General features: G+C 43.0%; 1 pseudogene; it reads left to right on the top strand.

Moving 5' to 3' along the window:
* The first annotated feature begins 21098 nt into the window (after positions 1-21098).
* LOC141264666 (cholesterol transporter ABCA5-like) lies at positions 21099-63079 on the top strand (annotated as a pseudogene).
* Positions 63080-72089: the final 9010 nt, after the last annotated feature.

Here is a 72089-nt window from a genome sequence, read left to right as displayed (position 1 = left end):
ACTGGTGTTTTGTGGAAAAGCACATGTACACTGTGTTCCAAATTATTATGCAAAAAGTGTTTAGGAGTGATAAGGGAAGAATTTGTTTGTTTGTCAGTTAAACTCATTGATGGTGATGTGTGTCAGGGCTCTTTATATAACTGTAAGCAATTGCAGACACCTGTGCTAATTAGTTTGGCAGGTGTGTCCAATGAAAGGCAAGACCACTTAAGAAGGCTGTCTCACATTATTAAGCAGCCTACATTTTCTGCCAAAATGGGAAAGAAAAAGGATGTGTCGGCTGCTGAGAAGCAACAAATTGTGGAGTGTTTAGGTCAAGGCATGACTACAATCAACATTGTGCGATGATCAGGATGAAGTGTCTTGGCAATCAAGAAGTATGTAGCTGATTCACAGTACACACGTGTGCGTGCTGATAAGGGCAAATTGAGGACTCTTTCCTACAAGCAATTACATCAGGTTAAAAAAGCAGCGCCAAAAAAGCCTTGTCATAGCAGCAGACAAGTTTTTGAAGCTGCTGGTGCCTCCAACGTCCCCCGAACAACAAGATGCAGGCTCCTTCAGAGGTTTGCAGCTGTGCATACGCCATCCTGTCGACCTCCTCTATCCACTTCACACAAGCAGAAACGGCTCCAGGGGGCCAAACATTACATGAAGACTGATTTCAAAACTGTTTTGTTCACGGATGAGTGCCGTGCAGCGCTCGATGTTCCAGATGGATGGAGTGGAGGATGGCTGGTTGATGGACACCCCACGCAAACACGGCTACAGCGCCAACAAGGAGGAGGTGGAGTTATGTTTTGTGCTGGAATCATGGGATTTAGGATCCCTTTAGGATCCCTGAAGGCGCTAAAGATGAACTCCATAATGTATGTGGATTTTCTCAAACAGCACTTCCTGCCATGGTTCAAGAAGAAGAACCATGTATTTCACAGCAAGATCATTTTTTTGCATGATAATGCACCATCTCATGCTGCACATAAAACATCTGCATCTCTGGCTGATATGGGCATAAAAGGGGACAAACTTATGGTGTGACCCCATGCTCCCCTGACCTCTACCCCATTCAGAACCTCTGGAGCATCATCAAAAGGAGTGTCTATGATGGCGGGAGGCAGTTCACATCTAAGCAACAGCTCTGGGAGGGTATTCTGTCCTCATGCAAAACAATTGAAGCAGAAACCATCCAAAACCTGACAAATTCAATGGACGAGAGAGTTCAGAAGCTCCTTTCGAACAAGGGGTCCTATGTGAAAATGTAACATCACCTAGAATAATGTTTTGAGTTGAAAACTGTTTGATTTCAGTTTCTAATAACCTGCTAATGCTTATAATTTCAAAAATGACCATTTTTTTGGTCTTTATTAAAATGAAAAGGTTGATCGAAAAGTTTGGCGGATCTAAGAGTGTGGCAACCCAGTAGTCATGATTACTTCGAATTCTGACAATATGAGGGTCATGTTGCAGGTAGTGCAGCAAGAAGGCACTTATGTGTCTTGCGCATCTCGGAGCCCCAAAATTATTTTCCGGGCTAGATGCAGCTAAAAATTATTATTAATTTTAAATCTGGTGGAGCTTAATATAGATGGCCTAATAGGATCAGTGCTGCACACTGCTACAAAGCCCAAATTATTTTCCAGCCAAGATACAGATAAACATGATTAGTAATTTGAAAGCTTAAAACGGTTGGTAGGGTAATTTTAACCAATCATCCATCTTTTACTCTCCCCAGGATGACACAGGGGTAGAAAAGTCGTTTCGGATCCATGATTTGTTCATCTTTATGAACGTGAGTCTGTCTACATTATCAGTGGAGAGCCGCGTGCGCTTATCTGTCAGCACACCACCAGCAGCGCTGAACACACGTTCAGACAGAACGCTGGCTGCGGGGCATGACAAGATCTCCAAGGCGTAAGTGGCTAGCTCCGGCCATTTATCCAGATTGGAAGCCCAAAAAGAGCAAGGGTCCAGTGACACAGTCATGGCTTCAATGTTTACTTGGAGATACTCCTGTACCATCGTCTCTAGGCGTTGACTATGTGTCAGACTTCTTGTCTCCTGTGGCCTTGCAAAGGATGGGCTAAAAAAGTGGTGAAATGATTCCGCAAAATTGATGTTACCAGCAGATACTGTGGTTCTGTTATGGTTTGAGTGCTGAACACTTGACCGTCCCACGGTTGGCAAGTTGGAACTGTGAGATTCAGTACGTGCACCACTGGTGTTTTGTGTAAAAGCACATGTAAGATTCTGCAGCAGTCTCTGCTGATACTCCTGCATGCGTGCATCCCTTTCTATGGCAGGAATAATTTCTGCAAATTTACTTTTGTACCGGGGATCTAACAGTGTAGCAACCCAGTAGTCAGGATTATTTCTAATTCTCCCAATTCGAGGGTCATGTTGCAGGTAGTGCAGCAAGAAGGCACTCATGTGTGTTGCGCATCCAGGAGCACCAAGTCCCTGTTGTGTTGGTGGCGAGGTAACAATCATGCTTCCTTCCTCTGTCCTCTCCCCCCAACCTCGCACAACAGAAATGTGATCAAGGTCTCCCTCATCTGATGAGTCTTCCATCAGTTCGTCCTCCACTTCTTCCTGGGCTCCTGCACCTTCCTCACTAGTTTGGCTGCTACCATGCGCCCTGGTAAAACCATCTCCCCCACCCTCACATGCCTGCCGCCTTGGTGCTGCCGACCGTCTGGACCTTGCAGATGTTAGCCCTTCCGCATACAACTCCTCCTCCTCTACTTCCTCCACCTCCTCTTGTGCCACCACCTGACTCCGAATTCTGTTTAACATGTGCTCCAGCATGTAAATCACCGGAATAGTCATGCTGATAATGGCATCGTCAGCACTAAACATCTTCGTCGCCATTTCAAAACTGTGCAGAAGGGTGCATAGGTCCCTGATCTGAGACCACTCCTCCAGCGTGATTTGCCCCACGTCTGGATCTCGTTGGCCCAGGCTATACGTCAGAACGTATTGCACCAGGGCTTGTCGGTGCTGCCACAGTCGCTGCAACATGTGCAGAGTTGAATTCCACCGGGTAGGCACATCGCATTTTAGCCGGTGAAGTGGCAGGCCCAACGACTTCTGTAGAGATGTAAGTCGCTGAGCTGCGGGATGCGAACGGCGGAAGTGAGCACACAGCGACCGTGCCCTCTGCAGAAGGCCATCTAGTCTGGGATAGTGGGCTAAAAATTGCTGGACAACCAGGTTCAACACGTGAGCCATACAAGGCACGTGTGTGACATTGCCCTGGCGAAGGGCCGCACCCAGGTTTGCAGCATTGTCGCACACGGCCTTTCCTGGTTTCAGGTCCAGTGGAGACAACCATTCATGAAATTGGTTCTCCAGAGCTGACCACAACTCCTCAGCTGTGTGACTCACATTTCCCAGACATTTCAAAGTAAAAACCGCCTCATGACGTTGAGCTCTACTGCTAGCATAGTAAGGAGGTGTGCAGGATCCCTTCTGCGCAGTTAGAAAGCTTGTGGCATGACCAGACAGGCTTTGGGTGCAGGTGGAAGACCGAGAGGAGGTTGAGGAGGCAGAAGCAGTATAGGAACTTTGACATAAAGACGATTGACGCACAACTCGTGGGGACGGCAAGACTTGGACAGCAGTCCCTTGTCCTGCTGTCACCATAGTTACCCAGTGCCCAGTCAGCGACATGTAACGCTCCTGTCCATGCCTACTCGTCCAAGTGTCTGTGGTGAAATGCACCCTGTCACACACAGAGTTTCTCAAAGAAGCGGTGATGTTGTGTGCGACATGCTGGTGGAGCGCAGGCACACCTTTCTTTGAGAAGTAGTGCCGACTGGGCATCTGGTACTGGGGCACTGCGACAGACGTAAGGTCTTGAAAATCCTCTGTGTCCACCAGGCGGAAAGGCAGCATTTCTGTAGCCAAGAGCTTGCAGATGGTGAAATTCAACATCTTAGCTTTCTCATGGCTAGGAGGAAATGGTCTTTTACTTGTCCACATCTGAGGGACCGAGGGCTGGCTATTGTGCTTAGACGGGGTTGATAAGGGTGTCCCCGGCAAACTGCCGGTCTGTGAGGAAGATGCAGGCGGACATGTTAGGTTGCCTTGATCCAAAGGTGGTGCTATCGATGTCGGACAGCGCTCAACACCAGCTGGTGTTACCACCTCCAAAGAAAATGATGACCTGCCAATCACGCTGGCTGTTGCGGGTAAAGAGGTGGCAGGTCTGAGCCCCAAAACAGGTGTGACAGCTGTCCCCCCAGTCACAGAGGATGAAGAGGCCGCGGATGCACAAGATATGGCAGACGGCGGTTGGCCCGGCCGGCTTGGCCGCATTGGAGCACACTGAGCTTCCCATTGCAACTTATGCTTCATGTGCATGTGCCGGTTCATGCATGAAGTACTCAAACTATGTATTTTTTGGCCTCTACTTAACTTTTGCTGACAAATGTTACAGATAACACGAGTTGGGTCATCTTTATTGATCTGAAAAAATGCCCAGGCTATGCAAGGCTTAGCACCCATGCGACCTGAAGAGCCACCACGACTTGTGGTGAGAGGCAGAGTTGTGTTTGAGGATGCAGTTGTTGACGTGCTTCCAGTACTACGTCTCTGTCCAGGAAGGCGCAACCTGACCTCGTCGTCACTAGCATCTTCCTTCACCTCCTCTGCTGACCTCAACTCTTGGCTGACTGTGGGTTGACAGTAAGTGGGATCTCCAACCTCATCATCATCACCCTGTGCGTTATCACACCCGTCGTCCTCAGAGCCAACCTGTTCTTGCCCTGACAAAAAACTAAAGTTGTCTCTCCAATCAGGTATTTGAGTCTCATGATCGTCTTCCTCATTGTCTCCACCAACAGGAGTTACAGTTTGGGAATGAGGGTCTACATTATGGTCAGAACCTTCTGCGTCTGGTCCTGGATCCGACTCATAAAAATTCTGGGCATCAGTGCAGATCATTTCCTCGTCTGGATTCACAGAAGCGCTGGAGTCGACCTCTGATTCCCAGGCTATAGTATGAGTAAACAACTCTGCAGACTCAACCATCTGTTCTACCTCATACTCAGACGGGCAGCTGGAGATTTGGGAGCTGTGAGGAAGCAAGTGCGATTGGGGTGACACCTTTGAGGACTGGAGTATTTGTGATGTTGAAGTTGATGTGGAGGAGAGCCCACTTAAAGGAGCACTTGATATCCGTTGAAGCACCTGCTGTTTTTGTGCCTCATCTGGAATTTGTAGCGATTGGCGTGGCCGTAAGAAAGGGATCTTATCACATTGTCCGCTAAAAGAAGTAGACATTTTAGTTTGGCTGGAAGATGGTCTTTCTTCTGCAGATGTTACTGTTGCTTTAACACCTACCCCACGGACACAACCTTTTTTCCCCTTCCCAACACGCCTATTCCCCTTTCCACCAGCAGCAGGCCTTTTTCCACTCATTTTGGTGGTTAACTAATTCACAACTCTGGAGTTGTTTGCACAAAAAAACAATGGATGGGAACCGAGCAGAGCTGAGTGGCCAAACTGTGGTATTAGGCCAAAACTATTGGCTGGGTTAGATGGAGAAAAAAATTATATTCAATTTGCAACCTGATGGAGGTCAGTATAGATGGACTAATAGAACAAGTCCCACACACAGCTAGAAGCCCAAATATCTTTTCAGAGGTAGATGCAGAAAAAAAAATATTCAGTTTGCAACCTGATGGAGGTCAGTATAGATGGACTAATAGAGAAAGTCCCACACATAGCTAGAAGGCCAAATATTTTTTCAGAGCTAGATGCAGAAAAAAATTATATTCAGTTTGCAACCTGATGGAGGTCTGTATAGATGGATTAATAGAACAAGTCCCACACAAAGCTAGAAGCCCAATATTTTTTCAGAGGTAGATGCAGAAAAAAATATATTCAGTTTGCAACCTGATGGAGGTCAGTATAGATGAACTAATACAACAAGTCCCACACACAGCTAGAAGCCCAATATTTTTTCAGAGCTAGATGCAGAAAAAAATTATATTCAATTTGCAACCTAATGGAGGTCAGTATAGATGGAGTAATAGAACAAGTCCCACACACAGCTAGAAGCCCAAATATTTTTTCAGAGGTAGATGCAGATAAAAATTATTTTTAATTTGCAACCTGATGGAGGTCAGTATAGATGGACTAATAGAGAAAGTCCCACACACTGCTAGAAGGCCAAATATTTTTTCAGAGCTAGATGCAGAAAAAAATTATATTCAGTTTGCAACCTGATGGAGGTCTGTATAGATGGATTAATAGAACAAGTCCCACACACAGCTAGAAGCCCAATATTTTTTCAGAGGTAGATGCAGAAAAAAATATATTCAGTTTGCAACCTGATGGAGGTCAGTATAGATGGACTAATACAACAAGTCCCACACACAGCTAGAAGCCCAATATTTTTTCAGAGCTAGATGCAGAAAAAAATTATATTCAATTTGCAACCTGATGGAGGTCAGTATAGATGGAGTAATAGAACAAGTCCCATACACAGCTAGAAGCCCAAATATTTTTTCAGAGGTAGATGCAGATAAAAATTATTTTTAATTTGCAACCTGATGGAGGTCAGTATAGATGGACTAATAGAGAAAGTCCCACACACTGCTAGAAGGCCAAATATTTTTTCAGAGCTAGATGCAGAAAAAAATTATATTCAATTTGCAACCTGATGGAGGTCAGTATAGATGGAGTAATAGAACAAGTCCCACACACAGCTAGAAGCTCAAATATTTTTTCAGAGGTAGATGCAGAAAAAAATTATATTCAGTTTGCAACCTGATGGAGGTCTGTATAGATATATTAATAGAACAAGTCCCACACGCAGCTACAAGCCCAATATTTTTTCAGAGGTAGATGCAGAAAAAAATATATTCAGTTTGCAACCTGATGGAGGTCAGTATAGATGGACTAATAGAGAAAGTCCCACACACTGCTAGAAGGCCAAATATTTTTTCAGAGCTAGATGCAGAAAAAAATTATATTCAATTTGCAACCTGATGGAGGTCAGTATAGATGGACTAATAGAATGATCCTATGCCCAAAAGATTTTACTTCACTAGGTGCAGTAAAAAATTGGTATTCTTTACACAGGTGGTATATCTTGCAACACAGATAGGCTACTCCACTGACTAACACACTCTGCAATAGGCCAAAAAGGATTAGCTTTGCTAGATTCAGCCAAATGCTGTGAAAAAAACTTGCACAGCCCTGGCAAAGACCTGCCTGGCAAAAACTGATAGGAACTGATGTAACCTAGTCCTGAAAAGGACTCCAATTACAATTAGTCTTTACTCCCACAACCTATCTATTTAAGAGCACAGACCTGCCTGATAAAAGTCGTAGGAAATGCTGTAACCTAGTCCTTAAAAGGACTGCAATCACATCTATTCCCTACTCCCAAGCTATCTGTAGATTTGTGCGAAAATTGGCTTGAAATTAACAAGGTATAGCGCACACAGCAACAGCGGTGCCGTCTAACACGCAGCTGCAGCAGTGAGAAAATGCTGGTGACGGGGAAAATGGCTTGGTCTTATAGGGCAAGGACATGTGACATACACTGCCAATGACACATGCCCTTGCTTGTGTGAAAAAAAGCACTTCGCTCCGTGTGTGCGCTGCTGATAGGCTGACAGATTGCACCTCCCCACTGTAAATGCGGGAAAGAGAAAAAAAAATGGAGATCTTCATTATTCCTGCAGAGATCCATCTCCTGCCCCTCCCCCCACCCCGCTGTACACTCAAACTGCATATTAACATTAATTTTCATCATTACTGAGAAAAAATCCAGTTATGATTTTGGTGCACGAACAGTTATCGAACATAACCTCGAACAGCCGAATTTTTCTCAAATCCTTCGTGTTCGCCGAATGGCTCGAACACCGCCCAAAACAGCTCGAATTTGAGATTGGCGAACAGTTCGAGTAGAACAACGCTCATCTCTACTTGTGAATAATAATACAGAGATGCAATTTATAGGGAGGTAATGAGCTTATGTTATTACAGTGTCTGTGAATTGACTAGTCTTTGAAATACTGCAGTAACAGTACCTTAAAAGCAGCATTTTATTTTCTTATTCTTTACACAATGCAAGCAAGTACGGCAGATCAATGCCCCTCTGTCCTAATTTTGGTACAAAAGAAAAATCTAGAAGCAAGGCTTATGTGTCACAGAAAGTGTGACTGGATTGTGAGATAGGCAAACCATTATTTTTAAAGACAAAATAAAAATCTCCACAGTTCAGAACCTTAAACACAACTATCTACCTCACAAAATCTGCATGTTGTATTGTTTTTTCCTGCACATTTCCATGTTGTAGTAGTCCAACATTAGACCTTTACAAGCTACCCAAACACAGCGGCCTGTAACAGGTGCTTGTTTTGGGGACATGAACCTACCTAGCCTTTTTTGTTCCAGCCCTTTTATAAGGCAAATTGTTGTTATTATTTTTTTTAATAAAGGTCACGTTGTAATTTTTGAATACCTTTTTATAATAGTCCAATGTATTTTAAGGGTAAATTGCATTTTTGTTTAACTAAGAGATGATACAACAAAATACAAAAAAGTAAGGGTTTTGCATGCGATTTACTGGTTGATTTTAAGAACTGTATGCACCACAAGAATACTGCTGCATAGAATTTTTGTTAAGAGTGTGAGGAAGAATTTAACCCATTAGTGACCGAGACAATTTGACCTTAATGACCAGGCCAAATTTTTTCAATTTTAGTCAGGTAATAACTCTGGAATGCTTTAACGGATCCCATTGATTTTGAGACTATTTTTTCGTGACATATCGTACTTTATAATAGTTGTAAAATTTCTTCGGTATGACTTGCGTTTATTTGGGAAAATATCAGAAATTTGGCAAAAAATTTGAAAATGTTGCAATTTTCAAACTTTTATCCCAATGTCCTTAAGCCAGAGAGTTATGTCACACAAAATACTTAATAAATAACTTTTCCCACATGTCTACTTTACATCTGCATCATTTTTTAAACATATATTTTTTTTTTTGTTAGGAAGTTAGAAGGGTTAAGAGTTGATCAGCAATTTGATTTATACAAAGGGGATCTCTGCCTCTATTCGGTGTCATTCCGTAGCATGTCAGCTTAGGGGACTTCGGCATCAGCTGGAGGAATACAGATCGACTCCATTGACAATTGCTGAACCCGCAGAGATGTCATGAAGAATCCAGGTTGGGATAATCAGGTCACCTGGCCCCAGACCTCACTGCTCTCAGTTAGTTTCCTAAGCTTATTGTTACCTCCTCTCTTTGGGGGCCCACCAAAAGCAGGGTGCCACTAGTGGGGGTAGTCAGCCCTGGAAGCGCCGAAATCGCAGCTACTCTATTCCCGGTGGGCCAGCGGAAGGGTGAGTACTCTGTAATTTGCACCAACTTGGGTAGTTGCTGGGATTGTTCGATCTGTTTATTGTCTGTTTTGTGGTTTAATAAAGTATTGCCACTCTGTTTTACTCTTGACCTGTGTTGTCTGAGTAGTATTACTCCCACGGAAGACCCCGTGTCTTCACAGCCACAAGTCAGGTCTGAGAAGGAAGGAGCGCTATTTGGCTTTTGGAGCACAGATTTAGCTAGAATAGTTTGTGGGTGACATTTGTGGAGCCTCAAAGGTGCCAGAACAGCAGAAAAAACAAAAATGACCCCATTGTAGAAATTACACCTTTAAATGAATTAATCTACGGCTATAGTGACTATTTTGTAAAATCCACGCCAGGCCTTTTTTCTGGAGAGTTGCAAATATGCCAGTGTAGTGCCCATGCATTGTGCCCCCATACAGTGTAGAGTCCCCATAAATTGTAGCACCCCATACATTGTGCCCACCTTGTGCTTCTGAAGACACCCATCCATAAATTGTTAGGTGCTCTCTCCTCACTAAAATAATGCCAAACATGGCCGCTTACTGTGGTTTACGCTCAGTGGGTCTCAGAAGGAGAGGGCATTTGGATTTGGGAGTGCAGAATTCACTGGAATTTTATTTGAGGGGGCAGGATTCATGTCGCTTTTCCAGAGTCTTTGTACTACCAGTAATGTGGGACCCCCTATAGTTCCAGTGACCAATAACAGACCTGAGTGGGGGCTTGTTTTTTTGTGGGCTAAATTAGAGGTTTTATTGGTAACTTTTTGGGGTACATAATATTTTTAGATTGCTTCCAGACTGAGGCTGGGATTACATTCTTGTGTTCTATGCTGAGCACTTACGTTGGGGTTTCCATGTAAATCCAATAAAAATACGACAAAACCCCCAACGGAACCACTCACCATAATGAGGCAGATGAAACCACTTTGGGCTCCATTTAGCACCTGGTCCGGTGGTATTCATCTCTTTAGGCATGCACAGATCTGTGGTCGCCCACACCTGTGCACTAAAAAGATGCCTAAAATGATGGGACACCACTGGAACAGAGACCAGTCCAAAGTGAGTCCATCTGCTCATAATTGAGTGGTTCTGTTCATGGCTATGTCTGAATTGTGGTTTTGGGGAACCCCCTTGTAACAACTTAAATACTGTTGTCACGGTTGACAGAGGTATTTAAGGGGTTAATCGTCCCCAATTGGCTTCAAAACTGTCTGTGGCCGATACTGCAGGGTGTCAGTTGTCAAATCCAGATGTAACCCGCCGAAAATTCAGCCGCGGGGAGACTCTGAGGAATAAGTACCCTTAACGACCGCCGTGAAAAGGCGTATCCTCAATCGTTAAGGGGTTAAACAAAAATATATAAAGAAATATGAAAAAAGGTTGATATACATAACTGTATCACTAGTCAAGTTTAACAAGGCAATGTTCTGCCTGTTACCTCAAATTAATTTCCACGTGTGTACCTTCGTAGCAACAAAAAAGAATATATTTTGCATAAATATTTTACCAGTACAATTTAATAAGTGTCCATACCATAAAAATACTGCTAATATTGCCAAAATTCATTCCTATAGGTGTACTTACTAACCAATGTAGTAACATTATGGGTTATGTTTTCGCCTTTGGCATAATAGTGTTTTATAGAAAACAAGAAAACATTATTTAAGTCTTACTTTTTGGCATAAGGGTATGTGCCCACGATGCAGAAATGAAGCAGAAAATTTCTGCAGCGTTTCGGCATGTTCTTGGCAGTCAAAAACTCTTGCGAATTTTACACGCGTTTTTGCTGCGTTTTTACATGCGGATTTGACTTGTGTTTTTCAAATGCATTGGGACCTGAAATCTGCATGCAGAAACGCACAAATAATGGACATGCTGTGGATTTTTCCGCAAGGAAAATCCGCTACGGAAAATTCCGCCACATGGGCACAGAACATGCAGATTTTCATTGGGGATCATGGGGCAATGATTACCAAGCGTTTTGCAAGCATTTACGCTACGGAAAATACACAGCAAAAACGCTTGAAAACCGCATAGTGGGCACACAGCCTAACTGTTTTAATTTTACAATTACAGTGGGCTGCTGCAGCATTTTTTAGGCCATGTTCCTACCTCCTGGATTTTTTTCGCAGTCCTTTTTGGGATGGGGAAATAAATCTGCAAACATATTATTACAGTACATAAAAACATTTAACTGTGCAGGACTGTTTTAAGTTGTCAAATTAGAAACACATACATTCAACACCAATATTGGGGGTAAGTAGGTATTGCATTATACTTTTTGGCTGTCACATGAATGAATCATAGAATCATAGAATCATAGAATGTAGAGTTGGAAGGGACCTCCTGGGTCATCTGGTCCAACCCCCTGCTCAAAGCAGGATTCACTAAATCATCTCAAACAGATGTCTGTCCAGCCTCTGTTTGAAGACGTCCATTGAAGGGGAACTCACCACCTCTCGTGGCAGCCTGTTCCACTCATTGATCACCCTCACTGTCAAAAAGTTTTTTCTAATATCTAATCTGTGTCTCCTCCCATTTAGTTTCATCCCATTGCTTCTAGTGTTTCCTTGTGCAAATGAGAATAAAGATGATCCTTCTACAATGTGACAGCCCTTGACATATTTGTAGACAGCTATTAAGTCTCCTCTCAGTCTTCTTTTTTGCAAGCTAAACATTCCCAAATCCTGCAACCGTTCCTCATAGGACATGGTTTGCAGACCAGTCACCATTCTGGTCGCTCTTCTCTGAACTTGCTCCACTTTGTCTATGTCTTTTTTAAAATGTGGTGCCCAAAACTGTACACAGTATTCCAGATGAGGTCTGACCAAAGAGGAGTAAAGTCCGATAATGACTTCACGTGATCTAGACTGTATGCTTCTGTTAATACATCCCAGAATTGTATTTGCCTTTTTTGCTGCTGCATCACACTGTTGACTCATGTTCAGTCTATGATCTATTAGTATACCTAAGTCTTTTTCACATGTACTGTTGCTTAGCTCTATTCCTCCCATTCTGTATATGCTTTTTTCATTTTTATTGCCCAGATGTAGTACTTTGCATTTTTCCCTGTTAAAAACCATTCTGTTCGTTGCTGCCCACTGCTCCAGTTTATTTAGGTCTTTTTGAATCCTCTCTCTCTCTCTTCTCTAGTATTAGCTATCCCTCCTAGCTTTGTGTCATCAGCAAATTTAATCAGTTTACCCTCAATTCCTTCATCTAAATCATTGATAAAGATGTTGAACAATACAGGTCCCAGGACGGAGCCCTGTGGTACCCCACTTGAGACATTCATCCAGCTGGATGTGAAGCCATTTACAACCACCCTTTGAGTCCGATCACTAAGCCAGTTATGAATCCACCTAACAGTTGCCTGGTCCATTGCATAATTGGTCATTTTTTCAATAAGGATGGTGTGAGATACTTTGTCAAATGCTTTGCTGAAGTCAAGATATACTATATATACAGCATTTCACTGATCCACCCAGTCAGTGATTCTGTCATAGAAGGATATTAAGTTAGTCTGACATGACTTGTTAGTTACAAACCCATGCTGACTCTGGTTAATCACTTCATTCTTATCTATGTACTTACATACATGTTGTTTAATAATTTGTTCAAAGATCTTTCCTGGTATAGAAGTCAGACTCGCCGGCCTATAGTTCCCTGGGTCCACCTTCTTCCCCTTTTTGAAGATAGGAACAACATTTGCTCTTCTCCAGTCTTCTGGGACTTCTGTTCTCCAAGAATTTTTAAAGATTATGGAGAGTGGTTCTAAAATTTCTTCTACGATCTCCTTCAGTACTCTGGGGTGTAATTCATCTGGACCTGGAGACTTGAACTCATTTATGTTAGCTAAATATTCCCTCACAATCTTTCTGTTTACAGATAACTTGGATTCTTCTATTCCTTTAAAAGGACAGTGAAGATCAGTTGATGATACATTTTCTTTCTGAGAGAAAACAGATGCAAAATAGGAATTAAAAAGTTCGGCCTTCTCAACATCCTCTCTTACCATTTCTCCATTTTCATCCTGTAAAAATCCTATAGCATCTTTGACTTTTCTTTTACTTTTGACATACCCCCAAAATCCTTTTTTGTTGCTTTTGACATCTCTTGCAAGCCTTAATTCATTGTTAGCTTTAGCTAACCTGATACGTGCCCTACAGGATCTGCAGACTGCATTATAATCTTCTTTAGATATGCCTCCCTCTTTCCATTTAATAAACATTTCTTTCTTTCTTTTTAGCATGTGTTTAAGTTCTGTGTGCATCCATCCTGGTTTCCTTAAATGCTTCCCATTCTTCCTACTTTACGGGATTGTTAACGATTGTGCTTTGAGAATCTCATTTTTAAAAATTTCCCATCCTTCCTGGACATTTTTGTCCTTAAGGACATCCAGCCATTGGATCCCTCCTATTCTCTTTCTGAGTCTCTTAAAATCTGCCTTTCTAAAATCTAACCTTGAATTTTGAGTCTTCACATGTCTTCCTCCTCTAGTTATCGAAAATTCTATAATAGCATGATCGCTGCCTCCTAGGGTCCCAGCCACCTTTACCTCCTCAACCATTTCATCCCTGTTTATAAGGATTAGATCCAAAGTAGCAGATCCCCTTGTTTTCTCCCCTACCTTTTGGAAGATAAAGTTGTCAGCAAGAGAGGATAAGAATTTGCTTGACCTGTTAGTTTTACTTGAGAGAGATTCCCAACAAATGTCTGGATAGTTGAAATCTCCCATGACCACTACGTCATATTTTTTTGAGAACTTGGTCATTTGATACATAAAGAGTTCATCCATATCTTCAGCTTGCCCAGGTGGCCTGTAGTAAATGCCTACAATGGTGTCCTTTCCGTTGTTCTCTCCTTGTATTCTTACCCAAACAGTTTTTACAGAACTCCCGGTCTCTGAAGCTTCAATCTCTGTGCAGATATACGCTTTTCTAACATACAATGCAACACCTCCTCCTCGTTTATCAAGTCTGTTTCTTGCAAATAAGTTGTATGCTTTTAGCCTTTTATTCCAATCATGTGTATCATCCCACCAAGTTTCAGTGATTCAAATGACATCATATTTCTTTTCCTGCATTAGTAGATCCAATTCTCCTTGTTTGTTGCCCATGCTTTGTGCATTTGTATAAAAACATTTTAGTTTGTGATTGGCTTCTCTTCCTCCCATATTTTTATTATTTAAATTGTTTTGTCTTTGTTCTTCCTTTCCACTTCCAGTAGCAGAGATCTCAATAGTATTAGTCAGCTGTATAGCTTTTTCTGGCCTTTTGCTTCCCTTCCCACATTGTTCTAGTTTAAAGCTCTCCTGATGAGTGTAGCAAGGCGACTTCCAAATACATGTTTTCCAGTCTTTGTAAGGTGCACCCCATCTCTAGCAAGTAGTCCATCGTATAGGTAATTCATTCTGTGATCCAGAAATCCAAATCCTTGTTGATGGCACCATCGACGTAGCCAGTTGTTCACCTGTAGAATCTTATTCCACCTCATTGTTCCATGGCCATCCACTGGGAGGATGGATGAGAAGACCACTTGCGCTCCCAATTCTTTCACTTTCTTGCCTAAGTCTTCAAAGTCACTGCAGATGGTTTCCAGGTCCTTTCTTGTGGTGTCATTTGTCCCCACATGTATTAGCAGGAATGGGTAGTGATCTGTAGGTCTGAAGAGTCTTGATATCCTGTCAGACACATCTTTAATTTTTGCTCCTGGAAGACAGCACATTTCTCTTGAGGTTATGTCTGGTCTGCAGATAGCGGCCTCTGTTCCTCTTAACAGGGAATCCCCCATGACCACCACTCTCCGTTTTTTCTTCACAACATTCTTCTTTCTCCATCCAGGAGGATTCTGAGTGCTTACAAGGTTATTCATTGCTGGCAAAGTCTTATCTTGCTGTATTTCTTCATGGTTCTCCTGCGAGAGAGCCTGGTACTGGTTCCTGAGCAGTATGGGTACTGACTGCCTCTCGATCCACCAGCTTCTCTGGGTCACATGCTTCTATTCCTCTGTTTCCTCAGGTGCAGTTCGAATTTCTTCTCTTTCTGAATCATGAAGAGATAATTCTGCTCTGTCTAAGAACTCTTCACCTTCCTTAATGATTTTCAAGGTAGTTAACCTCTCTTCTAGATTTCGCAACTTTTCCTCCAACAGGGACACAAGCTTGCATTTCTGGCATGTGAAGTTTGGCTTTTCCACTGGCAAGTCTGTGAACATGTAGCAGGATATGCAGCTCACCAAATGGCTCCTGGACTCTTCCATGTTCTTACTGTTAATGTTCTAAAAACAGTGAAAAAAGCTTAAAAAAAAAGCTTCAAAATGCAGTGGGAATATGCAAATTATCTCCTCAGGACTCTTCCCCTGGTTTACCGATGTCCTCTTTTCAGCTCCAACAGCCAAAATCCAGTGTTTTTTGAGCTCGTGGAGACTCTTCACTTAACCCAAAATGCAGTGGGAACATGCAAATTATCTCCTCAGAACTCCTCCCCTGGTTTACCGATGTCCTCTTTTCAGCTCCAACAGCCAAAATCCAGTGTTCTTTGAGCTCGCAGAGACTCTTCACTTACCCCAAAATGCAGTGGGAATATGCAAATTATCTCCTCAGGACTCCTCCCCTGGTTTACCAATGTCCTCTTTTCAGCTCCAACAGCCAAAATCCAGTGTTCTTTTAGCTCGTGGAGACTCTTCACTTACCCCAAAATGCAGTGGGAATATTCAAATTACCTCCTCAGGACTCCTCCCCTGGTTTACCGATGTTCTCTTTTCAGCTCCAACAGCCAAAATCCAGTGTTCTTTGAGCTCGCAGAGACTCTTCACTTACCCCAAAATGCAGTGGGAATATGCAAATTATCTCCTCAGGACTCCTCCCCTGGTTTACCAATGTCCTCTTTTCAGCTCCAACAGCCAAAATCCAGTGTTCTTTTAGCTCGCGGAGACTCTTCACTTACCCCAAAATGCAGTGGGAATATTCAAATTACCTCCTCAGGACTCCTCCCCTGGTTTACCGATGTCCTCTTTTCAGCTCCAACAGCCAAAATCCAGTGTTCTTTGAGCTCGGAGAGACTCTTCACTTACCCCAAAATGCAGTGGGAATATGCAAATTATCTTCTCAGGATTCCTCCCCTGGCTTACCAATGTCCTCTTTTCAGCTCCAACAGCCAAAATCCAGTGTTCTTTGAGCTCGCGGAGACTCTTCACTTACCCCAAAATGCAGTGGGAATATGCAAATTATCTCCTCAGGACTCCTCCCCTGGTTTACCGATGTCCTCTTTTCAGCTCCAACAGCCAAAATCCAGTGTTCTTTGAGCTCGCAGAGACTCTTCACTTACCCCAAAATGCAGTGGGAATATGCAAATTATCTCCTCAGGATTCCTCCCCTGGCTTACCAATGTCCTCTTTTCAGCTCCAACAGCCAAAATCCAGTGTTCTTTGAGCTCGCGGAGACTCTTCACTTACCCCAAAATGCAGTGGGAATATGCAAATTATCTCCTCAGGACTCCTCCCCTGGTTTACCGATGTCCTCTTTTCAGCTCCAACAGCCAAAATCCAGTGTTCTTTGAGCTCGCGGAGACTCTTCACTTACCCCAAAATGCAGTGGGAATATGCAAATTATCTCCTCAGGACTCCTCCTCTGGAATGCTGCTTAACGTTTCTGGCAGACTCTATATTTTTCAGGATTGGCTGAAGTGTGATAAAAAATGTTGTAAACTTCATGAGTTGCACTTTTACCCTACATGTATTTAACCCCTTCTGGACATCCTCCGCATTTTTTTACCCAAAAAATCAGAAGCTAATTTATTATACTTTATTGAAACATTTAAATGTGTAGCTCTGGTTTAGAAGATCTGTTTACATTTTCAAATTGAAGACCCATACATACCACATTGATATTATGGGTAGCATTGTGTTGCACTAGGATTTTTGGACATCATTTGTACACCATCTAGCATTTGTTTTATATTTTTCCATGCTTGGATAAACAACGTTAACCTTCCACATTTCCAAAATGAAAGTTAACTGAAAATGAAGCATTGGAAATGGACATGATAAAGTGTGAGAAAAAAGCCTCATACAGTTTATGAAAATGTTGGAGCCATTAGCAGCATCAATTGCACTATTGGCAGCAACCATCACAGCAGTAGAATTACCAAACGCAGATCACACTTGGTCTCCTTTGCCTCTGGCAAGAGTATAAAGAATCTGAGGGCATAATGTACCATAGGGCACATCACTCATCTCAGACACAGCAGGATGATATTGTCACGACTCTGTTATCGGGTATCCCGGGGCCAGGGGCTCCTACCCTGTCCCTAAAGCTAAGGGCAACCTAGCTGACCCTGTTTCTATATTACTTCTGAAGGTGAAGATGCTGGAGCCACGTACCTTGTCAGAGCTCCTCAATCTGCCCTCAGTCTGTCCCCCTTCCCAGGGAAGAGGGGAGTAGTAGTGCATGATGGCAATGCATAAACCAGACTAACAAGGTAATACAAAACAGGGCTAAAGGAAAATACCAATCATACAAATATATGCACACAAACACCGGGAAGTGGAGGATAGGAAACAAACCAAAATAGGAGAAGATCAGGATTAACACACAACCTAAACCACACAACATTCTAAGCTGAAAGCCAACAAATTCCTTCTCAAATAACCACTCTCCACCACACTCCTAGTACCATGCAGCATAAGCTAGCTCTGGCAATGATAGCCTGCCAAAGCCCAGTATATATAGGAGTGGTGAGTGGCTAACACTGGACAGCTGAGAGCCAGGAGCTCACAATTGAGCAGATTAACCCCTGCACTGCTAAAAGAATCTTGCACTATTTAATATGAAGGCGAAAGGCTTCAAATAAGTGCAGGAGTGGGAGGAATCAGACGCTGTGGTCTTCTGCCTCCTATCTGTCGCGGTAAACCGTGACAGATATACTCTTGGATATTGACACCATCAGCTTGAGCCAGTGTTCTGTTCAGTCAATTCCCTTTGCCACCATAATAGTTAAATTTGTACTGCACATAGGGAAATTTCCTTTTGTTTGCCACAAAACACAAGTGAAATTACATACAAGCGAGATGAACAAGAAAAATCTGTAATGTAACCAAAAATGTACACAATATTATGTCTAAAAATGTACTGAGCATTCATTCTGCAACCTTATTGGAAATTCTTGCACCTTTTCCTTTTCTCTTCAAAGCTTCTCTTGATACCTTTTTTCTTAAAGAAGGCCTGCGGATCTTCTTTGTGAAGCATCCAGCAGTAGTCCGCATCATGTTCACTTTCCATCTACTTTGGGATCATCGTTCCATTTCCTTGTTGTCCTCCTGAAATCTTTCTCCTTGCTCTTCGCTAACAGCATCAAGGTTTTCAGGAAAGTAGTTCAAATGGGAATGTAAAAAATGTAACTTCAAATTCATCGGACAACCCAAAGTTTTGGAACGTTTCAGTATTTTCTCCACAATGGACTTCAATTTTTGATATTTTTTATTACCTAGAAATTTCTTCACAACTTCTTTAAAAGAATTCCAAGCTCATTTCTCAAAATTTTTGTTTCAAACACATCATCCTTCATGAGTATCCAGATCCACAAAAATGCTTTCCTTCAGGCAGTCCCTGAAACTTGGTACCCAGGTGTCATGCCTCGGGAGTCTATCTGGCAGCCCAATGCTCATCTGTTGGCATCTCTGCTACAGCAGGTTCTGTCGCTTTCTGGGTGCTAATTACCTTTTTCCTTTGTCCATTCTTTGGTATAGCAGGTGTTTTTCATTTGTTATCTAGCATGTCCTATCACACTACAAGCCCTAATATTTAAACCGACCCCTGCTGGTATTCTCTGTTGGTGATAGTCTTTAATAGATTCTGCTTGGAGTTCTAGTCCTACTTCTGAGTAACTAGACCAGTCAGATAAGTTTACTGCTGGGGTTTTTGTCTGATGCTGCACTCTCCCTCGATTCCTTAGGAGGTACATGATACACGCAACAACCTTTTAAAGAGCCAGGTCCGAGTTGTCTTCTCTAGTTTTACCTTCATGGTTTTTCCAGGTCTTGCTGAAGCTACTAGAGCCTTCGTTACTGGATACTACAGTCTGTATAGGAACAAGGTGTGGTTTGTGCAGTTTTTTAATAGTTAGATGCTTTATTCTCGTGTTTACCACCACGTGTGCATAACATTATCACCAGCCCATTCCATTTTTGTGTGTCCTGAGACATTTTTATGAATGCTATGGACACCTTGACCATGCAGATAAAGTCCCTAACCTTGGAGCTGGAGACTATCAAACAACAACAGCAACAGACACTCTCCACCATTGCTTGGGGTTCAGCTTTTTCAAAGTTTCCTCCTAAACCTAAGGTAAAATTGCCAGATTTCTTTGACGGGACTGAAGTAAGTTTTCAATTGTTTGGTCTGTTTTGTCCAGAGGAGAAAGTCAATGAGCAGGTATTGTTAAGTCCTTGCTCTGTGGGGATCCTCAGGCTTGGGCATTTTCTTCTGTTAATGCTTTTTTTTTCTACGCTTGGACTCATTTATGATGATCCTGATACAATTGCGGTTGCTGAGTCCATGATTCCCAGGTTGATTCATTGTAATCATAAAACAGAAGATTTCTGCTCTCAATTCAGATGTTGGACAGTGGAGACATCCTTGAATGACTCATCTCTCTGCAGCCAGTTTTGTCAGGGACTATCTAGTCAGATTAGAGACATGATGGTTTACAGTCCTTCCCTGATGTTTCAGGAGGAGGCAATGTCACTGGTTGTCCATTTTGACAGACGGCATTTTTGGTATAGAGACACATTTAAGGCTGTGCCAGTTATTTCTTCCTCCTCTTTGGAAGACTTGGGTGAATCTATGCAAATTGATGCTTGCTGAAATCCCAATAATGCAACTGAACTGAACGCACCTGTTTGATTTTTTTTGTACTGTGGTCATTCTTGTCACGTTATGATTAAGTGCTTCAAATATAAAAAATAATTTCTTGAAATAAAAAACTTCAAGGGTAAAGACGCAGGTTATCAGAGCCTGAAATTATTTCTTATGCATACAACTGTTTGTTTCCTTCAAGTTTCTTTGGAAACTGAAACTGGATTCATTGTTACTTCTACATTTGTAGATTCTGGTTCTGCCTTAGATCTCATCGACTGTGTTTTCACTATTGAATGTGTTTATAGTATTTCTACACTTGGTTATCCTATTAAAGAATCAACAATCGCTCAAAGTCATGTTATGTCTGAGGTCAAGAAATATGCATGAGAGTGAGAACATGACACACAGAGTTTATTTCCTTAATGGTCTTTCCTTCCTTACCTGATAAACTAGTTTTAGATATGCCCTGGTTGGTTGAACACAATCCTACCATTGATGGGGAGACTAGTGAGATTAAGACTTGGGAAAGTTTGTGCTCATCTACTTATGTACTAAAGTCATTTGTGTCTGACCAAGTGTGAAGTTCTTCCTCTGCATAGACCATTTGATTGTGCAATCTGGTTCTTCAAATTGTTTGTGATAATCATTTATTTGATAAACTAGAGAAATGCTAGTTTGAGGTGCAACAGATTCATTTTTTGGGTCATTTGGCTTTGATATCAGGATTTCAGATGGATCCCGTTAAGGTACATGCTGTTCTGGATTGGGTGCAACCCATCAACCGTTAAAGCATTGCAGAGGTTTTTAGGATTTGCTATTACTGAAATTTCATGAAGAATTTCTCAGTCATAGTTCAACCACTTACCGATATGACCATAAAGGGTACAGACATCTCCTTCTGGTCTTATGAGGCTATAAATGCTTTTGCTGCTCTGAAGACATCCTTCTCGAAGGTTCCTGACCTCAGTCAACCCAAGGTTGACTTGCCTTTTATGGTCGAGGTAGACACCTGTTCTGTTGGGATGGGTGCCGTTTTCTCGCAAAAGAGAGATGATTACCTATATCCTTGTGTTTTTTTTCTCAGAAATTTTCACAAGCCGAGTCTAACTATGATACTGGGCACTAAGAACCCTTGGTGGTTAAGAGAGCATTTGAGATCTAGAATCGTTGGTTGGAAGGGACTAGACATAAGGTAATAGTCTTTATGGATCATAGAAAACCTGTTGTATATTGACACTGCAAAATGCCTTAATTCTATACAAGCCTGGTAAGCTCTTTTCTTTTCTTGATTTAACTTTTCAGTGACTTACCTCCCTGGATCTAAGAATTTCAAAGCTGATGCTTTGTCACATAACTTTGTTCTGGAGTTAATGAATGAGAATACTGTCCAAATTTTAAGTTAAGGGGTGGTTAGAGATGAGCAAACATGTTCGGAAAACGTTTGCCAATCTCAAATTCGGCACAAAGTTGCACATTCGGATTTGTGATCGGACCCCTGAGCATTTTTACTAAAAATCAGCAAAATTTGGCCAAGCCCAAACTGAACATCAGTGGTTTCCCACGCTGTCATCTGCATGACAATGCGGGAAACAGGGGCTCTGATCAGCGGTAACATCATTACCATCGTTCAGAGCGTTGCAGGATCACGCTGTCAGATGTTAGCGTGATTCTGCAGTTGTGACTGTGACCCACTTTAAAAAAGCTTACGCGGGTCATAGTCTCGATCTCATGAGACTACTACTGCCATCAGTCGATGCCTGTTGTCACTGTAAACAGCCGGCGTCTGTGCTCTATGTAAAAAAAAGAAGTTGAAATTAATAAGCCAATATTCAAATAAAAATAAAACATACATTATATTCACGTACACCTAATCCCCGATGACCTTGTCCCCTGTACAAAATATTAAACCACCATAATTCTCACTTTAAAGCCTAATCCCTGATGCCCATGTCACCTGTAAAAAATAAAAAATAATAGACCATCATAATCCTCACCTATCCGCCATAATCCATGTAATCACGAGTGTCCCACGGCGATCCCACTTGTAGAACAGTCACATCGAGACCAAACGAAAGTCCTTCTGTGGAGCTATCTGGCTTCCACACACACAGTCTGGAGACTTCCTTCTCCAGACCACACCAGAGAAAGAAAATACAGCCTTCCCCAGCCACACTTTTGAGGTAGAGATATGGTAAATGACTTCCCTCCCGCTCTATAGTCATTCACAAAAAAACAAAATGGCTGATTAACCTCTGTAGCACCTAACATGCTGAAGAAACTTCTAGGTTCAGTTCACTGAAGTTAGTAGCCGCAGTGAAACATATCTCCCCACACATACATCACCAGTGACTCTATCACAATATATACATATACAGGTACATCTCACTGAATTAGAATGTCAAAAGTTAATTTATTTCAGTTCTTCAATGCAAAAAGTGAAACTCATATATTACATGTTTTTAAAATCCGAAATTTTGGCCTACTGATATGTATGTTCACTAAATGCACTCAATACTTGGTCGGGCTCCTTTTCCATCAATTATTGCATCAATACTGTGTGGCATGGAGGCGATCAGCCAGTGGCACTGCTGAGGTGTTATGTAAGCCCAGGTTACTTTGATAGCAGCTGTTACGCGAATGCTGCCTAAGTTCAGACAGGGGCGAGACAAGTTACATGAATTTGTTGGAATCCTGGGGGAACCATTATTCTGGGCGACCATAGGCTGCAGCTTCTCTCAGGCACAGGACCGATTCAATTGCTGACCAGACACATTTGACAAGACTCGTCATAAACGGTAGAACAGTAACATTCAATAAGGGACAGCCAGTGCAATGTAAATGTCTGTTTAAGCAACAGGCTCCAGTAATAACAATGCAATCTCTTTTGCAGCACAGCAGTACACAGTCTATTATCCTGTAGCACAGTACAGCACAGTTTTAATGCATATACAACCACAGACTTTTCCTTCACAAGGACTCAATTATACACAGCATTCTTTATCCTGCATGGAGATGGAGGGGGGGAGGGTTGGGTGAGGGAGAAGATCCCTATGACACGATTCCTTCTAGTCCTTATCTTCTTGGCCGACAATACTCCACACTGTTAGCTCAGCGAGTGTAACTGACTTTTGTTTAGCTTCCCTCCTGACCTGAATTCTGTTCCCTTGCTTTCTGTGAGATACAGATCATAAGCCACCTTTCTCTTCTGCTTCAGCCAGACTAATAAACAGGTTCCTCACAATTTCCCTGGGGCTCTGCTAAACACTCCCTGTCTTCTTTGACTGTGTTAACTCTTATAGGTGCAGGATGCTTTTGAAGCAACAGCACTACTTATTCATGTCACACAGCCTTCAGCTCATCTGCATTGTTGGGTCTGGTTTCTCTCATCTTCCTCTTGACAATACCCCATAGATTCTCTATGGGGTTAAGGTCAGGCGAATTTGCTGGCCAATCAAGTACAATGATACTGTTGTTTTTAAACCAGATATTGGTACTTTTGGCAGTGTGAACAGGTGCCAAGTTCTGCTGGAGAATTAAATTTCCATCTCTAAAAAGCTTGTCAGCAGAGAAAGCATTGACATTTAAAGTTCAGTGTAGTTTCCAGCTGCTGGAACACCTGGAGGATGTGAACTAAGGTTACATTTAGTATATATAATACTGTACTTGTTAATAAATGAAAAAATAAATGTAATTTTCGGAACCAGCAGAGGGAAAGTCGACTGCTGGGGGCTGATGTTACTAGCCAGGAAAAGGGGCCATTAGCCCAAAATGTTCCCTGGCTATTAATAACAACTCACAGCTGTTTGGTTAGCCTTTACTGGTTGGATTGCCGGGGACCCTAGAAAAAAATTGAAGTGGGGTCCACTATAAATTCTAACCAGCAAAGGCTAGGCAAACAGCTGTGGGCTGATGTTAATAGCCAGGGAAGGGGCCATGGATCCTGGCCCCCTCTGAGGCTAATACCATCAGCTCTCAACAGCCACAGAAATGGCACATCAATAAGATGCACCAAATCTGGTGCTTAGCCTCTGCTGTTTCCATTTGCCCTGTGGTGGTGGTAAGTGGGATAATAGGGTTGGGGTTCATGTCTGCCTTGTATTGGCATCTGACATGAAGCCCAGGGGTTAGTAATGGAGAGGCATCAATAAAACACCCCCATCACTAACCCCACAGTAAAATTTGTGAAATAAAGACACAGACAAAAAAATCCTTTATTTGAAATAAAAAATACACATTTCAATTTTTTATTTAAAAATAACAAAACACTGTTATACTCACCCAACGCCCAATCCATTGAAGCCATCGTCTCTTGTAAAAAACAGAATATAATAAGCAACAAAAATACTCATCTAGCGCCCATTCCATTGAAGCCCTGTTCTCCAGAAACAAATAAAAAATAAAAAACAACCATATCCCTCACCTGTCTCATGAGTTGAAATAATCCACAGTATCCCATGCAGATCTCACTTGTAGAACAGTCACGTCAGCAAATGTGACTGCTCTACAGAACTGCTGGCTACACGCTGACATAGGAGTGTAATCGCTCTTGTGTCAGTGTATAGCGCTGAGCTGCCGTGAGAGAGGTCACAGGAGTTCATCAGCTGATAAGCCCTGGTGACCTCACTTACGGCACCACAGCTGTGTGAGAATTTTCTCATGCAGCAGTGGTGCAGTAAGTTCTATAAGTGAGATCACTGTGGGACACTCTGGATTACCCGAATTACTGTTGGTAGGTTAGTATTATGGTGGTTTATCATTTTTTCCTTTTTTTACAGGTGACATGGGCATCAAAGATTAGGCATTAAGGTGAGTTAATGGTGTTTTTTATTTTTTAAAAGGACAAGGACATCTGGTATTAGGTGTAGGTGAGTGTAATGTGTATTTTATTTTTAGTTGAATATTTATTTATTAATTTAAATTTTTTTTTTACTTGGTGAACAGGAGCCAGCTGATGAGAGACTACTCCTCACATCAGTGGCGCCTGCGCTTGCTGTTTACAGTGACAGCAGGTGTCAGCTGATGGGGGTCATAGTCTGATCAGCCGATGACTGTTACCCGCGGTAAGCTTTTTACCATGAGTCACAGTCACAGCTGAGGTATCACGCTGACATGTGACAGCATGATCCTGCAGCTCTCTGACCAGTGGTAATGAAGTTAAAGCCAATCTGAGACCCTGCTTCCCGCGTTGTCACCCAGATGACAGCTTGGGAAACCAAGGATGTCCGGGTTCGGGTGCCCGAACACGAGCTTTTTTGGCTGTTCGCCAAAAGCCGACGAACCCGAACATCAAAAGCTTTGCTCATCTCTATTGGTGGTTGGTGTTTTGGGGATCGGTCTCAGACAATATATTCAAGATGCTCATAATGGTGCACCAGAGGGTTGACCCGTGAACAAGCTTTTGTACCATTTTCATTCCACACAGATCTTCTTAACAAAGTACATGATTCTGTGTTTGCTGGGCATCCAGGTTCTTTGGCCACCTGAAGAGCCATATCAAAGTTTTTTTTGTGGCAAAACGCTTTACGCTTCTAAAGACTTTGTTAATTACATCCAGAAGTTTAGAATTTGTGCCGGGGCCAAAGGCTCTCACCCACCCGGGCATGTTTTCTCTTGCCTAGCAAGATCCCGCCTCAGCCCTGAATGCACTTGTCAATAGGTTTGTCACCATTCTTCTTAGTTCAGAGGGTAGTTCAGTGTGGGTGGTAGTGGATTGTTTCAGTAAAATGGTGCATTTGGTTCTGCTGCAGAAAGTGCCAATCTGGTGCATTGTTCATCTCGCACATTGTTAAATTACACTGTGTTCCTAAGAACATTATTCCTAAGAGAAGATTTCAGTTTTTGTCCAACTTCTGGCATAGATTTTGCTCCAAATTAGGTATTAAGTCCATAGGCTTCCAAATTGCGATAGCACAATTATTACACAATTACATTTTGATGTTCTTTTCTTCTTTTTTCAGCCCTAGAAAGAGAAAAGGCAGAGAACAACATGTCTGGGGGAAATTTAAGAATATTGGCCTAATATAGAATATTAGACTAATATTTGAACATTAATCTCACACCTAAAACTTTTGGCATAGAATTTTACACTTGGTAGGGCTTTATTCTCGATTTTTGGACTATATTTTGCTTGCTCACTGCATCTGAAATTTCTTCCACAGTACAAAGGGAACTCATCTTTTCTTTGTCAGGGCTTGATGAAATACAAGGCCACAGCCATCCTTATTGGCTTGTAAGTTAAGATCATGGAATATCGGCTAAGGCTAAATACAGAGATCAGACTTCCATCTAATTGGAAATCACACATAGTATGTACAGAGACGACACAGACCAAAGAGGGCCCTTGAGCAAGAAAAGTACATGGGTCCTTGCAGACCGATACTAAGAATCACAGAATCTATTTACTGCTTTGGAGGTGGAAGTTGACCCTCTTACCTCTGGAACCCCTTTGCGGCTGCACAGGTTTCACCAAAGGTATCTTCAATTCGGAGTCTGTGGCTAACTACAGTGTGGTTAAACAAATCCACGATATCTAAAACATGGAAACTACTCTTTTACAATACAATTTACTGATCTAGGAAGGCTCTTGCTAGTTTTAATTGTGGCGGGCATCATCACAGTGTTGAACAGGTAAAAACATCTTGGCTTCTTGTTTCATGTGTGAATCCAAAGGATGGTTACAAACAGAGCATAGGTCACAGTGATAAATGATAAGGAGCCAGTACATACAGTACAGACCACATTCAGTACAGACCAAAAGTTTGGAAACACCTTCTCATTTAAAGATTTTTATGTATTTCCATGACAATGAAAATTGTACATTCACACTGAAGGCATCAAAACGATGAATTAACACATGTGGAATTATATACTTAACAAAAAAGTTTGAAACAACTGAAAATATGTCTTATATTCTAGGTTCTTCAAAGTAGCCACCTTTTGCTTTGATGACTGCTTTGCACACTCTTGGCATTATCTTTAAAAATCAAGAGGTAGTCACCGGAAAAGGTCTTCCAACAATCTTGAAGGAGTTCTCAGAGATGCGTAGCACTTGTTGGCCCTTTTGCCTTCACTCTGCGGTCCAGCTCACCCCAAACCATCTCGATTGGGTTCAGGTCTGGTGACTGTGGAGGCAAGGTTATCTGGCGTAGCACCCCATCACTCTCCTTCTTGGTCAAATAGCCCTTACACAGCCTGGAGGTGTGTTTGGAGTCATTGTCCTGTTGAAAAATAAATGATGGTCCAAGTAAACGCAAACCGGATGGAATAGCATGCTGCCGCAAGATGCTGTGGTAGCCATGCCGGTTCAGTATGCCTTCAATTTTGAATAAATCCCCAACACTGTCACCAGCAAAGCACCCCCCACACCATCACACCTCCTCCCCCATGCTTCACGGTGGGAACCAGGCATGTACAGTCCATCCGTTCACCTTTTCTGCGTCGCACAAAGACACAGTGTTTGGAACCAAAGATCTCAAATTTGGACTCATCAGAGCAAAGCACAGATTTCCACTGGTCTAATGTCCATTCCTTGTTTTCTTTAGCCCAAACAAGTCTCTTTTGCTTGTTATCTGTCCTTAGCAGTGGTTTTCTAGCAGCCATTTTACCATGAAAGCCTGCTGTGCAAAGTCTCCTCTTAACTACTGTTGAGCCACCCCCGTAGTGTTCGAGTTTGGTTCGGTTCGTCGAACACCTTTGTGTTCGCCGAACTGTTCGTCGAACTGTTCGTCGAGCACCTTCGAACACCGTTAAAACCAATGGCAGGCAAACAAAAACAAATAGAAACACATAGAAAACACCTTCAAAGGTGTCCAAAAGCTGACAAACTGCTCAGAAGACTTAACTAACACATGGAAAAGTGACAAGTACATATAGTCATGCGAAAAGAAAAGAGGTGGAGGAGTAAAAGGAGGGGGAGACTCAGATATAGGCATGTCATGCCCTTCTAAAATCCAAAAAGTGAGAAGCAGACACGGCCAGTCCATTCCTGCCCGTGCCACCTCCGTGTCGCCGGGTTTGTGCCAGAGCCGCGGTGGACCCTGACGGCCAGCCCACCTCTCCCAATACTGGTGCCTGTCCACTGGGGGGGTCGAGCGAGCCCCCCTGTGGTGGAGGCAGCTCTAAGCTTTTTAATTTAAATTGTCTCTCTAATTTGAATGAATACACTTTAAATCCTTTTACAAGGATCTATTGAAGGGCAAGTCTCATGCCAGCAGCCGCGTAATTCCAGCTCCAGTAGCGTCCAATAAAGCTGCTGCAGTTAAAAAACTTTTATAAGGATCGAGCTCGGCTGTCCACCGCAAGGCGTCCTACCGCCAGTCCCAGCCCCTATGCCTTGGGGTGCCTCCTGATGCTCTTCACTGAGTATCCCGTGGTCCCTAAGCATTTCCTTTGAAAAAATTAAGTGTCCAAACTGCAGGTGGTGTAGCTTGCTTAACAGTCGGGATAATCCGCTGACTAGCAGACACTGCTACTAGGCACAAAGTATTTCTTGGGCTAGATGCAGTTAAAAATTTGTAATTAGATACTCTCGTTGGATGCTGAGAAAGCATTCCATAGAGTCTCCTGGCACGCCATATATTATTCTCTTAAAAAGCTTGGGGTAGGGGTCTAGGGGACCCTTTTATAGCCAAAATTACGGCCCTGTATCGCAATGCGTCACCTAGGCTGAAGATAAATGGAACTGTAGCACCCCGAGGGCTCGGCTGCTGCAGAGGTATTGCACCTCGCCCAGAGGTGTGATATCTCACTCTCAGGTAAGGATGGAGTGTGGATCAGGACCCCGACACCTGCATGCATTACACCACATTGCCGTGGGCAGGGCGACCAATATGCCCCTGAGATGGCCACGACAGTCCCTGTCCCTGGCTGGAGTGGGGGGAGGGAACACTGAGGAAAGGGAACCCTGCAGTGCAGGAGCAGGGAGGAAGCAGTTCCTGGGTGCATTGAGAAGGGAGTATAAAAGGTGGGCACCATATTAGTTCAGTGCAGAGAAATCTGAGCAGAAGTGACAAGGAGCAGGGGCTCTGCATGAGCTCTGCTCCAGAGGCGGGCCTAGTAACAGAGGCCCAGGCCTGGAAGAGGGAGAAGGAAGGAAGAGGAGCGGAGAAGGCTCCAGGAACAAGGAACGAAGGGATCCCAGGGGTGTGGACGGGCAAGTCGCCACCGCACACCCGAATCCACCTGCGTGGAGGGGTCAGGCCAAAGGGGGAGACCGGTCCCCGAAACTAGTGGAGGCGGGAAAAGACCCTCAGCTAGAAACTGGAGGCTGTGACATTTTATGTGGCGCAGCCCCTCACTACACCCGCTAGGAGGGCAGCACATAGGGTCAGGGAAACTGGTGCCAAGTTTACCAAGAGGAGGCCCGAGGCAGCCGGACCGAAGGGTTGGTAAGAAAGGCCAGACAAAGGACATACAAAGGGGGTCCTGTGATGCGCTCCAAAGTTATCTGGGAGTTGTCTGAGCCCCTCACCTGGTGAGCACAGTACGACGTGGGCAGCCGTTACCTGCAGAAGTGGTCTGGATAATAAGAACTGTGAGTAAAGGCCCTGGACTACATCACTGACTCCGTGTCATTACTGCTGCTGCCCTGCACCATCAACCCCATCCTCCGCATACACTGCCCTGAGGCTATACTCCTCCCGTGGGGAGTTATACTACGCTCTGCTGCAAACACAACACCAGCCTCAGCGGTCTGCCCTGCTGCGGCGGTTCACTCTGACCGCAATCTACGGGTGGCGTAGTCGGACATTTAAACATCAAAACCACATAAATAGTTCCGCCACTAGTTTGACCACCGCCCAGAGCCACGGAACCGGGTCGCCGCCACGGAGACTAGAACCACCAGCATCCACCAAAAAGGGTCCGGCTCCGGATGTCCCAAGGCCCAGGGGGCGCGTCAGAACATTTTCGTCACCTTTCATAATCATGAATGGGACAAGGCAGGGATGTCCTCTGTCCCTTCTCTTATACATACTTGTGACGGAGCACCTGCTCTCATCAATTCGCCATAACCCCAATATTAGGTGGATTGAGGTGGGAGGCACCGAGTACAAGTGCTCTGCATTAGCTGATGAAGTCAATCACATATATCCATCAGCAGGCTGTTATGGCTGAAATAGATCACTTTGTTACATGGTCAAATTTTAAAATCAATACAGCGAAGTCTGAGGCCCTCGATGTCTCCCTCTCCAAATCCATACAGGATTCCATCCAGTCCAACTTTCCCTTTGCCTGGCCCTCACAGGGTATCAAATTCTTAGGAATTCCTATTCATAGAGACCTCTCCCATCTATGTTATCTTAATTTTGGGCCCTTAATTGAACAACTCCATACAGACCACGGTTGGTAAGTTAGAACTGTAAGATTCACTACGTGAACCACTGGTGTTTTGTGGAAAAGCACATGTACACTGTGTTCCAAATTATTATGCAAAAAGTGTTTAGGAGTGATAAGGGAAGAATTTGTTTGTTTGTCAGTTAAACTCATTGATGGTGATGTGTGTCAGGGCTCTTTATATCACTGTAAGCAATTGCAGACACCTGTGCTAATTAGTTTGGCAGGTGTGTCCAATGAACGGCAAGACTACTTAAGAAGGCTGTCCCACATTATTAAGCAGCCTACATTTTCTGCCAAAATGGGAAAGAAAAAGGATGTGTCGGCTGCTGAGAAGCAACAAATTGTGGAGTGTTTAGGTCAAGGCATGACTACAATCAACATTGTGCGATGATCAGGATGAAGTGTCTTGGCAATCAAGAAGTATGTAGCTGATTCACATTACGCACGTGTGCGTGCTGATAAGGGCAAATTGAGGACTCTTTGCTACAGGCAATTGCGTCAGGTTAAAAGAGCAGCGGCAAAAAAGCCTTGTCATAGCAGCAGACAAGTTTTTGAAGCTGCTGATGCCTCCAACGTCCCCCGAACAACAAGATGAAGGGTCCTTCAGAGGTTTGCAGCTGTGCATACGCCATCCTATGTGGAGTTTCTCAAACAGCACTTCCTGCCATGGTTCAAGAAGAAGAACCGTGTATTCCACAGCAAGATCATTTTCATGCATGATAATGCACCGTCTCATGCTGCACATAACACATCTGCATCTTTGGCTGATATGGGCATAAAAAGGGGAAAAACTTATGGTGTGACCCCCATGCTCCCCTGACCTCTACCCCATTCAGAACCTCTGGAGCATCATCAAAAGGAGTGTCTATGATGGCGGGAGGCAGTTCACATCTAAGCAAAAGCTCTGGGAGGGTATTCTGTCCTCATGCAAAACAATTGAAGCAGAAACCATCCAAAACCTGACAAATTCAATGGACGAGAGAGTTCAGAAGCTCCTTTTGAACAAGGGGTCCAATGTGCAAATGTAACATCTCCTAGAATAAAGTTTTGAGTTGAAAACTGTTTGATTTCAGTTTCTAATAACCTGCTAATGCTTAGAATTTCAAAAATGACCATTTTTTTGGTCTTTATTAAAATGAAAAGGTTGATCGTAGAGTGTGGGTGATCTAAGAGTGTGGCAACCCAGTAGTCAGGATTGCTTCGAATTCTGACAATCTGAGGGTCATGTTGCAGGTAGTGCAGCAAGAAGGCACTTATGTGTCATGCGCATCTCGGAGCCCCAAAATTATTTTCCGGACTAGATGCAGCTAAAAATTATTATTAATTTTAAATCTGGTGGAGCTTAGTATAGATGGCCTTATAGAATCAGTACTGCACACTGCTACAAAGCCCAAATTATTTTCCAGCCAAGATACAGATAAACATGATTAGTAATTTTAAATCTGGTGGAGCTTAGTATAGATGGCCTAATAGAATCAGTACTGCACACTGCTACAAAGCCCAAATTATTTTCCAGCCAAGATACAGATAAACATGATTAGTAATTTGAAAGCTTAAAACGGTTGGTGAGGTGATTTTAACCAATCATCAAGCTTTTACTCTCCCCAGGATGACACAGGGGTAGAAAAGTCGTTTCGGATCCATGATTTGTTCATCTTTATGAACGTGAGCCTGTCTACATTATCAGTGGAAAGCTGAATGCGCTTATCTGTCAGCACACCACCAGCAGCGCTGAACACACGTTCAGACAGAATGCTGACTGCGGGGCATGACAAGATCTCCAAGGCGTAAGTGGCGAGCTCCGGCCATTTATCCAGATTGGAAGCCCAAAAAGAGCAAGAGACCAGTGACACAGTCATGGCTTCAATGTTTACTTGGAGATACTCCTGTACCATCGTCTCTAGGCGTTGACTATGTGTCAGACTTCTTGTCTCCTGTGGCCTTGCAAAGGATGAGCTAAAAAAGTGGTGAAATGATTCCGCAAAATTGATGTTACCAGCAGATAGAGTGTTTCTGTTACGGTTTGAGTGCTGAACACTCGACGGTCCCACGGTTGGCAAGTTGGAACTATGAGATTCACTACGTGCACCACTGGTGTTTTGTGGAATAGCACATGTAAGATTCTGCAACAGTCTCTGCTGATACTCCTGCATGCGTGCATCCCTTTCTATGGCAGGAATTATTTCTGCAAATTTACTTTTGTACCGGGGATCTAACAGTGTGGCCACCCAGTAGTCAGGATTATTTCTAATTCTCCTAATTCGAGGGTCATGTTGCAGGTAGTGCAGCAAGAAGGCACTCATGTGTCTTGCGCAACCAGGAGCACCAAGTCCCTGTTGTGTTGGTGGCGAGGTAACAATCATGCTTCCTTCCTCTGTAATCTCCCCCCAACCTCGCACAATAGGAATGTGATCAAGGTCTCCCTCATCTGATGAGACTTCCATCAGTTCGTCCTCCACTACTTCCTGGGCTCCTGCACCTTCCTCACTAGTTTGGCTGCTACCATGCGCCCTGGTAAAACCATCTCCCCCACCCTCATATGCCTGCCGCCTTGGTGCTGCCGACCGTCTGGACTTTGCAGATGTTAGCTCTTCCGCATACAACTCCTCCTCCTCTACTTCCTCCACCTCCTCTTGTGCCACCACCTGACTCCGAATTCTGTTTAACATGTGCTCCAGCATGTAAATCACTGGAATAGTCAAGCTGATAATGGCATCGTCAGCACTAAACATCTTTGTTGCCATTTCAAAACTGTGCAGAAGGGTGCTTAGGTCCCTGATCTGAGACCACTCCTCCAGCATGATTTGCCCCACCTCTGGATCCCGTTGGCCCAGGCTATACGTCAGAACGTATTGCACCAGGGCTTGTCGGTGCTGCCACAGTCGCTGCAACATGTGCAGAGTTGAATTCCACCGGGTAGGCATATCGCATTTTAGCCGGTGAAGTGGCAGGCCCAACGACTTCTGTAGAGATGTAAGTCTCTGAGCTGCGGGATGCGAACGGCGGAAGTGAGCACACAGCAACCGTGCCCTCTGCAGAAGGCCATCTATTCTCGGATAGTGGGCTAAAAATTGCTGGACAACCAGGTTCAACACGTGAGCCATGGAAGGCACGTGTGTGACATTGCCCCGGCGTAGGGCCGCACCCAGGTTTGCAGCATTGACGCACACGGCCTTCCCTGGTTTCAGGTCCAGTGGAGACAACCATTCATGAAATTGGTTCTCCAGAGCTGACCACAACTCCTCAGCTGTGTGACTCACATTTCCCAGACATTTCAAAGTAAAAACCACCTGATGACATTGAGCCCTACTGCCAGCATAGTAAGGAGGTGTGCAGGATCCCTTCTGTGCAGTTAGAAAGCTTGTGGCGTGACCAGACAGGCTTTGGGTGCAAGTGGAGGACCGAGAGGAGGTTGAGGAGGCAGAAGCAGTGGAGGAACTTTGACATAAATAGGATTTACGCACAATTCGTGGGGACGGCAAGACTTGGACAGCAGTCCCTTGTCCTGCTGTCACCATAGTTACCCAGTGCCCAGTCAGCGACATGTAACGCCCCTGTCCATGCCTACTCGTCCAAGTGTCTGTGGTGAAATGCACCCTGTCACACACAGAGTTTCTCAAAGAAGCGGTGATGTTGTGTGCGACATGCTGGTGGAGCGCAGGCACACCTTTCTTTGAGAAGTAGTGCCGACTGGGCATCTGGTACTGGGGCACTGCGACGGACATAAGGTCTCGAAAATCCTCTGTGTCCACCAGGCAGAAAGGCAGCATTTCTGTAGCCAAGAGCTTGCAGATGGTGAAATTCAACCTCTTAGCTTTCTCATGGCTAGGAAGAAATGGTCTTTTACTTGTCCACATCTGAGGGACTGAGGGCTGGCTGTTGTGCTTAGACGGGGGTGAGAAGGGTGTCCCCGGCAAACTGCCGTTCTGTGAGGAAGATGCAGGCGGACATGTTAGGTTGCCTTGATCCAAAGGTGGTGCTATCGATGTCGGACAGCGCTGAACACCAGCTGGTGTTACCACCTCCAAAGAAAATGATGACCTGCCAATCACGCTGGCTTTTGCGGGTAAAGAGGTGGCAGGTCTGCGTCCCAAAACAGGTGTGACTGCTGTCCCCCCAGTCACAGAGGATGAAAAGGCTGAAGATGCACAAGATGTGGCAGACGGTGGTTGGCCCGGCCGGCTAGGCTGCATTGTAGCACAGTGAGCTTCCCACTGCAACTTATGCTTCATGTCCATGTGCCGGTTCATGCATGAAGTACTCAAGCTATGTAATTTTTGGCCTCTACTTAGCTTTTGTTGACAAATGTTACAGATAACACTAGTTGGGTCAACTTTATCGATCTGAAAAAATGCCCAGGCTATGCAAGGCTTAGCACCCATGCGACCTGAAGAGCCACAACGACTTGTCGTCAGAGTCAGAGTTGTGTTTGAGGATGCAGTTGTTGACGTGCTTCCAGTACTACGTCTCTGTCCAGGAAGGCGCAACCTGACCTCGTCGTCACTAGCATCCTCCTCCACCTCCTCTGCTGACCTCATCTCTTGGCTGACTGTGGGTTGACAGTAAGTGGGATCTCCAACCTCATCATCATCACCCTGTGTGTTATCACACCCGTCGTCCTCAGAGCCAACCTGTTCCTGCCTTGACAAAAAACTAAAGATGTCGCTCCAATCAGGTATTTGAGTCTCATCATCGTCTTCCTCATTTTCTCCACCAACAGGAGTTACAGTTTGGGAATGAGGGTATACATTATGGTCAGAACCTTCTGCGTCTGGTCCTGGATCCGACTCATAAAGATTCTGGGCATCAGTGCAGATCATTTCCTGGTCTGGATTCACAGAAGCGGTGGAGCCAACCTCTGATTCCCAGCCTATAGTATGAGTAAACAGCTCTGCAGACTCAACCATCTGTTCTACCTCATACTCAGACGGGCAGCAGGAGATTTGGGAGCTGTGAGGAAGCAAGTGCGATTGGGGTGACACCTCTGAGGACTGGAGTATTTGTGATGTTGAACTTGATGTGGAGGAGAGCCCACTTAAAGGAGCACTTGATATCCGTTGAAGCACCTGCTGTTTTTGTGCTTCATCTGGAATTTGTAGCGATTGGCGTGGCCGTAAGAAAGGGATCTTATCACATTGTCCGCTAAAAGTTGTAGACATTTTAGTTTTGCTGGAAGATGGTCTTTCTTCTGCAAATGTTACTTTTGCTTTAACACCTACTCCACAGACACAACCTTTTTTCCCCTTCCCAACAGGCCTATTCCCCTTTCCACCAGCAGCAGGCCTTTTTCCACTCATTTTAGTGGTTAACTAATTCACAACTCTGGAGTTGTTTGCATAAAAAAACAATGGATGGGAACCGAGCAGAGCTGAGTGGCCAAACTGTGGTATTATGCCAAAACTATTGTCTTGGTTAGATGCAGAAAAAAATTATATTCAGTTTGCAACCTGATGGCAGTCAGTATAGATGGACTAATAGAACAAGTCCCACGCACTGCTAGAAGGCCAAATATTTTTTCAGAGCTAGATGCGGAAAAAAATTATATTCAATTTGCAACCTGATGGAGGTCAGTATAGATGGACTAATAGAACAAGTCCCACACACTGCTAGAAGGCCAAATATTTGTTCAGAGCTAGATGCAGAAAAAAATGATATTCAATTTGCAACCTGATGGAGGTCAGTATAGATGGACTAATAGAACAAGTCCCACACACTGCTAGAAGGCCAAATATTTTTTTCAGAGCTAGATGCAGAAAAAAATTATATTCAATTTGCAACCTGATGGAGGTCAGTATAGATGGACTAATAGAACAAGTCCCACACACTGCTAGAAGGCCAAATATTTTTTCAGAGCTAGATGCAGAAAAATATTATATTCAATTTGCAACCTGATGGAGGTCAGTATAGATGGACTAATAGAACAAGTCTCACACACAGCTAGAAGCCCAAATATTTTTTCAGAGGTAGATGCAGAAAAAAATTATATTCAGTTTGCAACCTGATGGAGGTCAGTATAGATGGACTAATAGAACAAGTCCCACACACTGCTAGAAGGCCAAATATTTTTTCAGGGCTAGATGTAGAAAACATTATATTCAGTTTGCAACCTGATGGAGGTCAGTATAGATGGACTAATAGAACAAGTCCCACACACTGCTAGAAGGCCAAATATTTTTTCAGAGCTAGATGCAGAAAAAAATTATATTCAGTTTGCAACCTGATGGAGGTCAGTATAGATGGACTAATAGAACAAGTCCCACACACTGCTAGAAGGCCAAATATTTTTTCAGAGGTAGATGCAGAAAAAAATTATATTCAGTTTGCAACCTGATGGAGGTCAGTATAGATGGACTAATAGAACAAGTCCCACACACTGCTAGAAGGCCAAATATTTTTTCAGAGCTAGATGCAGAAAAAAATTATATTCAATTTGCAGCATGATGGAGGTCAGTATAGATGGACTAATAGAATGATGCTATGCCCAAAAGGTTTTACTTCACTAGGTGCAGTAAAAAAATTGGTATTCTATACACAGGTGGTGTAGCTTGCAACACAGATAGGCTACTCCACTGACTAACACACTCTGCAATAGGCCAAAAAGGATTAGCTTTGCTAAATTTAGCCAAATGCTGTGAAAAAAACTTGCACAGCACTGGCACAGACCTGCCTGGCAAAAACTGATAGGAACGATGTAACTTAGTCCTGAAAAGGACTGGAATTACAATTAGTCTTTACTCCCACAACCTATCTATTTAAGAGGACAGACCTGCCTGATAAAAGTCGTAGGAAATGCTGTAACCTAGTCCTTAAAAGGACTGCAATCACAACTATTCCCTACTCCCAAGCTATATGTAGATTTGTGCGAAAATTGGCTTGAAATTAACAAGGTATAGCGCACACAGCAACAGCGGTGGCATCTAACACGCAGCTGCAGCAGTGAGAAAATGGTGGCGACGGGGAAAATGGCTGGGTCTTATAGGGCAAGGACATGTGACATACGCTGCCAATGACACATGCCCTTGCTTGTGTGAAAAAAAGCACTTCGCTTTTTGTGTGCGCTGCTGATAGGCTGAGAGATTGCACCTCCCCACTGTAAATGGGGGAAAGAGAAAAAAAAATGGAGATCTTCATTATTCCTGCAGAGATCCATCCCATGACCCTCCCCCCTCCCCACTGTACACCCAAACTGCGTATTAACATTAATTTTCATCATTACTGAGAAAAAATCCAGTTATGATTTTGGTGCACGAACAGTTATCGAACATAACCTCGAACAGCCAAATTTTTTTAAAATCGTTCGTGTTCGCTGAACGGCTCGAACACTGCCCAAAACAGCTCGAATTTGAGATTGGCGAACAGTTCGAGTCGAACAACGCTCATCTCTACTCTTAACAGTTGTTGAAGAGATGTGTCTGCTGCTAGAACTCTGTGTGGCATTGACCTGGTCTCTAATCTGAGCTGCTTTCATTTGTTCATTTTCATACATTTTTAATTTATTATTACTTTTGTCAAATTCAAGTTATTTCTGTGACCATTGTGGATTTTTCTTTCATTAAACGAGGGGCACCAACAATTTTGACCACGTGTGTTTCTGAAGTAGGTGATGTAGATAGCTGCATAATTGGGGAAATCAGCTACCTGTACTTATAGAGTAATCAGGGACACTGAGCTTCTGGATAACCAGGAAGTCATTAAAATTTGTGCTAGTTCTCTGTCTCTTTACAGAAAGTTCCTACTATAGCAGCTTGCCATCTGAAAGACAAAAGTAAGTATTAGGAATAGAATCAGCAGATTACTTATAGGACCCTTAAGCTATAATGTATCCTAAAGGCCATGGTTGTGCATACCAGGCACATAAGCATTAAGTCAGCTCAGAATCCTGCTGTTACTCAAGTATAATTACCAGTAGTAATACACAGATACTGGAAACACATACAAGTTCATGTAATAGGCAGGAGCAAACTTCCTATACACCCTATGGGAATTTACTGTGCTGCATATATTTTCCATATGTAATATACATGTAAAAGGCAGCAGCATGACTCCCACACCCCCTATATGAATTTACTGATCGGCATACATTTTCCATTTGTAAAATACATGTAATATGCAGCAGCATGGCTCCCATACACCTTATGGGCATTTAATATGCTTCATACATTCTCCTTAATATGTACTGGGAACACCCATACAATTCAATATGTAATGTGCAACAGTGTGATTTCCAAGGGCAGTAATATAGGATAGATAGCAGCATGCAGTTAGCAGCAATATGTTTTCTGTAAGCACTGAGGATGGGGAAAACACACCGGATACCACCATCTTAATTTTCATACATTTAGTAAGCAGTAGTCTGCTGTAAACGGAAAAAAATGAACTTACCATGTGTTTGCGGCAAGGTATTTCCATAGAAACTGTAACAGGAAAAACTCCTCTGAATAACTGTCCGGAGCTTGTACATGCAAAGATACCCATTATTCAAGCATACCCTTATAAATGCATGTGAGCAAATTATAAACCCAGAGACACGCCCTTGGTACTGAAAATGGCAACGGGCGAAGGAACAACTGGAAGGACACCTCCTTCCATGGAGCCAAAGAAGTATGTCTTCACATATAAAGAAAATGTGACATCCCTCTAGCACAAATGCTTTGCTGAATAAACACAGAGACACCCCTCTTTGACAGAAAAAAAATATTTAAAAAAAGTGAAAGAAAATAGAATAAAATGGTGGGCATGCAGGTGAACCTGCATAGTTCGTCTAACTACCAAAGACTGAGGACAAATAAAAAACACATGGGAGGATTGTAGGTGGTACTTTATATACTATGTCCCCTAACATGATTACTTAATCGTTTGCCTGGTGGGTGGTCCTAGGACAGAGGCAAGAGGCAAAATATCCCAAAATGTGCTGCCTGAGGATGAAGAAATACTGTATGTATGTGTGTGTATATATACTGTATAAATACTATATATGTGTGCATACTGCTGTTGTGTATGGGAATATATACTGCATGTATGTGTATATAGTGTAAATATATCCTGCATGTGTTTGTGCATACACAGTATATATATACAATATACAGTGGGTACGGAAAGTATTCAGACCCCTATAAATTTTTCACTCTTTGTTTCATTGCAGCCATTTGGTAAATTCTAAAAAGTTCATTTTTTTTTTCTCATTAAAGTACACTCTGCACCCCATCTTGACTGAAAAAAAGCAGAAACGTAGAAATTTTTGCAAATTTATTCAAAAAGAAAAACTGATATATCACGTGATCTTAAGTATTCCGACCCTTTGCTCAGTATTGAGTAGAAGCACCCTTTTGAGCTAGCACAGCCATGAATCTTCTTGGGAATGATGCAACAAGTTTTTCACACCTGGATTTGGGGATCCTCTGCCATTCTTCCTTGCAGATCCTCTCCAGTTCCGTCAGGTTGGATGGTGAACATTGGTGGACAGCTATTTTCAGGTCTCCAGAGATGCTCAATTGGGTTTAGGTCAAGGCTCTGGCTGGGCCAGTCAATAATGGTCACAGAGTTGTTCTGAAGCCACTCCTTTGTTATTTTAGCTGTCTGCTTAGGGTCATTGTCTTGTTTGAAGATAAACCTTTGGCCAAGTCTGAGGTCCAGAGCACTCTGGAAGAGGTTTTCATCAAGGATATTTCTGTACTTGGCCGCATTTAAGTTTCCTTCAATTGCAACCAGTTGTCCTGTCGCTGCAGCTGAAAAACACCCCCATAGCATGATGCTGCCACCACCTTGTTTCACTTTTGGGATTGTATTGGGCAGGTGATAAGCAGTGGCTGGTTTTCTCCACACATACCCCTTAGAATTATCACCAAAAAGTTCTATCTTCGCCTTATCAGACCAGAGAATCTTATTTCTCATAGTCTGGGAGTCCTTCATGTGTTTTTGAGCAAACTCTATGCAGGCTTTCATAAATCTTGCACTGAGGAGAGGCTTCCATCGGGCCACTCTGCCATAAAGGCCCAACTGGTAGAGGGCTGCAGTGATAGTTGCCTTTGTGGAACTTTCTCCCATCTCCCTACTACATCTCTGGATCACAACGACAGTGATCTTGGGGTTCTTCTTTACCTCTCTCACCAAGGCTTTTCTCCCACGATTGCTCAGTTTGGCTGGACAGCCAGGTCTAGGAAGACTTCTGGTGGTCCCAAACATAATCCATTTAAGGATTATGGAGGTTATTGTGCTCTTAGGAACCTTGAGTAATGCAGAAATTCTTTTGTAACCGTTGCCAGATCTGTGCCTTGCCACAATTCTGTCTCTGAGCTCCTTGGGCAGTTCCTTTGAGCTCATGATTCTCATTTGGTCTGACATGCACTGTGAGCTGTGAGGTCTTATATAAACAGGTGGGTGCCTTTCCAAATCAAGTCCCATCAGTTTAATTAAACACAGCTGGACTCCAATGAAGGGGTAGAACCATCTCAAGGAGGATCGCAAGGAAATGGACAGCATGTGACTTAAATATGAGTGTCTGAGCAAAGGGTCTGAATACTTATGACCATGTGATATTTCAGTATTTCATTTTTAATAAATTTACAAAACTTTCTACATTTCCGATTTTTTTTTCATTCAAGATGGGGTGCAGATTGTACATTAATGAGAAAAAAAATTTACTTTTAGAATTTATCAAATGGCTTCAATGAAACAAAGAGTAAAACATTTAAAGGGGTCTGAATACTTTCTGTACCCACTGTATATAGTATGTATGTGTAAATATTGTGTTTACAGAAATACTGTATGTGTGTGTTTATAAACTGTATGTTTGAGTATATATACTGTATGTGTTGTAAGGGTGCCTGCTCTACCCTTATCTAATTCAACTTCTGCTAACACAGTGAGGTAAACTACAAAAGTAAGGTACTGTACCAATTAGGTACACCTTGTTGCGGTGGAATGGCTTTTATGCTTTTTTTGATCAAAATAGTGTTAACTAAGTACCCTATTTTATTTACATGTACTATTACTATTCACTTACTTATTACAGGGTATTTTCTCAAATTGTTTTTATCTTAAGTTCTGTCTATTATACTATTGACAATAGATGATAAAGAAAGCTCACCTCCTCCTCTTCCCTTATTTACCTGTTGATAGGACCCAGAGTGTGTCCACAATGTAGAATCCAATAGGAGATTTTTACTAAATTTCTTAAAGACCTACCAGAATTTTTTTGTTATAATTTGTAATTATGTTAATATGTATTTTTTAAATTGTACAAAATTAACAACTGTAATATTTTTCTTTAATCACATTTTTCATTAGCCACTGGAGGCTGCCATTATGGGTGTGTCTTGGGAGGCTTGAAATGAGACATCTCCAGCCTCTCAAGTTTCTCCACAGTGTGGATCTGCAGTAGCCTTTTTCTAAGTTTACACAGGTGAGCAAAACTGCAATTTTGTCTCCCCGTTCCCACTGAGGTAAGACCCTACTGCACTTATTGTCTTTCCAGTTATACACAGAAAATACAGTAGACACAAGGCACATGAAAATAAGGTCAGTCTCCAGCCCTATCTCATATGATGTGGTTGAATTGACTGTGAACCGTGTATGCATGTCATTGAAAGCTGTGTGTTGAGCAAAGTCCCATTTCACTTTAACCCATCCCTATACGCTCAGCTGCAAATTCCCTTGGTCCCCTCTCAATGCTACTTACAGTGTTCAGCAGTGACAGCAGATGCAGGCATCAGGCAGCAGTGGTTAGAACAGGTAGGGCACCTTGACATTGTATTACTACTGCTGTCAGCTACAGTATAAGCACCACAGAATCTCGTGACGGTTTCCTTGAGGAATAGGCAAAAATCTCAGTGGCATAGAATAGAGACTTATTCAAAGCGTATTGCAGCTGTAATTGCCACAAAAGAGGCTCTACAAAGAACTCACTTGAGGGGAAAGAGTTGTTATGCACACTGAAGTTTTCAGTTATTTTGTCCTATTTGTTGTGTGCTTCACAGAAAAAAAAGAAAACCAAATTTTAATTGTTGTAGGCATGTTCTTTACATGGAGCTGATGCAAACCCTCAAAAAAATTAGGGAAATTCCAGGTTGGGTGGTAGCAAAACAAGAATGGGAGGACATGGCTGTGGAGCCATGAATGCAGGATTGGGCTGTGGAAAGATATACCATAGGAGAGAGTTGAGGAGTGATGTACTGCAGGAGGGAACTGAGGAGCGATGTACTCCAGGAAATGGATTGGACGTGCTGTACTGCAGGGCAGGGCTTTGGAGCGATCTACTACAAGAGGAGACTGAGGAGCAATGTAGTTCAAGCAAGCACCATCTCACATTGGTACTTCACAATGCAATTGCAGTGCCACGATAGGTTACCATGGCATGTGGGTGCATGCTGATGACCCAGCTGCTGCTGTTTTTGCACTCATTTGAAACTTAGCCAAAGGATCCCCAATATATAGAACAAGTGATCAGAATGTCAAAAGTGACTAGCAAATAAACTTAGAAAATAAAAAAAATAAATAAATAAATAAAAGTAAAATTTGAATCACCCTGCTTCTCCCTCATTAAAAAAAAGAATAATAACATATCTGGAAAATTTGGTATATCAAATTATAGAAATAATTAACCCCTGCGGTAAATGCTATAAAGAGCAAAATAATTCACATGCAATAAGTTAACTTTCTGCATTCTGCACATTTCATTACTGTGATATCTTTCTCGTGTGTTAGTTTAAAAAAGGCTGCATCTGTACTTATACAAGTAATTGTTCTCTTTTTTAGAAGCAGAAATTACAATAGCTTTGTTTACTGGCTCTTTAAACAACTTTGAATGATTGCCTAAGGTAAAAGGAGAGATACATCACGATAAATTTATATTGTAGTCTCTGTTTATAGTCACTGTACAATATTACAGAATATATTTGCTACTCTGCAATGTCTTGTAAATGAACAGCTGTGAAATTCGGAACATCATCTAGATTAGGATTGTATGAACTAGAAATGAACCATTTTGTCTGCTTCATCGTGAATATATTGTATAGGTTCCATCTGTTTTCCGACCATTTTGTCTGCTGACTATAAGTATATTTATTTACGTGTGAATCTGTTATTACTAGTATGGATGAGCAAATTCATTTGAGGAGAAGAAAATTATCCGTGAATTTTACAAAACGTCAGATTTTGTAGAATCAGAAGTTTTAGTAATTCATTCAGTAAGAATTCAAAAAAATGGTGACCACCTGGATGAATGTGAAAGGGTTAAAAAAATTGAATACTGACCCTTCACCTGTCTCAGGTGACAATACCTCAGATGTTGCGGCGCATGTCGTGGTGTTGCAATATGTGATCTTACTCAATTACTGCAATGTCATGTGAGGCCTAGTCAGTGCTTCAACTCAAGTGAAAACCCAAAGAGGATGAAGCGCATCTGGGGGCGTCCAAAGGAAGAGACCAGGAAAGTCTACTAATATCAACGTTCTTCAATGAGAACAGAATTTTTCTAATTATATTCTGAATATTGTTAGGTATAATGTACAAATGTTGTAGGGTTTAGGCCCAAGGCGTTTTTTCCGTTAAACAGAATCTGTCAACAGGTTTTTGCTATGTAATCTGAGGATAGCATGAGGTAGGTGCTGAGATGCAGATTTCAGATATGTGTCACTTATTAGGCTGAGTGATGTTGTTTCAACAAAATGACTGTTTTATTATGAGGAGATTATCACTACCCAGACTAACCAAGTGGTCCATCCATGACCTCTCCTCTGATAAGCAGCTCACTGTCAATAGACAAAATACACAAAAGTTGTGGTGTGGGCCGGGTTAACTTTCTGAGCTCTGCTACCACTAAACACTCTGTGTCACAAATACTGCACCCAATAGACTAAGTGATACATCATTGGATTCAGGGTCTCTTTGCCTACATTATGGTGTTCTCAGGTGAGACAGCAAAAACCTGCTGACAGATTCCCTTTAAACATGTTTCTCATTCGCATTAGCCATGAAGCAACCCTATTTTTTTCCATATGTCCCATATTTATGAAATAACACATTAGCAATGATACACATTAATATAGCATTACAATATGTACCCAACTAAAGTGAGCAGAATATTAGCCAGCAATAGTATATTGCTTACAGTGAAGGAAATAATTATTTGATTCCTTGCTGTTTTTGTAAGTTTGCCCACTGACAAAGACATGAATAGTCTATAATTTTAAGGGTAGGTTAATTTTAACATTGAGAGATAGAATATCAAAAAAAATCAAGAAAATCACATTGTATGAATTAGATTAATTTATTTGCATTTTGCAGTGAGAAATAAGTATTTGATTCTCTACAAACCATTATGAATTCTGGCTCCTACAGACCAGTTAGACACTCCTAATCAACTCATTACCTGCATTAGAGACAGCTGTCTTACATAGTCACCTGTATAAAAGACTCCTGTCCATTGACTCAATTAATCAGTCAGACTCTAACCTCCTCAACATGGGCAAGACCAAAGAGCTTTCTAAGGATGTCAGTGACAAGATCATAGGTGTGCACAAAGCTGGAAGGAGCTACTAAACCATAAGTAAGACGCTGGGTGAGAAGGAGACAACTGTTGGTGCAATAGAAAGAAAATGGATGAAATACAAAATGACTGTCAATCGACATCGATCTGGGGTACCATGCAAAACCTCACCTCGTGGGGTATCCTTGATCATGAGGAAGGTGAGAGATCAGCCTAAAACTATATGGGGGGAACTTGTTAATGCAGCTGGGACCACAGTCACCAAGAAAACCATTGGTAACATATTACGCCTTAAAGGTTTAAAATCCTGCAGTGCCCGCAAGGTCCCCCTGCTCAAGAAGGTGAATGTGCAGGCCCATCTGAAGTTTGTCAATGAACACCTGGATGATTCTGTTAGTTATTGTGAGAAGGTTCTGTAGTCAGATGAGACAAATATTGCGCTCTTTGGCATTAACTCAACTCGCCGTGTTTGGAGGAAGAGAAATGCCGCCAATGACACCGTCCCCACTGTCAAGCATGGAGGTGGAAACATTATCTTTTGGGGGTGTTTCTCTGCTAAAGGCACAGGACTACTTCACCAAATGAATGGGAGGATGGATGGAGCCATGTACCGTAAAATCCTGAGTGACAACCTCCTTCCCTCCTCCAGGATATTAACCCCTTTACAAACCAAGGTGGCTTGCACGTTAATGAGCAGGCCAATTTTTACAATTCTGGCCACTGTCACTTTATGAGGTAATTACTCTGGAACACTTCAATGGATCCCCCTGATCACTTGCGTTTATTTGTGAAAAAAACTGAAATTTGGTGAAAATTTACAAAATTTAGCAATTTTCAAAATTTTAATTTTTATGCCCTTAAATCAGAGAGATATGTCACACAAAAAAGTTAATAAATAACATTTTCCACATGTCTACTTTACATCAGCACAATTTTGGAACCAAATTTTTTTTTTATTAGGGAGCTATAAGGGTTAAAAGTTGACCAACAATTTCTCATTTTTCCAACAAAATTAACAAAACCATCTTTTTAGGGACCACATCATATTTGAAGTCACTTTGAGGGGTCTTTATTAACGAAAATACCCAAAAGTTACACCATTCTAAAAACTGCATCCCTCAGGGTGCTCAAAACCACATTCAAGAACTTTATTAACCCTTCAGGTGCTTCACAGGAATTTTTGGAATGTGGAAGAAAAAAATGAACATTTAACTTTTTTCACAATATTGTTACTTTAGACCCAATTTTTTTATTTTCGCAGGGGAACAGGAAAAAATTGACCCCAAAATTTGTTGTGCAATTTCCCCTGAGCATGCAGATACCCCATATGTGGACGAAAAACACTGTTTGGGCGCATGGCAGGGTCCGCAAGGGTAGGAGCACCATTTGACTTTTTGAATGTAAAATTTGCTTGAATAATTAGTGGACGTCATGTTGCGTTTGGAGAGCCCCTGATGTGCCTAAACAGTGGAAACCCCCCAGAAGTGACACAATCTTGGAAACTAGACCCCTCAGGGAACTTATCTAGATGTGTAGTGAGCACCCTTGAACCCCCAGGTGCTTCACAGAAGTTTATAACATTAAGCCGTAAAAATAAAATTTTCACATTTTTCCCACAAAAATGTTTTTCACCCCCCAATTTTGCATTTTCATAAAGGTAACAGGAGAAATTGCACCATGCAGTTTGTTGTGCAATTTCTCCTGAGTAAACAGATATCCCATATATGGGGGAAAACCACTGCTTGGGCATACTGCAGGGTTCAGAAGGGAAGGAGCACCATTTGACTTTTTGAATGTAAAATTTGCTTGGATAAATAGCGGATGTGCCCTTGATGTGCCTAAACAGTGGAAACCCCCCACAAGTGACACCATTTTGGAAACTAGACCCCTCAGGGAACTTATCTAGAACCCCCAAATGTTTTACAGAAGTTTATAACATGGAGCCGTGAAAATAATAAAATAAAACTTTTTCCACAAAATTATGTTTTAGCCCCAATTTTTTTATTTTCACAAGGGTAAGAGGAGAAAATGGACTCTAAAAACTTTTGTGCAATTTCTCCTGAGTACGCCAATACCCCATATGTGGGGAAAATACAGTGTTTGGGCACACGGCAGAGTTCAGAAGGGAAGGAGCACTGTGTGACTTTTTGAACGCAAAATTGGCAGGATTCGAGAGCGGACGCCATGTCTTGTTTGGAGAGCCCCTGATGTGCCTGAATAGTGGAAACACCACACAACTGACCCCATTTTGGAAACTACACCCCTCAAGGATTTTATCAAGGGGTATAGTGAACATTTTGAACCCAGAGGTACGACACAGAATTTGATAACATTAGGTCATCATATTGAATAAGTTGTCATTAGTCTTGAGGTCAAGTGCTCGCAACTTGAGTTTGCATCGGGTACTCAGGTTTGCACCATGTATCGTGGGTGCTCGAGTGACAAGCTCGAGTCCCCGCCCGCATGTTTCATGGTTATTAGACACCCAAAAAAAAACATGTGGGGATCGCTCGTGCATGGCAGTCAATCACCGCAAGGTTTTTTTGGCCGCAAAGCATATTGGGCGGAGACTCGAGCATGTCACTCGAGCACCCGTGATACTCAGTACATACCCAAGCACCCGATGCAAACTCAAGTACCAAGCATGCAAACTCAAGTAGCGAGCACTTGCGCTCAACACTAGTCACCATATCGTCATCTTTTGTCTTTTTTTACTTTTGAATAAAATCCCAACCCTAACCCTAGCCCAACCCTAGCCCAACCCTAACCCCAACCCTAACTCTTCCCCAAACCTAACCCAACTCCAACCCTAGCCCAACCCTAACCCCAACCCTAACCCCAACCCTAACCATAACCCTAGCCCAACCCTAACCCCAACCCCAACCCCAACCCTAACCCTAACCCTAGTCCAACCATAACCCTAGCCCAACCCTAACCTTAGCCCAACTCGGGTCGGTGCGATTACAGCAATACCAGAATCATATCAGGTTTTTATGATTGACAGCTGTCACACACTAAAAGATGCATTTTTTTGTAAAATCTATATTTTGTGAGCTATAATTTTTCCATATTTTGTCTGACAGAGTCATGTTACAGCATGTTTTTTGTGGGATGAGTTGACGTTTTTATTGGTACCATTTTCAGGCATGTGACATTTTTTAATCCCTTTCTATTCCGATTTTTGGGAGGCAGAGTAAACAAAAAACAACAATTCAGAATTATTATTTTTTTTTATGCTGCTCCTCGTGTCGTAAAATTTATAAGGTAGATTCATTCTTCGGGTCAGTACGTTTACAGCAGTACCACATTTATATAGTTTTTCTATGTTTTGGCGCTTTTACGCAATAAAAGCTATTTTATAGAAAAAAATATTTGTTTGCATCGCTTTATTCTGCGAGTTATAACTTTTTTATTTTTCAGCTGATGGAGCTGTATGGCGGCTTGTTTTTTGCAGAACAAGATGATGTTTTCAGTGGTACCATTTTTATTTATATTTGTCTTTTTAGGATGTATGATGATAAAGCATTGTTTTTTGCTTTGTTTTTTTTTTTTAATGTGTTCACTAAAGGGGTTAACTAGTGGGACAGTTTTATAGGTCAGGTTGTTCCGGACGCGGTGATATCAAATATGTGTACTTTTATTGTGTTTTTATTTCTTTTTTTCATAATAATATTTATTGATGGGTACATTATATCTTTATTTTTGGTGGATTATTTTTTTTATTTTTTTTTATATTTTTTACAATTTTTTTTTTCACTTTCTGACACATTTTTTTACTTTTATTCTTTGTCCTACTATGGGACTTTCACTTCTTTTATTCTGATAACCTGTATAGCACAGGAAAACAACACCCTCCCTGTGCTATGCAGGCTGTCAGTGTTGCAGATGTAGAAGATACTTTGGTCATGCACTGCACATGACCAAAATATCTTCCTGCTGTCTGGTGACCGAGATGTTGTCATGTCCTGCTGTCTGGTGACCCGAATGTTGTCATGCCGACATCGGGTCGTCATGGCAACATCCGAGAAGCCACGGCAGACAGCGCTGAAGGCCGGCAGGAGAGGTGAGCATCCCAATCACCTCCCCTTGCCACCGCAATGCTGTGATCGACTTTTATCGCATCACTGCGGGGGTTAATGTGCCAGGAGTGGTGCAGGACTGCTCCCAGCACATATCACCGGGTGTCAGCTGCGACAATCAGCTGACACCCAGCGGCAATCGCGCCCGCACACAGGCTGTGCAGGCACGATCGCAAAGACGTATTAATGCATATCAGGCTCTTAAAGCCTAGGGAACAGATACGTATTAATATGTCTTGGGCTTTAAAGGGGTTAAAAATGGGTCGTGGCTGGGTCTTCCAGAAAGACAATGACCCACAACATACAGCAAAGGCAACAAAGGAGTGGCACAAAAAGAAGCACATTAAGGTCATGGAGTGGCCTAGCCAGTCTCCAGACCTTCATCCCATAGAAAACTTATGAAGGGAGTTGAGGCTCCGAGTTGAAAACGACAACCTCAAAATCTGAATGATTTAAAGATCATCTGCAAAGAGGAGTGGACCAAAATTCCTCCTGACATGTGCGCAACCCTTCTCATCAACTACAAAAAACATCTGACTGCTGTGCTTGCCAACAAGGGTTTTGCCACCAAGTATTAAGTGTTGTTTGCCAGAGGAATTAAATACTTATTTCTCACTGTAAAATGCAAGTAAATTTGTCTAATTTATACAATGTGATTTTCTTGTTTTTTTGGGGATATTCTATCTCTCAATGTTAAAATTAACCTAACCTTAAAATTAGAGACTGTTCATGTCTTTGTCAGTGGGAAAATTTATAAAAACAGCAAGGGATCAAATAATTATTTCCTTCACTGTATATAAATAAGATCGCCTCTGAGGCGTTGTTTTTCTTGGATGAACAAGCCCAACTTTTCCAACCTTCATTATAGAAGAGGACTTCCATTTGATGTAATATTCTAGTTGCCCACCTTTGAACTAACCCTAACCTCCTCATATCCTTTTTAAAATGTGGAACTCAGAACTACATCCCAAATTACACCCTAAATATTGTTTGCTTTTGCGGCTGCTGCTTGACATTGAGTACTGCTGTTCAGCTTACTTGTAACCAGAATGTCCAAGTCCTTCTCCTGTTCTGTAGTCCCGAGTGAACTCCCATTTAATGTACAGTATATGTAGCAATAGGATTATGCCAGCGTAGGTGCATTACTCTACATTTATCAACATTATCTTCATCTGCCAAGTGTTTGCCCATTCAGACATTGAATTCAGTAGTAAAAAATTTAAAAAAGATTATACAGATAAGTAAGCTTTTAAGTGCACCAGGTCTAAGAAATCTATTTAATAATGTTTGCAGTTAGTATAGTGAAATTCTTGACATATTAAAATAATTTTGGCAATATAAATTTATTGTGGTTCACCTATTTATAGCACAGTATATGATTATGTGCTAATTTGAAAATAACTAATCTGTTATTTATTCTAAAAGTAATTGGTTATAAAATGATTGCAAATCTAAGTACAGCTATAGAGACTTTTTGTCCCTTATTTAAAGTGCTAAACTAGAGTGAACTGTGAGTGATTACACCCATATGTATGAGTAACTGGGGACATCTTCACAACCGTTCTGAGCAGTCAAGCATGAGTTTATAATTCATGTGCAGAATAGAATATTTCATTCTATTAAGCAGCTGCAACCATGAAATATTCTCCTGACAATATATCAAGTGTTGACCGTGCTCTACAGATAAGAATTGTGTTCGTATTTTCAACTTTCATTTAAAGGTTTAGCGTAAAACTGAATTCCCATCTGTCATTTTGCATGCCTTTTCCCCAAATCTAAATTTCTTGTACATAGTACACCCGCTCATACCATTTACATAACCCTTTGGCTCCACTATTTAAATGAATAGCCCTGCTTGTTGCTTTCCATTTTTTTTGCTTTAGAGTGCAATAGCAGGCTCTTACAGTATGTATTTAGAATGTGACAATATGATAGACATCATGATAGATGAACGAAAGTGCTCGCCACTGCTCGGTACTCGCCCGAGCATCACTGTGCTCGACGAGCTCGGTGCTCGGCGAGTATTTCCGGGTTTCTCGGGCGGGAACTCGGATCCCCTCCCTGCATATTTGGCGCTCATTAGACAGCCAATGAACATTCAGGGATTGCCTGCCATGCACTGTAATGCCGTAGCCATGTTGGTTGTGGGCATTACAGTGATTGGCTGGCAGCACAGCATCATCAGGTGTATATAAGACCCGGTGCCGCCATGTTTGTCATAGTCTAATCCGGAACCAGGCACAGTAGGGAGAGCTGCTTCTGCGTCAGGGAGATATTTGCTTCTTCATAGTTAGTATAGGTATTCAACAACATATACACTGCTCAAAAAAATAAAGGGAACACTCAAATAACACATCCTAGATCTGAATGAATGAAATATTCTCATTGTATACTTTGTTCTGTACAAAGTTGAATGTGCTGACAACAAAATCACACAAAAATCATAAATGGAAATCAAATTTATTAACCAATGGAGGCCTGGATTTGGCGCCACCCCCAATATTAAAGTGGAAAAACACACTACAGGCTGATCCAACTTTGATGTAATGTCCTTAAAACAAGTCAAAATGAGGCTCTGTATTGTGTATGGCTTGCAAGTGCCTGTATGACCTCCCTACAACACCTGGGCATGCTCCTGATGAGATTGCGGATGGTCTCCGGTGGGATCTCCTCCGGGATGGCACATGAATGCGAGCTGTGGCAAGAAGGTATGCTGTGTCTGTCAGCGTAGTGTCCAGAGGCTGAAGGCGCTACCAGGAGACAGGCCAGTACATGTGGAGGGGGCCGTAGCAGGGCAACAACCCAGCAGTAGGACCGCTACCTCCACCTTTGGCAAGGAGGAACAGGAGGAGCACTGCCAGAGCCCTGCAAAATGACCTCCAGCTGGCCACAAAGGTGCATGTGTCCGCACAAAAGGTTAGAAACAGACTCCATGAAGGTGGTATGAGGGCCCAACGTCCACAGATGGGGGTTGTGCTCACAGCCCAACACCATGCAGGATGCTTGGCATTTGCCACAGAAAACCAGGATTGGCAAAGTCGCCACTGGCGCTCTGTGCTCTTCACGGATGAAAGCAGGTTCACACTGAGCACATGTGACAGACGTGACAGAGTCTGGAGATGCCGTGGAGAGCGATTTGCAGCCTGCAAAATCTTTCAGCATGACCAGTTTTGCAGTGGGTCAGGAATGGTGTGGGGTGGCATTTCTTTGGAGGGCCGCACAGCCCTCCATGTGCTCGCCAGAGGTAGCCTGACTGCCATTAGGTACCGAGATGAGATCCTCAGACCCCTTGTGAGACCATATGCTGGTGCGGTTGGCCCTTGGTTCCTCCTAATGCAGGACATTGCCAGACCTCATGTGGCTGGAGTGTGTCAGCAGCTCCTGAAAGATGATGGCATTAAAGCTATGGACTGGCCCGCCTGTTCCCCTGACCTGAATCTGATTGAGCACATCTGGGACATCATGTCTCGCTTCATCCACCAACGTCACGTTGCACCACAGACTGTCCAGGAGTTGGTGGATGCTTTAGTCCAGGTCTGGGAGGAGATCCCACAGGAGGCCATCCGCAACCTCATCAGGAGCATGCCCAGGCATTGTAGGGAGGTCATACAGGCACGTGGAGGCCACACACAATACTGAGCCTCATTTTGACTAGTTTTAAGGACATTACATCAAAATTGGATCAGTCTGTAGTGTGTTTTTCCACTTTAATTTTTGGGGTGACTCCAAATCCAGGTCTCCATCGGTTAATACATTTGATTTCCATTGATGATTTTTGTGTGATTTTGTTGTCAGCACATTCAACTTTGTACAGAACAAAGTATACAATGAGAATATTTCATTCATTCAGATATAGGATGTGTTATTTGAGTGTTCACTTTATTTTTTTGAGCAGTGTATATATCCAACTGAACTAACAGTCCTTCTGAGGACTAATCCAGCTGCATATACTCAGTGGTGATAGCAGGAGTTAGGCAGGAAAGCAGGCAGTGTAGGTGGTCGACTGCAGTGCATGATACAGCACAAGAGGGACAATTGAACGTCCTGTTAGTATAGGTATTCCACAACATATATATATCCATCTGAACTAACAGTCCCTCTGAGGACTAATCCAGCTGCATATAATCAGTGCTAGGCAGGCAGGAAGTGTATGTGGCAGACTGCACTGCATATAGTGCAAGAGGGTCCATTGAAAGTTCCTCTTGCTGCTGTTCTTACTGATATTTGTAGACATAGCCCCAAATATCAGGGGCCAGGGGATTTTTTTTTATCTTAATCCTGGTTATTTGCTTAAAAAGTAATCCAGAGTACACAATTTTTCTGCTCCATTTGCTTGTTTTCACTGCAGAATGAAGACAGACCTTTTCCATATTTCAGCGATAAAAATCTAGAAATTTAAACTGAACGTGGAAAATATTGGCCTCCTTTTCCATTCTGTTGCAGTGTGTCGGTCAAGCTATTCACACTAGGTGTCTGTGAAGGATAGTATTAGCAAATTACAGGCCTGCTATTTAAAACCGTGGCTGTCTGTCAGACATAACACCTATAAGAGTGTTCCAAAATCACACAGTTCTTCCAATTTCATTTTGTTGCAGTGTGTCGGTCAAGCTATTCACAATAGGTGTCTGTGAAGGATAGTATTAGTAAATTACAGGCCTGCTATTTAAAATTGTGGTTCTCTATCAGACGTATCACATATAACTGCTTTCCAAAATCAGCCATTTCTCGTGAACGTGAAAAATATTGTCCTCAATTAAAAATGAAAAAGGTGCATGGCAAGGGACGGGGAAGTGGACGTGATGGTGATCGTGCATGCAGAGGTCGAGGCTGAGGATGTTTCCATGGGCAAGCTGAAATTGTGCCACAACAAACACCCACATCCTGTCGCTCAATCTTTCTGTCCCAATTAATAGGGGACCGCAGAACATCACTATTGAACACAGAGCAGTGTGAAAAGGTTATTGGTTGGATAGCAATAATGCTTCCAGTCACTGAGCCACCACCACCACCACCCTGTCTTCCACATGGTCAAGTCTTAGTAAAGAGTCTGGACCGCATATTCCTCACCCTGATCCTCCTTCCTCCCACCATGCCAAGTGCCCAGAAACAACTGATCCCACAATTGGACACTCAGAAGAGCTGTTCACTTTTCCATTTGTGGATTCGGACCTCTCGCCTGGCCAGCTAAAAGCAAGTCAAGAGGAGAATGCGTGTAGTGATGCCCAAATATTGGAGCGGCCACGGTAACATGAAGGCATTGGTGGGAATGTGCAATTACTGTCACAAGTGTTGGATGATGATGATGATAAGACACAATTGCCAGAAAGTCAGGAGGAGGACCAAGGTGCGGAAGTGGAAGACAAGGTGGTGGATGCTATAGTAACTGACCCAACCTTTCAGGGGGACATACAGAGCGAAGACAGCAGCACACAGGGGGGTGGAGGCATAGCACCACAACAGGCAGGAAGAAGCAGTGTGGTGGACGCAGACACAAGGTGGGAAAGCGTTCTTCATAACGCCAACACGACGGAAGTTGCCAGTACAAATGTTTGTCTTCCCGAGTCTGATTATTATTTAAAGATAACCCCAAAAAGGCCATTTGCACCACCTCCCAGGACAGCATCAGCATAACTAGCAGCCTGACCACCACCAGCATGATCAAGCACATGGCAGCAAAGCACTTGATTAAGTGGGCTAAACCCCAGGGTCCAGCAACAGTGTTTGCGGGTGACACCACTGCTTGTTCCGCTGTTGTGCATGCATGCCATACCCCTGTCCATGGCGCATGCCAAAATGACTCCCGCCTTGCATCTATCGTTGCAGACTCTCAACTAGCACCATCAGCAATCACGTCCACATCCTTGTCCCAGTGCAGCGTTCAGTTGTCCCTACCCAAGTCCTTGAAACGCAAGGGCAAATACGCAGCCAATGCCACACAGGCCACACTACTAAATTCACACATGTTGCGAATGCTTGTGCTCGAAATGTTGCCTTTTAGGCTCATGGAGATGGAAGCTTTCCGCAACCTGATGGTGGCGGCTGTCCCTCGGTAATCGGTCCCCAACTGCCACTATTTCTCCCAGTGTGCCTCCCTGCATTACACGAGCACGTGTCCCACAACATTAGACGTGCACTCAACAGCGCAGTTACTGGAAAAGTCCACCTAACCATGGACACGTGGACAAGTGCTTGTGGACAGGGACGGTAAATCTCGCTGACGGCGCACTGGGTTAATATCGTGGAAGCTGGGACCCAGTCGGACCTTGGGATGGAACATGTCCTCCCGACGCTGAGGACTGCAGGCCATGGGTCAATCAGTGTTGCTCCCACATTCCACAGCTCTTGCACCTCCTTCTCCTCTTCAGCCTCCATCTCCGAAATGAACACATCAGTCGCAAGCCAGAAGCACTGCAGCACTGCCTCGGCCAAGCGGCAACTGGCTGTGCTGAAGCTAATATGCTTAGGTGACAAAACGCACAACGCTGAAAAGTTGTGGACAGCTCAGAAAGAGCAGGCAGATCTATGGCTGACACCACTGAACTTACAGCCAGGCATAGTCGTGTGTGACAATGGCCGGAATCTGGTGGCAGCTCTGAGGCGAGGCAAGCTCACACACGTAAAATGCCTGGCCCATATGCTTAACTTCGTGGTTCATCAGTTTCTCAAAACCTACCTGGATCTGTCGGATCTGCTTGTTAAAGTACGCCGCCTGTGTGCTCATTTTAGAAAGACAGCTACAGCTTCCGCCGCCCTTGACGTGCTTCAGTAGCGTTTGCAGATTCAAGCTCACGATTGATCTGCGATGCCCCCACGCATTGGAACTCTACACTGCAGATGACGGGAAGGATTTGTGAGCAGAAAAGGGCAGTTGTTGACTGCCAGCATCAACAAGGCCGTCAGAATTCAGGTCACACAAAAACCTCAGGAGTGGACATGGATGTCAGACATATGTACAATCCTCCAAAATTTTGAGGTCTCCACCAAGATGGTGAGCGGCGATGACGCCATAATTAGCGTCACCATCCCACTTCTCTGTCTTCTATAACACTCTCTGCTCACAATTAAAGAGGATGCATTGCAGGCGGAGCACTGATGTGTGGGGTACTCTCTCAAGGAGGGAAAAGTTGCGGAACATGCTAAGGGAGAACCTTGCCGACCGTACCAACGTCCTCCGTGATTCCTCTGTGCCTTATATTTGTTGGGCATCCAAGCTGGACACGTGGCATGAATTGGCTCTCTACGCCTTGGAGGTCCTGGCCTGCCCTGCCACTAGCGTTTTGTCAGAGCGGATTTTTAGTGACGCCGGTGGAATTATAAACGATAGGCGCATCCGCCTGTCAACTGAAAATGCTGACAGGCTGACTTACAAAAATGAACAAGGGCTGGATTGGGCCAGACTTCTCAACATCACCGAATGATAGCAGCGTAACAAACTCAAATACAGTGTCGTTTTTAGGGAGGTCTAACTCCATTCCGAAGCATCTCTATCTTCATACCCAGACATGGGTATACGCTTCCTGATTTTGTCTATTTGCTCTTGTCCTCCTCCTTCTCTGCATCCTCATCCTCCATCACCATATCACCACTATTTGTACCATATCAATATATCTACGTCTCTTGCAAGGGACAATGGAGTTCCTCCAAATTTTTGGCAGCCATTGCTTAAATGCATAGGCCACCAGTATGGGAGACACACTTCCTAATATTGGGAGCATTTTTTGCAGGAGGCCCTCTAACCTCTATGTCCCTTGCAAGGGGAATTGGAGTTTCTCCAAATTTTTGGCAGCCGTTGCTTCACTGCATAGGCAAACAGTATGGGAGACATAATTCCTAATAATGGGAACATTGATTTCAGGAGACCCTCCGACCTCTACATCTCTTGCAACGGGCATTGGAGTTCCTCCAAATTTTTGGCAGCCATTGCTTCACTGCATATGCAAACAGTATGAGAGACACACTTCCTAATAATAAGAGCATTTTTGCAGGAGGCCCTCCGACCTTTTCATCTCATGCAAGGGGCATTGGAGTTCCTCCAAATTTTTGGCAGCCGTTGCTTCACTGCATAGGCAAATAGTATGGGAGACCCACTTCCTAATAATGGGAGCATTTTTTGCAAGAGGCCCTCCGACATCTACGTCTCTTGCAAGGAGCATTGGAGTTCCTCCAAATTTTTGGCAACCGTTGCTTCACTGCATAGGCAAACAGTATGACAGACACACTTCCTAATAATGGGAGCATTTTCTGCAGGAGGCCCTCCGACCTTTGTGTCTCTTGCAAGGGGCATTGGAGTTCCTCCAAATTTTTGGCAGCCGTTGCTTCACTGTATAGGCAAATTGTATGGGAGACATGATTCCTAATAATGGGAACATTGTTTTCAGGAGGCCCTCCGACCTCTACGTCTCTTGCAAGGAGCATTGGAGTTCCTCCAAATTTTTGGCAGCTGTTGCTTCACTGCATAGGCAAACAGTATGGGAGACACACTTCCTAATAATGGGAGCATTTTCTGCAGGAGGCCCTCCGACCTTTGTGTCTCTTGCAAGGGGCATTGGAGTTCCTCCAAATTTTTGGCAGCCGTTGCTTCACTGTATAGGCAAATAGTATGGGATACACAATTCCTAATAATGGGAACATTGTTTTCAGGAGGCCCTCCGACCTCTACGTCTCTTGCAAGGGGCATTGGAGTTTCTCCAAATTTTTGACAGCTGTTGCAGTCACTGCATAGGCAAACAGTATGGGAGACACACTTCCTAATAATAAGAGCATTTTTGCAGGAGGCCCTACGACCTTTTCGTCTCATGCAAGGGGCATTGGAGTTCCTCCAAATTTTTGGCAGCCATTGCTTCACTGCATAGGCAAATAGTATGGGAGACCCACTTCCTAATAATGGGAGCATTTTTTGCAAGAGGCCCTCCGACATCTACGTCTCTTGCAAGGAGCATTGGAGTTCCTCCAAATTTTTGGCAACCGTTGCTTCACTGCATAGGCAAACAGTATGACAGACACACTTCCTAATAATGGGAGCATTTTCTGCAGGAGGCCCTCCGACCTTTGTGTCTCTTGCAAGGGGCATTGGAGTTCCTCCAAATTTTTGGCAGCCGTTGCTTCACTGTATAGGCAAATTGTATGGGAGACATGCTTCCTAATAATGGGAACATTGTTTTCAGGAGGCCCTCCGACCTCTACGTCTCTTGCAAGGAGCATTGGAGTTCCTCCAAATTTTTGGCAGCTGTTGCTTCACTGCATAGGCAAACAGTATGGGAGACACACTTCCTAAAAATGGGAGCATTTTCTGCAGGAGGCCCTCCGACCTTTGTGTCTCTTGCAAGGGGTATTGGAGTTCCTCCAAATTTTTGGCAGCCGTTGCTTCACTGTATAGGCAAATAGTATGGGAGACACAATTCCTAATAATGGGAACATTGTTTTCAGGAGGCCCTCCGACCTCTACCTGTCTTGCAATGGGCATTGGAGTTCCTCCAATTTTTTGACAGCTGTTGCAGTCACTGCATACGCAATAACAGTATAGGAGCCACACTCATTAATAATGGAAGCAACAAAGCATAGCCGACTGCTGTCCCTTTAAAAATAGTAAGGGCCGCCTTATGGCCCTATAAAAATAGTCTTTGTGACTTTCAGAGTCCGTCCATCATAAATGAAACAGGATGTGTCTGATGATGTGTCACACACCATATGGCCAGATAAGGTAGTAAAATGTTAAAAATACATTTATTGGTAAATGTTTTTTCACCGTTGAAAGCAATGCAAAAGTGGAAAAATGCGTAAAAAACACTTCGTGTGAACATAGCCCAAGGTGTGGAGGAGCATTTTTGTTTTTGGTTATTTTTTTGCCTTGTATACAAGTCATTACCCAGGAAAGTATGTTCCTTAGCATATTACTCAGGAAAATCCATTTTGGTTTTGTTTTTGTATGTTTAATTGTGAGTCCGTAAAAGTGGCGTAATACCTCTGACAACGTTGTTGACAACAGTGACCTGGGAGTCAGAAATGCTTCCAGGGGTCTTCCCCATGCTGTTTCCATGTCATTTGAGCACTGTTCCCATTGATTTTGGCAATTTTTAGGCCCTCTGCAGAACCTTGGGGGGAGCCGCCAGAAAAATGCTTGAGTTTCCCATAGACTTACATTGGGCTCGTTACTCGGTCCGAGCACTCGAGCATTCCAATTTTCTCGACTCGAACAATGAGTACCTGAGCATTTTAGTGCTCGCTCATCACTAGATACAACCCATTGGCCACCATTAATTGTGAATATAAAATAATGCTTCCACAGAACATGTAGCACTCTTGAAGTGATGTTTAAAAAAATCCTAAATAGAATAGCTTTCAGGTTAATGCATATAACTATACAGGCAGATATAGGGAGCTGCAAAACTGAAGTATGTGTGATTACAAATGAATGAATCCTACAAGCCTTCGCTTATCTCTATCGGTTGAAAATGTTAAATGTTATGGTTAGTTTTAATGCATAGGATTAGAGTTGGTCAGCAGGGAGAAAGCAATTCTGCATGCTCATCCAATATACATTTGGCTTTTTCTATCACATCATTGCAAAAATATATTTTTTTTTCTTCAAGAAAAATTTCCTATTAAAAAATAAAATATTTTCTAATTGTTGTTTTACTAAATTTTTAATGACTTGCACAATTAAACTGTTCCTTTATTAATATCCTGCATATAAAACAATGTAAAAGACAGTTTTAAAAAGCAATAAACATTGATCTGTGTTTACCCCCCTGAAAGTAAAATCAATGAAAACTCACTCATCTGACAACTGAAATGAAAACGTAATGGATATTTAAATACAGCCACATAAAAACAAATTATCAGAACAATATTACAAAATAATGTATGTTTATTGTGCAAAAAATAAAAGAACCTAAAAACAACATGGTTGTGAATACTGTAAACACAGTCGCCAAAAATCACTGGCATAATTATTGAGGTATTACCATTTTGACTAATCCTACTACCCTCAAAAAAATTGTCTCTATTGATGAGCGAGCTCTAAAATGCTCGGGTGCTCGAAGCTCGGGTCGAGCACATTGGAATACGCGGGTGCTCGACCCGAGCAACGAGCCCAATGTAAGTCTGTGGGAAACTCGAGCATTTTTCTTGTGGTCCCCCCCGGCGGTCTGCAGAAGGTCAAAAATTACCCAAATCAATGGAAACAGTGCTCAATTAAATGTCAGGCAGGCAGAATTTTTAGGCAGGCAGGCAGGAAGGGTATATAGGAGGGTGCATGAAAAACATAGCAGGGCACTTGGAACACACTAGTGCCCTCCGATTTTCATGCACCCATCTCTTTAAAAAAGCCGGCCGGCAATTCATCAGCGGCATACACCAGTACCCGACAATTTATAACAGAAAGAATACAGCATCACACATAGATTAGATAGATATAAACATGTCAGTCACATATATAATAACTACAGTGACAGTGTTGGTTACTGTACTTGTTATTTAGTGTTTAAATAAAGCATTTATTAAAAAAATAATAGTGTTTTTGTCTCTTTAAAATAGCCGGCCGGCTATTCATCAGCAGCAAACACCGGTACCAGACAATTTAGAACAGAAATAATAGAGCATCAAACATAGATTAGATAGATAGAAACATGTCAGTCACATATATAATAAGTGCAGTGATAGTGTTGATTACTGTACTTGTCATTTAGTGTTAAAATAAAGGATTTATAAAAAAAAAAAATTGGCGTGGGGTTCCCCGTAATTTTAGTCTCTAGCGGAGGTTAAGCAGACGGCTGGGCCAGATGTTTGAAGCCTGGGAAGGGGGTAATACCCACGGAGCTTCCCAGGCTACTAATATCAGCCCCCTTCTGAATACCTAGCCTTTACCAGCTATTAAAATGGGGGACCCCCCCCAAAAAAATGACGTGGGGTCCCACCTATTTTAATAACTAGCAAAGGCTAGGCAGACAGCTGGGGGCGGATATTAATAGCCCAAGAAGGGTGCCATGAATATTGGCCCCCTCCCAGGCTAGAAACACCAGCCGTCAGCTGCCCCAGAAAAGGCGCATTCATAGGATGCATAGGCAAACACTATGGGAGACCCACTTCCTAGTAATGAGGAACCAGGAAGATCCAGCTGAACAGATCTTCTAAAATCCATATTTTATTGGGTCATGCAAAAAATATTTTAAAAGTCAACCTTGAAGAAGAACAGCAAACGCGTTTCGAACTAAAAGTTCTTAATCATTCCTAGTAATGGGAACATTGTTTTTAGGAGGCTCTCCGACCACTACGTCTCTTCCAAGGGGCATTGGAGGGCCTCCAAATTTTCCTTGGATTACATTCAGACAATTTTCTTTTCTAGCATTTATTTTTATTTGGATAAACATTTGCACATTGAACTACAGGACTAGTATGCACATTATTGGCATGGTATTATCACTCATAGGATTTCAGAAGCCCTGGAATTAAAGGAAAATCTTAATAAACCTGCAAAGTAATTTGCTGCCTGTATGTCCAGAAGTTTGCTTTTCTGTCAGAATGCTGGATAACACAACCATTGCCCTCCTGTAAAAATATTTTCCACAGGTCTGGATCCAGAGGTGCAGCAGAGACTTTGGAAAGCCCTCAAGGCAGTTTTCCGTATCTTGGAGAGAGGCGCCATCCTGACCAAGCACTACATGGAAGAGGCCAAAGCTGTGTTTGACCATGGCAACCTTATGATGTCTGCATAGGGTTGATCCAGCAGAAGAGTAAGTTTGGAAAATGTTACTTCCTGCAGGTGAAGTTGGAGGATTCCCAGAAGGTGGGAGAGATTCACTAGGAGATTGGCTACATGTTCTCACAGGCATAGAGACATGACAGGTTCTCCTCACTGCTGCTCTATAAGATCCCTATGGACAATGTGTGGTTCTTATCTCAGGCTATCTCTCAATTGGCGGAAGCCAAGTGCCCCCATGACAATGAGAAGTACAACTTCACTCTCATTTTATTATATTATATTCAGCTAAGATTCTCCTCTACCAACGAATTCTATTTTGAAAAGTATTTACACCATCAGACCATAAGACTAGCACACAGATTATTGTCATGCTATCGTCACACACACGTCAGTAACTACCTATTTTATATACCTTTTAACATTATATATGTAGTTGCCATCCATTACACTTCCTGTTCAATTTAGTATTTTAATACTTCACACACTCAGTGCTTTGAATACTGTGCTTTACACACCACAGACATCAGCGCAGGAGGTGCTGTATATTTTACCTTTACATTTGCTGTAATTTTATATTTGAATGATTGCAAACATACCTTTTCCTGCTGTGACGTCATGGTTTTGGTAGTAGCGCAAGGTCTCATAAATACTATTATATATTGTATATACTGCACAGCAAATGGCACGATAGTGTCTGCTTATTATATCAAAAAAAGATAGAAGGCACTTGTAAAAACTTACTTCTTTATTGTTGCATTAAAATCACAACAAGCTGGCGGGTACACGTGTAACACCGGAAGCGCTCATAGGTGCGAAATGGCTGTCGTCAGCACAGGTGTTACACCTGTACCCCCAAGTTTGTTGTGATTTTAATGCAACAATAAAGAAGTAAGATTTTACATGAACTGGTGAGTGCCTTCTATCTTTTTTTGATATTTTACATGGACTTGCTTATTTGTACAGAAGTTAATGCACCCGGTTCGTATGCAATAGGTGCTTAGTCCTGCACTACTGAGCAAGATTACGAAAGCAAAGGTGCCATTTTTCTGATCTACTTTGGATATTATCTGCTTATTATATACTTTCTGAAATCTCAGAGCATTGCATGTAATCTTATGTCAGAAATATTTGAAGTAATGTCTAAAAGTAGAGCACCATGCATTTCATTGTATTCCTTTACTTTTATCCTTTTCTAGTAAAAATGCAATTTATAGAAAGAGCGTACTCAGCATGTGTCAAGCAAAAGGATAGTTACATAGCTACGTAGGTTAAAAAAAGACATACAGTACAGACCAAAAGTTTGGACACACCTTCTCATTTAAAGATTTTTCTGTATTTTCCTGATTATGAAAATTGTACATTCACACTGAAGGCATCAAAACTATGAATTAACACATGTGGAATTATATACTTAACAAAAAAGTGTGAAACAACTGAAAATATGTCTTATATTCTAGGTTCTTAAAAGTAGCCACCTTTTGCTTTGATGACTGCTTTGCACACTCTGTGCATTCTCTTGATGAGCTTCAAGAGGTAGTCACCGGAAATGGTTTTCACTTCACAGGTGTGCCCTGTCAGATTTAATAAGTGGGATTTCTTGCCTTATAAATGGGGTTGGGACCATCAGTTGTGTTATGCAGAAGTCAGGTGGATACACAGCTGATAGTCCTACTGAATAGACTGTTAGAATTCGTATTATGGCAAGAAAAAAGCAGCTAAGTAAAGAAAAACGAGTGGCCATCATTACTTTAAGAAATGAAGGTCAGTCAGTGCGAAAAATTGGGAAAACTTTGAAAGTGTCCACAAGTGCAGCTGCAAAAATCATCAAGCGCTACAAAGAAACTGGCTCACATGAGGACCGCCCCAGAAAGGAATACCAAGAGTCACCTCTGCTTCTGAGGATAACTTTATCTGAGTCACCAGCCTCAAAAATCGCAGGTAACAGCAGCTCAGATTAGAGACCAGGTCAATGCCACACAGAGTTCTAGCAGCAGACACATTTCTTCCACAACTGTTAAGAGGAGACTTTGTGCAGCAGGCCTTCATGGTAAAATAGCTGCTAGGAAATAGTGTTGAGCCACCCCCGTAGTGTTCGGGTTCGGTTCGTCGAACACCGGGATGTTCGAGGAACTGTTCGTCGAACTGTTCGTCGAACACCTTTGAACACCGTCGAACACCGTTAAAACCAATGGCAGGCAAACAAAAACACATAGAAACACATAGAAAACACCTGCAAAGGTGTCCAAAAGCTGACAAACTGCTCAGAAGACACTCTCTTTAAAAAAGCCGGCCGGCAAATTCAGCAGCGGCATACACCGGTACCCGACAATTTAGACAAGAAGGAATAGAGCATCACACATAGATTAGATAGATAGAAACATGTCAGTCACACATATAAGAAGCACAGTGACAGTGTTGGTTACTGCACTTGTCATTTAGTGTAAAGGATTTATTAAAAAAATATTAGTGTTTTCATGCACCGTCTCTTTAAAAAAGCCGGCCGGCAATTCAGCATCTGTACCCGACAATTTAGAACAGAAAGAATAGAGCTTCACACATAGATTAGATAGATAGAAACATGTCAGTCACATATATAATAAGTACAATGATAGTGTTGCTTACTGTACTTGTCATTTAGTGTAAAGGATTTATTTAAAAAAATAATAGTGTTTTCATGCACTGTCTCTTTAAAAAAGCCGGCCGGCAATTCAGCAGCGGTGCCCGACAATTTAGAACAGAAAGATAGAGCATCACACATAGATTAGATAGATAGAAACATGTCAGTCACATATATATGAAGTACACTGATAGTGTTGGTTACTGTACTTGTCATTTAGTATTAAAATAAAGGATTTATTATTAAAAAAATTGGCGTGGGGTTCCCCTTAATTTTAGGCTCTAGCGGAGGTTAAGCAGACGGCTGGGGCAGATGTTTGAAGCCTGGGAAGGGGGTAATACCCACGGAGCTTCCCAGGCTACTAATATCAGCCCCCAGCTGAATACATAGCCTTTACTAGCTATTAAAATGGGGGACCCCCCCAAAAAAATGACGTGGGGTCCCCCCTAATTTAATAGCTAGCAAAGGCTAGGCAGACAGCTGGGGGCTGATATTAATAGCCCAGGAAGGGAGCCATGAATATTGGCCCCCTCCCAGGCTAGAAACACCAGCCGTCAGCCGCCCCAGAAATGGCGCATTCATAGGATGCGCCAATTCTGGCACTTAGCCTCGCTCTTCCACGCTGCCCTGGTGCGGTGGCAGGGGGTAATAGGGTTGGGGTTGATGTCAGCTTATAATGCCAGCTGACATCAAGCCCAGGTTAGTAATGGAGAGGCGTCTATAAGACACCCCCATTACTAACCCCATAGTCAAAGTTAAAAAAAACACAAACACCCAGAATAAAGTCCTTTAATTGAAATAAAGACACAATCCTTTATTGTTCTAAATTAAACCATACTTACCATCACGCCCATTCCAGCTGAAGCCAACGATCTCATGCAATAAAAGAAAAATAATAAAGCAACCTCATCCTTACCTTTCCATGGTTCCCACGACAGCTTCAGCTCTGCTACATCGAGATGACAGGCTGGACCGCAGCAGAACGCTGCCATTCAGCCTGTCATCCCGCAGACACTGAGAAGCGCAGGCTTGCTTGCGCTGATCAGCGTCTCTCTGTGACGACATCCAGATGAGCCGAGTTCATGTCCAATGAACTCGGCTCACCTCATGCACATCACTGACAGCGTGGGAAAATTCTCACGCTGAAGCGCTAATTGCAGGAGAATTTTCCCACGCTGTCAGTGGCGTGCAGGAGGTGAGCTGAGTTCATTGGACATGAGCTCACCTCATGCACATCACTGACAGCGTGGGAGAATTCTCCTGCACTCAGCACTTCAGCGTGAGAATTTTCCCACGCTGTCAGTGACGTGCATGAGGTGAGCCGAGTTCATTGGACATGACCTCGGCTCATCTGGATGCCGTCACAGCGAGACAGTGAGGAGCGCAAGCATGCCTGCGCTTCTCAGTGTCTGCGGGATGACAGACTGGATGGCAGCGTTCTGCTGCGGTCCAACCAGTCATCTCGATGTAGCAGAGCTGAAGCTGTCGTGGGAACCATGGAAAGGTAAGGATGAGGTTGGTTTATTATTTTTCTTTTATTGCAGGAGATCGTTGGCTTCAGCTGGAATGGGTGTGATGGTAAGTATGGTTTAATTTAGAACAATAAAGAATTGTGTCTTTATTTCAATTAAAGGACTTTATTCTGGGTGTTGTGTTTTTTTTAAATACTTTACTAGAAATTCATGGCGGTCATGTCTAATACTGGCGTGACCCCATGAATTTTGGGCTTGGGGCCAGCTGATAATACCAAGCTGGCCCTAACCCCTTTATTACCCAGTGAGCCACCGCACCAGGGCCCTGGATGAGTTGGGTACAGCGCCAGAAGATGGCGCTTCTATGAACGCGCCATTTTCCGGGGTGGCTGCAGACTGCAATTTGTAGCGGGGGGGGGCCCAGAAAGCTTGGGCCTCCCTGCGCTGCGGATTCCAGCCCCCAGCTGCCTAGTTGTACCTGGCTGGACACAAAAATAGGGCGAAGCCCCACGTACTTTTTTTTTAATTATTTCATGAAATTCATGAAATAATTAAGAAAAAAAGGCCTTCCCTATATTGTTGTGTCCGGCCAGGTACAAATAGGCAGCTGGTGGTTGGGGGCAGCCCGTTCCTGCCTGCTGTACCTGGCTGGACACAAATATAGTGCGAAGCCCCACTTCAATTTTTTTTAATTATTTCATGAAATTCATGAAATAATTAAGAAAAAAAGGGCTTCCCTATATTGTTGTGTCCGGCCAGGTACAAATAGGCAGCTGGTGGATGGGGGCAGCCCGTTCCTGCCTGCTGTACCTGGCTGGACACAAATATAGTGCGAAGCCCCACTTCAATTTTTTTTAATTATTTCATGAAATTCATGAAATAATTAAGAAAAAAAGGGCTTCCCTATATTGTTGTGTCCGGCCAGGTACAAATAGGCAGCTGGTGGATGGGGGCAGCCCGTTCCTGCCTGCTGTACCTGGCTGGACACAAATATAGTGCGAAGCCCCACTTCAATTTTTTTTAATTATTTCATGAAATTCATGAAATAATTAAGAAAAAAAGGGCTTCCCTATATTGTTGTGTCCGGCCAGGTACAAATAGGCAGCTGGTGGATGGGGGCAGCCCGTTCCTGCCTGCTGTACCTGGCTGGACACAAATATAGTGCGAAGCCCCACTTCAATTTTTTTTAATTATTTCATGAAATTCATAAAATAATTAAGAAAAAAAGGGCTTCCCTATATTGTTGTGTCCGGCCAGGTACAAATAGGCAGCTGGTGGATGGGGGCAGCCCGTTCCTGCCTGCTGTACCTGGCTGGACACAAATATAGTGCGAAGCCCCACTTCAATTTTTTTTAATTATTTCATGAAATTCATGAAATAATTAAGAAAAAAAGGGCTTCCCTATATTGTTGTGTCCGGCCAGGTACAAATAGGCAGCTGGTGGATGGGGGCAGCCCGTTCCTGCCTGCTGTACCTGGCTGGACACAAATATAGTGCGAAGCCCCACTTCAATTTTTTTAAATTATTTCAGGAAATTCATGAAATAATTTTAAAAAAATTGACGTGGGGCTTCGCACTATATTTGTGTCCAGCCAGGTACAGCAGGCAGGAACGGGCTGCCCCCAACCACCAGCTGCCTATTTGTACCTGGCCGGACACAACAATATAGGGAAGGCCTTTTTTTCTTAATTATTTCATGAAATAATTTAAAGAAAATTGACGTGGGGCTTCGCCCTGTTTTTGTGTCCAGCCAGGTACAACTAGGCAGCTGGGGGCTGGAATCCGCAGCGCAGGGAGGCCCAAGCTTTCTGGGCCACCCCCGCTGCAAATTACAGTCCGCAGCCACCCCGGAAAATGGCGCGTTCATAGAAGCGCCATCTTCTGGCGCTGTACCCAACTCATCCAGGGCCCTGATGCGGTGGCTCACTGGGTAATAAAGGGGTTAGGGCCAGCTTGGCATTATCAGCTTGCCCTAAGCCCGAAATTCATGGGGTCACGCCAATATTAGACATGACCACCATGAATTTCTAGTAAAGTATTTAAAAAAAACACAACACCCAGAAAAAAATCCTTTAATTGAAATAAACACACAATTCTTTATTGTTCTAAATTAAACCATACTTACCATCACGCCCATTCCAGCTGAAGCCAACGATCTCCTGAAATAAAAGAAAAATAATAAAGCAACATCATCCTTACCTTTCCATGGTTCCCATGACAGCTTCAGCTCTGCTACATCGAGATGACAGGCTGGACCGCAGCAGAACGCTGCCATCCAGCCTGTCATCCCGCAGACACTGAGAAGCGCAGGCTTGCTTGCGCTCCACAGTGTCTCTCTGTGAGGGCATCCAGATGAGCCGAGTTAATGTCCAATGAACTCGGCTCACCTCATGCACGTCACTGACAGCGTGGGAAAATTCTCCTGCACTCAGCGCTTCAGCGTGGGAGAATTCTCACACTGAAGCGCTGAGTGCAGGAGAATTCTCCCACGCTGTCAGTGACGTGCAGGAGGTGAGCTGAGTTCATTGGACATGAGCTCACCTTATGCACGTCACTGACAGCGTGGGAAAATTCTCCTGCACTCAGCGCTTCAGGGTGGGAGAATTCTCACGCTGAAGCGCTGAGTGCAGGAGAATTCTCCCACGCTGTCAGTGACGTGCAGGAGGTGAGCTGAGTTCATTGGACATGAGCTCACCTTATGCACGTCACTGACAGCGTGGGAGAATTCTCCTGCACTCACCGCTTCAGCGTGAGAATTTTCCCACGCTGTCAGTGACGTGCATGAGGTGAGCCGAGTTCATTGGACATGAACTCGGCTCATCTGGATGTCGTCACAGAGAGACGCTGAGCAGCGCAAGCAAGCCTGCGCTTCTCAGTGTCTGCGGGATGAGAGGCTGGATGGCAGCGTTCTGCTGCGGTCCAGCCTGTCATCTCGATGTAGCAGAGCTGAAGCTGTCGTGGGAACCATGGAAAGGTAAGGATGAGGTTGCTTTATTATTTTTCTTTTATTGCAGGAGATCGTTGGCTTCAGCTGGAATGGGCGTGACGGTAAGTATGGTTTAATTTAGAACAATAAAGGATTGTGTCTTTATTTCAATTAAAGGACTTTATTCTGGGTGTTTGTGTTTTTTTTAACTTTGACTATGGGGTTAGTAATGGGGGTGTCTTATAGACGCCTCTCCATTACTAACCTGGGCTTGATGTCAGCTGGCATTATAAGCTGACATCAACCCCAACCCTATTACCCCCTGCCACCGCACCAGGGCAGCGTGGAAGAGCGAGGCTAAGTGCCAGAATTGGCGCATCCTATGAATGCGCCATTTCTGGGGCGGCTGACAGCTGGTGTTTCTAGCCTGGGAGGGGGCCAATATTCATGGCTCCCTTCCTGGGCTATTAATATCAGCCCCCAGCTGTCTGCCTAGCCTTTGCTAGCTATTAAATTAGGGGGGACCCCACGTCATTTTTTTTGGGGGGTCCCCCATTTTAATAGCTAGTAAAGGCTATGTATTCAGCTGGGGGCTGATATTAGTAGCCTGGGAAGCTCCGTGGGTATTACCCCCTTCCCAGGCTTCAAACATCTGCCCCAGCCGTCTGCTTAACCTCCGCTAGAGCCTAAAATTAAGGGGAACCCCACGCCAATTTTTTTAATAATAAATCCTTTATTTTAATACTAAATGACAAGTACAGTAACCAACACTATCACTGTACTTCATATATATGTGACTGACATGTTTCTATCTATCTAATCTATGTGTGAAGCTCTATTCTGTCTGTTATAAATTGTCGGGTACCGCTGCTGAATTGCCGGCCGGCTTTTTTAAAGAGACGGTGCATGAAAACACTATTATTTTTTTTGATAAATCCTTTACGCTAAATGACAAGTACAGTAAGCAGCACTGTCACTGTACTTCGTATATATGTGGCTGACATGTTTCTATCTATCTAATCTATGTGTGAAGCTCTATTCTGTCTGTTATAAATTGTCGGGTACCGCTGCTGAATTGCCGGCCGGCTTTTTTAAAGAGACGGTGCATGAAAACACTATTATTTTTTTTGATAAATCCTTTACGCTAAATGACAAGTACAGTAAGCAGCACTTTCACTGTACTTCGTATATATGTGGCTGACATGTTTATATCTATCTAATCTATGTGTGATTCTCTATTCTTTCGGTTCTAAATTGTCGGGTACAGGTGTATGCCGCTGCTGAATTGCCGGCTTTTCATGTTTCACTGTTGGCACTGTTCCCATCGATTTGGGCAATCACTGTAATGCCACAACCACCATGGCTGTGGCATTACAGTGAGTGGCAGACAATCCCTGCATGATTGGTGCTCTAAATAGCGCCAGACATGCAGGACACGCTTTTGGTGCACGAACAGTTATCGAACATAACCTCGAACAGCCGAATTTTTTGCAAATCGTTCGGGTTCGTCGAACAACTCGAACACCGCCCAAAACAGCTCGAATTTGAGATTGGCGAGCAGTTCTAGTCGAACACCGCTCATCTCTACTAGGAAACCACTGCTAAGGACAGGCAACAAACAGAAGAGGCTTGTTTGAGCTAAAGAACACAAGGAATGGATATTAGACCAGTGGAAATCTGTGCTTTGGTCTGATGAGTCCAAATTTGAGATCTTTGGTTCCAACCACAGTGTCTTTGTGTGACCAGAAAAGGTGAACAGATGGACTCTACATGCCTGGTTCCCACCGTGAAGCATGGAGGAGAAGGTGTGATGGTGTGGGGGTGCTTTGCTGGTGACACTGTTGGGAATTTATTCAAAATTGAAGGAATACTGAACCAGCATGGCTACCACAGCATCTTGCAGCGGCATGCTATTCCATCCGGTTTGCGTTTAGTTGGACCATCATTTATTTTTCAACAGGACAATGACCCCAAACACACCTCCAGGCTGTGTAAGGGCTATTTGACCAAGAAGGAGAGTGATGGGGTGCTACACCAGATGACCTGGCCTCCACAGTCACCAGACCTGAACCCAATCGAGATGGTTTGGGGTGAGCTGGACCGCAGAGTGAAGGCAAAAGGGCCAACAAGTGCTAAGCATCTCTGGGAACTCCTTCAAGATTGTTGGAAGACCATTTCCGGTGACTACCTCTTGAAGCTCATCAAGAGAATGCCAAGAGTGTGCAAAGCAATCATCAAAGCAAAAGGTGGCTACTTTGAAGAACCTAGAATATAAGACATATTTTCAGTTGTTTCACACTTTTTTGTTAAGTATATAATTCCACATGTGTTAATTCATAGTTTTGATGCCTTCAGTGTGAATGTACAATTTTCATAGTCAAGAAAATACAGAAAAATCTTTAAATGAGAAGGTGTGTCCAAACTTTTGGTCTGTACTGTAGGTCCATCAAGTTCAACCTTTCTCAACCAATTATACAATTTCTATCCCTAGATTATTTATAACACACAATGCCATTTGTTATGAGGAAACCAACCATTTTTTAAAAGGCTGATATAGTGAAGTATCTGCTATTACTGACTCTTAAAGTAAATTCCTCTGTCTGACTAGTCTAACAATATACAGTACAGACCAAAAGTTTGGACATACTTTCTCATTTAAAGATTTTTCTGTATTTTCATGACTATGAAAATTGTACATTCACACTGAAGGCATCAAAACTATGAATTTACACATGTGGGATTATATACGTAACAAAAAGTGTGAAACAACTGAAAATATGTCTTATATTCTAGGTTCTTCAAAGTAGCCACCTTTTGCTTTGATGACTGCTTTGCACACTCTTGGCATTCTCTTGATGAGCTTCAAGAGGAAGTCACCAGAAATGGTCTTCCAACAATCTTGAAGGAGTTCCCAGAGATGCTTAGCACTTGTTGGCCCTTTAGACTTCTCTCTGCGGTCCAGCTCACCCCAAACCATCTCGATTGGGTTCAGGTCTGGTGACTGTGGAGGCCAGGTCATCTGGGGTAGCACCCCATCACTCTCCTTCTTGGTCAAATAGCCCTTACACAGCCTGGAGGTGTGTTTGGGGTCATTGTCCTGTTGAAAAATAAATGATGGTCCAAGTAAACGCAAAGCGGATGGAATAGCATGCCGCTGCAAGATACTGTGGTAGCCATGCTGGTTCAGTATTCCTTCAATTTTGAATAAATTCCCAACAGTGTCACCAGCAAAGCACCCCCACACCA

The sequence above is a fragment of the Phyllobates terribilis genome, unplaced genomic scaffold, assembly GCF_046119375.1.
Source record: "Phyllobates terribilis strain yellow unplaced genomic scaffold, ASM4611937v1 Scaffold_4__5_contigs__length_816908805, whole genome shotgun sequence".
NCBI classification, from domain to species: domain Eukaryota; kingdom Metazoa; phylum Chordata; class Amphibia; order Anura; family Dendrobatidae; genus Phyllobates; species Phyllobates terribilis.
Note: the sequence above shows the minus strand (reverse complement) of the source record. Positions and strands in the feature narration are given on the sequence as shown.